The sequence below is a fragment of the Euphorbia lathyris genome, chromosome 1 (assembly GCF_963576675.1).
Source record: "Euphorbia lathyris chromosome 1, ddEupLath1.1, whole genome shotgun sequence".
Taxonomy (NCBI): Eukaryota; Viridiplantae; Streptophyta; class Magnoliopsida; order Malpighiales; family Euphorbiaceae; genus Euphorbia; species Euphorbia lathyris.
The window spans coordinates 41,582,299-41,654,387 of record NC_088910.1 but is presented as its reverse complement, the minus strand read 5'-3'; the positions used below and the strand labels follow the sequence as shown (position 1 = coordinate 41,654,387).

The 72,089-nt window shown below is 38.8% G+C and overlaps 3 protein-coding genes across 12 annotated transcripts; 1 reads left to right on the top strand and 2 right to left on the bottom strand.

The window, feature by feature from the left end:
- Positions 1-27,076: 27,076 nt before the first annotated feature.
- Positions 27,077-30,168, top strand: LOC136229685 (cytochrome P450 71A1-like). The gene is made up of 2 exons (XM_066018599.1): positions 27,077-28,048; positions 29,353-30,168. Exons 1-2 carry the CDS (start codon positions 27,155-27,157, stop codon positions 29,977-29,979), a joined length of 1,521 nt encoding a protein of 506 aa, XP_065874671.1. The 5' UTR covers positions 27,077-27,154; the 3' UTR covers positions 29,980-30,168.
- A 4,073-nt stretch (positions 30,169-34,241) lies between these two features.
- Positions 34,242-37,285, bottom strand: LOC136229650 (uncharacterized). Of its 10 annotated transcripts, none has more exons than XR_010689194.1 (8): positions 37,092-37,285; positions 36,650-36,796; positions 36,471-36,558; positions 36,152-36,247; positions 35,756-35,820; positions 35,563-35,653; positions 35,265-35,348; positions 34,242-35,181 (listed from the first exon to the last, which is right to left on the bottom strand). XR_010689194.1 is itself a non-coding variant. In XM_066018574.1 (8 exons), the coding sequence occupies exons 4-8, from the start codon at positions 36,180-36,182 to the stop codon at positions 34,431-34,433; spliced, it is 330 nt and encodes a 109-aa protein (XP_065874646.1). In that variant the 5' UTR covers positions 36,183-36,247; positions 36,342-36,558; positions 36,650-36,796; positions 37,092-37,285; the 3' UTR covers positions 34,242-34,430. The 10 variants fall into 10 exon arrangements, 3 of the variants coding, with proteins under 3 accessions (XP_065874646.1, XP_065874640.1, XP_065874651.1); XR_010689195.1 differs by having other exon boundaries at positions 34,242-34,537; XM_066018574.1 differs by lacking the exon at positions 35,563-35,653 and having other exon boundaries at positions 34,242-34,537; positions 35,139-35,181; positions 36,342-36,558.
- Positions 37,286-37,943: 658 nt separating this feature from the next.
- On the bottom strand, positions 37,944-50,338 carry LOC136217848 (cytochrome P450 71A1-like). Its single transcript, XM_066004522.1, has 4 exons — positions 49,531-50,338; positions 49,415-49,500; positions 43,519-44,109; positions 37,944-38,024 (listed from the first exon to the last, which is right to left on the bottom strand). The coding sequence occupies exons 1-4, from the start codon at positions 50,336-50,338 to the stop codon at positions 37,944-37,946; spliced, it is 1,566 nt and encodes a 521-aa protein (XP_065860594.1).
- Positions 50,339-72,089: the final 21,751 nt, after the last annotated feature.

The window sequence follows — 72,089 nt, the reverse complement described above, 5'->3', positions numbered from 1 at the left end:
AGGGACATCCCAACTCGGTTGCAAATTCATTTTTTTAATGGTTAAACTTTCAATTAAACAGAGAACTCCAATTTATTACTTATTATTTATTAAGTTTTTTTTTTCACAAAGACATGAAGATATCACTCAAATACATATATAAAAAATTAGAATATCTTTTGGAGTAGGATACTCTTTAAAATTAGTTTCTCCAAAAAAAAAAAAACTATAGTTAGGTATATATATATACTCCAAAAATATTATAAAATTTCTCCAACTATCAACGGGATTACAAGACTTTTTTTCTTTGAAAATAAAAGCTCTATTTATTCAATATCAGCGGACAGAACAGTACAAATAAACTGGGGTGGGTTGGATCTCCACTCCCCTTGGTCAAACTCAGAATCGGCACCTGTTAGACGAGGTGCCGCGGCCTAATCTCCCGGGCGGACCGGGGGGTGGACACCTCATGGCGACGTAAGCGGTGATTGGCGCCGAAAGCAACCAATCGTGGAATCAAGCTGCTCGGCAGGACCGGAGCTCGGAGATATGGAAGAGTCGCCACCCACGAATGGGAAAATGAACACCGATCCCTTGCGGGAGACCGGTGTGGGTTCGGGAAACTTAGGTACGAGCCGAGAAGGCTAGCTCCTTTCCGGAGAAAGGCTACTAGGCACCCCGACATCGCCCGGTTATGAACCACCGGCCTCCTACTCAGCATGTTAGGCGATAACGGACTAATCGTATACTTCTTTAAGTTTAAAATTCATTTGAAACCTTTTCTTTCTCTTTTTGGAAACCGTTTTGAGCATATATTATTGAAAAGCCACTTTAGTAAAGAATCACCCATTTACATCAATTTGATATACATACAAAGAGAGGGGAGGAAGAAAGAAGTAGTTTATTACCACGGGATTTACATGTCGTGTTGCGTGTTAATTCTATACTAACTCATTCCCCCAAAACGAGTTTATTTACATGGTTCGTACCTTAATCGCTGTTGGAACGATTTAGGTGCGTTTCAAAACCCCGTTTGATGAAGTTCACCTGAATCGCCATTGGAACGACTCAAGCGTTTGAAAACGTTAAGGTAAAAAAAAAAACCTTTAATAAGAAAACGTGGTTAAGCATACAAGTCAATTTATTTTGTACAAATCATTTAAGAAAACGATTCAAAACTCTATTATTTATAATAAAAAACGATTATAATTACAATGTTCACTTAATCCGCCGTTGGAACGGACAAGGTTTTAAAACGTGATGTTTTAAGAAATGATTTAAAATGTCAAGAAGACACTATTTATTTATATTAGGAACCTCTAAAAAACCTTTAGTTTAAATAATTAAATTGAAAACTCTTTTTGTGATTTATTTTCCCCTTTTTACTCAATAGATTCTTTACTTGTCATAATTACAACAATGAACATATTAAATCAAAATTCACTCCAAATAAAACCCATTTAAAGTATGGACCCATAAATGTCCAAAGAATAAAGAAAATAATATAGGCATATATATATATACATTTATTTGAAAATAATGATATACATATAACTTTAGAAAACCAAGTAAAGGATGCTACTCAATAGCTAAATATATTCATAATAATGAAAATGAAAGATACTAAATATACTTTTACCTTACTAAAAAAACATGTAAAATAATAAACAAAATTCATTGTTAATAAGAAAATAAACTCTATATCCCAAAATGTCTATTGTAATGTATAGAAAATGACTTTCCCCAAATATACATTAAACATTAAAATAGTACCTATTTATCCTCTAAATATCTACTAATTAATTACCTCAAAATACCCAAGTAAATAACATTTTAAAATAAAACCCAATATAACTTAAATGAAATGAGAAGAAAAATCTATATATATATATATGTATATACTTTATTAAGTCTAATTAATTGAAAATAATTTATAAACACATTAAATAACTATATGTATAAAGCATTTAAAAATAACTTGAAAGCAAATATTACATAATAATACATGTATGTACCAAGGATTAAAAGCTTAAAAGTTGAGAAAGAGGGACCAAAACAGCATTTTTTACATTCCAGCAGATTTACCGACGGAAATTCCGTCGGTAAACAGCAATTACTGACAGAAACGGAAAATTACAGAACTACTCCAACTGTCTCCAGATTTATTCAAAAGCTTTAAATTAAGTCTAATTCAATCGTTTTGGATTTCCGAACTACCAAAAATGGATCATAGTCAATAACGGAAATTCCTAAAACGACGTTTTTATTTTAAAACATTATTTGGAAATTTCTTTAAATTAAAACTTATAATTACAACGTTTTTAATACCCGAACTACTTTTTTATCGGATCACGGTTCGTATTGGGATATCAAAACGAGGTTTTTTATTTTAACACAAAACCAAATGTTATTCAACACGAGACGAAAATTAAATAAATACGCAAAATTAAATAAAACGTGTTAAAATAAATGAATAACTAAATAAATAAAAACTATAACCTAAAAATAAATTGAAGAAGGAAATAAATTAAATAAAATAAAAGAGTCTAGTCCTCGGATAATACCTTAAATTCGGTATCTGACAGTCGAAGCCGATTGATTCCACGAGTCGTGATTTTCCGATTTTTTGTGTTTTTTAGTAAAAATTTAACTTTGGGAAAATTTGGATTTTTTTGGGGAAAAAAAATATTTTCTCCAAAAAATTGACTTTCTCTCTCTAAAAATGTTTAGAGTGAGAAAGCTCCAAAGAATCCCCCTCCTCCCCTCAATGCATGGGGATCCGTGCCTTTTATAGACAAACGGGTCCCCGGACAAATGGGCGACGCCCGAGTAAAATCGGGCGTCGCCCAAAGCATGTTGGGCGGTCGCCCAACCTTGCGTTGGGCTACCGCCCAACATTGTTGGGCGAGCGCCGAACGCGAGGTTGGGCGTGCGCGCCCAACTGCCGTTGGGCGTCCGCCCGACGCGGTTGGGCGCTCGCCCAACGGCCGCCGGGGCGCGTCTCGCGCCGCCGGGTGTGCACGCCCACTGCGGCCGTCGAGCTCACGTTCCGCGCCGTCGGGCATCCACGCGTCGTGACCGCCGAACGTGTGTTCCGCGCTGCCGGGCGCACACGCCCCGTGGCCAACGAGCGCGCGCCTCGCGCTGCCAAGCTCGTGCATTGCTCGGACGTTGAGCGCGTGCTATTCCTGGTTGGATGCGTGCGTCCGACGGGCGTCGAGCGCGCGCTTTGCGTCGTCGAGCGGGTGTCCGACTGTCGTCGAACGCGCGCCGGCCGCCGCTAAGTACTCGCACCATGCCGCTAAGCATTCGCGAGCCATCCAATCAACAACAGCGACCCACCGTAACTTATTTATTTTATTATTTTTTTCGAAACTTCCGGAATCAATCGCTTCCACCGTCTTGTTTTCAGGTTTTCGTCACAGGTCCTCCGACTCGGTGTCTACAGTTGCCCCTACTTTGCTATTTTGACAGTGTTGTGTGTGTTTTGAAAACGTTTTTTTTCTAACGCACACATGCAATGTAAAACATATAAAAAGTAAAAGACACGTAAAGAGTAGGAGGGAGAATACCAGACCTTCGCGCTGCGCGCTCCGGTGTTGTTTGTCGATTCTTTCCAGCCTTACCTCTGAATCGGCCATCGGTGGATGTTTTTCTCTCGGAATCTAGCGTACGTTGACTATGGGTAAGAATGGCTCAAAAGCAACCTCGGTCGTGGACCGTAGGTAAGATGGCTAAAAAGCTACGTCGGTCGTGAACCGTAGGTAAGATGGCTAAAAAGCTACCTCGGTCGTGAACCGTAAGTAAGATGTCTAAAAAGCTACCTCGGTCGTGAACCGTAGGTAAGATGGCTAAAGAGCTACCTCGGTCGTGAACCGTAGGTAAGATGGCTAAAGGGCTACCTCGGTCGTGAACCGTAGGTAAGATGGCTAAAAAGCTACCTCGGTCGTGAACCGTAGGTAAGATGGCTAAAAAGCTACCTCGGTCGTGAACCGTAGGTAAGATGGCTAAAAAGCTACCTCGGTCGTGAACCGTAGGTAAGATGGCTAAAGAGCTACCTCGGTCGTGAACCGTAGGTAAGATGGCTAAAAGGCTACCTCGGTCGTGAACCGTAGGTAAGATGGCTAAAAAGCTACCTCGGTCGTGAACCGTAGGTAAGATGGCTAAAGAGCTACCTCGGTCGTGAACCGTAGGTAAGATGGCTAAAAAGCTACCTCGATCGTGAACCGTAGGTAAGATGGCTAAAAAGCTACCTCGATCGTGAACCGTAGGTAAGATGGCTAAAGAGCTACCTCGGTCGTGAACCGTAGGTAAGATGGCTAAAGAGCTACCTCGGTCGTGAACCGTAGGTAAGATGGCTAAAGAGCTACCTCGGTCGTGAACCGTAGGTAAGATAACTAAAAAGCTACCTCGGTCGTGAACCGTAGGTAAGATGGCTCAAGGGCAGAAAAGTTCTTTCTAATGATTCTGAATTCTTTTAAAACACCATTGTCTGGAGCTAGTGTCTCGGAGGTTTAATGGGAACGTGTTTTGGTCTGGAATGATATAGACTAATGAATATTTTTCTGTTGACTGTTGTCTGTATTTTGACTGGTGTCACTGTTCTGTAAAAATTGGCTGTCGTCTGGAGTTCATATCTTGACGGTATTGGTTGCTGTCTGGGAGAAATGCGGGCTGAAACGGACTGCAAATCAGAGGTCTGTGCACCTGGTAATTAATTATTTACTTTTTACCTTTATGTCACATCGTACTTTTTTCACTATTTACGGGAATGTCATTCCCTCTTCCTATATAAGGTGGTGGGGTTTCATTTCAACCCCACACCTTTTCTCTCTTCTTTCTCTCTCTAGACTTTGATTTGGATTATCCTCGGGATGGATTTGGATGAATGCGATGGCACGAGAGGCATGGATGAGGTTTACGTGAACCTAGATAGAGTGGACCCTTTCCACGACCCTACGACGCATCTGAGCCGGACACGCTGCAACGAGGTAAGTGATTTTTCACTTTTGTTTGATTCAAATTCCAGGCTTTAGTATTCCTATCCGAACATGATTTGCATTCTAACTTTTAGATTGCCTTAGAGGACTTTAGCTAGAAAACATGAATTTCTTCACTTACAAGTAACACTTGTTTGTTTCTGTGTACGAACGCGCGTTATATGCATGTGAGTAGTAACCCTGCGAATTCCTGCATGCTAACAGTAAAAATAACGTGAATAGTAAAAACGTGAATAGTGCATGTGAATAGTAAAAACGTGAATAGTGACAACTTAACTAATGCACATGAATAGTGAAAAACTTAACTAATGCATGTGAATAGTAAAACTTAACTAATGCACGTGAATAGTAAAAACATGAATAGTGCACGTGAATAGTGAAAACGTGAATAGTGAAAACTTAACTAATGCACGCGAATAGTAAAAACGTGAATAGTGCACGTGAATAGTGAAAACTTAACTAATGCACGTGAATAGTAAAAACGTGAATAGTGCACGTGAATAGTAAAAAATGTGAATAGTGAAAACTTAACTAATGCACGTGAATGGTAAACTTAACCTATGCTCCTTGTCAATGCGGACGAGAGTGGACTAAAGAATTAACTAAACCTTACATGAGCGACCCTAAAGGAGAGACTTTTATAGAAAGTTGGCCCTAATTGACCAGATGTCTCTAGGTTAGATAATGAAAGAATACCTAGTCTTAACGCGTTTTCATCAATCGTACGCTTTAGGAATCGTATTTAAATTTTCATGTCTTGTTCTTTCTAGTTTATCGAGATTTCCGGGACTACGGCCGAGATTCATTCGTGGTATGCTAGGCTAGGCGCCGTGACGAGAGCCCGTGTGCGCGAGTTGGGCTTCGAGCCCTTTATTTCAGCGCTGCCCCGCACCAACGGGGTGTGTGATCGTTTTGGCCTACGTGCCTTATGCGAGCGGTGGGTTGACTCGACCCACACCTTCCATCTTTCCTTTGGGGAGATGACCATCTCGCCCAGAGATTTCTCTTTGTTGACGGGGCTGCGGGGGAGCACTACTCCAGTTCCCTTTCATTTTGACCTGATGCGACCGCGGGTTGACCTCGCTAGGCTTGCTGCTTTGATTGGGCCGGGAGTTTGTCCAGGCGCCAGATCTACTCCGGCGAAGTTTATTTCTACTGCGAGCCTTTTGAGTCGCCGGGATTTTTGCGAGACGGACGATACTGACTTGGCAGTTCGTAGTTTCTTAGTGTATACTCTGAGCGAGACGATTTTCCGCACCAAGGGCGGAAAGGTACACGAGGGTCTTATTCAGGCACACAGTGATTTGGATACGGCGGCTTCCTATGATTGGGCGGGGGCAGGTCTAGCCTTTCTATATAAATTTTTGGATCTGACTTGCCGGAAGCGCAAGGACTTCGGTGGTTACACCTTTGCCCTGCTGGTACGTGACGCGCCCTTGACTCGCCCATTTTATCTTCTTCGCGCTTTTCACACTTATAATCTTTGTTTTTACCGCAGGTTTGGGCGTATGAGAGGCGGATTCTTGCCAGTCAGTCTCGACCTCGGCCACGAGTACCGAGGCTCCCTCTCATGACCCGATGGAGAGATTTTGACCTAGGCGCCGAGAGGAGACGGACGGTGGCGCGACTCCTAGATTGGATTGACTCGCGGACCCCGGGACAGGTAGATGTCGTCTAGTCGTGCTAGATTCTTGTTTGAACCGTTCTGACTTTCTCTTTGTGTTTTTTTTTAGATTAAGTTCAGATGGGACGACCTCGACTTCGGTCCCGATTACATGTATGTATCTGTGATCCAGGAGCAGCAGTGCGTGCTCACCGGCCCCTGCGTGCGGGCATGGTATTTGGGGGACTGAGGCATCACCGGGGTTAGTGACGCACACTGGACACCGGGCGAGATTCCCGTTTCCATGTTCGCGGTGCGGACCATGCCCCTGTCGGTCATCCGTCAGGACTTGACCCGTCGGTTTGTCGGTAGAGAGGTGTGGGTTCATGCCGGGTGCCGTGATCCCTACCTATCGACTCTACTGAGCGCGAGGGATGCCCCGGCGGTAGCGATGGAGGTGGATCCGGTGGCAGCCGTATTTTCGAGGGAGGCTGTCGCGGTAGTCTTTGGTCAGGAGGAGGTCCCGGTAAGTGATTCCACTTTTTACCTTTTATTCATGAGATGGTTAGCGGTATTTATTGTGTTTTTATTTGCAGGAGGGGTCCTGGAGAAGCGCTCACCTGTCAGACTTCTTTGACGGTACTCGAGCTCAGACATCCGTAGACGAGCCACCCTACCATGTCGGTAAGTCCTCCAGTGCCGCCCGACCGGAGAGGTCTTCCCTAGGCGTGCCCGTACCAGACTACGGGAGAGATTTTGCCACGGTTTCTTACGATGAGTCTGGGGCAGCTTATGCGGGGGTCGAGGCGGCTCCTTCTATCTTTACCTCGAGGGTCCCATTTGATCCTTCAGACGCTTCTCTGACTACGAGAGAGACCTGTACAGATTATGTGGGACTGTCCGGTTACCTCCGAGACCGCCTCAGCTTGCGTTGCGCCGATCACCTGGTATGTATCCTTACTTTATTTTAGTGTAGTGGGATGCATGCATGTATGTATGATTTCTGTTCTTGCCTATGCTGGTTCGTTTTTTTCTCTTTTTTTTTCACATCTGTTTTTCTTCTTTTTTTTTTTCTTTTTTAGAGCGATCTTCACGCCCATGAACGGAGACGGAGTGAGTCGGTGCGGGAGGCCGATACTAGGGTTGGCCAGGTGTACCAAGAGCGGAACGACCACTGGTCGGAGGTGATGCGGAAGGAGACTGCTGGACGTCTTGTCGTTGAGGAGAGGGCGCGTGATGAGACGATTGGACGCCTTGCTGCCGAGGAGAGGGTGCATGTTGAGACCACAGGACGCCTCGCTGCCGAGGAGAGAGCACGAGTTGCTGAGGAGAGGCTCCGAGTTACCGAGGAGACCTTATCTGCGGAGCGGGCATCGCATTTGAGGGGGTTTGAGGCCTACTGGGACTTCCCTCCATATTAGGCTTATTATGTATTGCTTTGTAGTTTTCATTAGAGTTACCCCGATGTATAGCTGATGTATAGGGAGTGGGGTGGATAGTAGGTTTTTTTTGTGAACAGTAAGATAGGAAATGTATAACTCATGATTCATATTACCATACATTCAGTAGATTGTGATGATTCCAATCATTCTCGTCAAATATATTCATGCCTTTATTTATTTACAAACAACAGAAATACTTAGCCTCTTATACATTGTTTTTGTAACTGCTCAAGTTATAACTATTGTTACCAGGACCCGCCTTTCGGTTTTCGGATCCGGGCGATTTTTCTCCTCTCCTTTTACTATCCCGGAATTTTTAAATGAGTGCCCTTTCTGGTTTTCACCCATTGGGATTTCCCTTATTGTTGCATAGGTCGCCCTTTGCGGGTTTTCAACCTATCGGGAATTTTTCTTTCTTTTTTTTTTTTTTTTTACGAAAAGTATTTCTTAAGCCTATCCAAGTTGGTAGGTTCGGAGAATTCCATGCCGTCCATGGTAGTTAACTTCACTGCCCCTTTGCTTAGTATCTTCTTCACGACGAATGGCCCTTCCCAGTTAGGTTTAAACTTGCCCCTAGGGTCGGTGTGCGTCACACGAATCTGTTTCAGCACCATGTCCCCCTCTTTGATAGGGCTGGCCTTGACCTTTTTATTGAAGGCTCGGGCCATCCTTCTCTGATATAGCTCCACATGGTAAAGGGCTTCCATCCTTTTCTCGTCAACCAAAGCCAACTGCTCATATCACTTCTTCACCCATTCCGTCTCGGGGATTTCTGCTTCCATTGCGATTCTCAACGATCGCTTTTCGATCTCAATCGGCAGGACTGCTTCTGTTCCGTATACCAAGGAGAATGGCGTTGCCCCAGTCGAGGTTCTGACTGTCGTGTGATAAGCCCATAATGCGATTGGGAGCTGCTCATGCCAATTCCGATGTGATTCCACCGTTTTTACGAGAATCCTCTTAAGATTCTTATTAGCTGCTTCTACTGCCCCATTAGCTTGTGGACGGTACGGAGAAGATCTGTGATGTTCAATGCCATATTCTCGGAAGAGACTTCTTACTTCCCCCTGAAACTGGACCCCATTATCCGTGATCATATGATGAGGCACTCCGAACCTGGTGACCAAGTGTTTCTCAATGAACTTTCTCATCTGCTTGGATCCCAATTTGCTAAACGACTCTGCCTCTACCCACTTGGTGAAATAATCGATGGCGACTGCAATAAACTTGTGCCCGTTTGAAGCATTAGGCCTTACCTCACCAATGATGTCAATGCCCCAAGCCGCGAATGGCCAAATAGGTGCTAACACATGTAATCCCATGGCTGGAAGATGACTACAATCGCCGTGGATTTGACAATCGTGGCATTTCTTCGCATACTCGCTACAATCTCTTTCCATGGTGAGCCAGTAGAAGCCTTGCCTTATGATTTTCTTTGCTAACACCGCTCCTCCCATATGGGCCCCGCAAATTCCCGAGTGTACTGATTCCATTGCTTCGCGGGCTTCTTCCGCATCCAAGCACCTCAGTTGTAACCCATCGGTGTGCCTTTTATAAAGAAAATCGTTGTGGATGACGAACTGCCGGGCTAACCTTCTAATCACAGCTTGATCCCTCGGTTCTAACTCTGCCGGATATGTTCCATGCTTCATGAAGTTCACAATATCGAAATACCACGGTTTTTCATCTGCCCCTAACAGCATTACGTCCTCGTAGCATGGTTTGTGAGATCTCCTCAATACCAACGGTTTCGAGGCAAGGTTCCGGGGGTTGTCCCAAACTGACACCAAAGTGGCCAAAGCATCCGCTGCCTGGTTCTGTGCTCGAGGAATATGATAGAAACGACATTCCTTGAATCTTTGTGCCAACCCTTCTAGCTGATCTAGATATGGACGTAGCCTTTCTTCCCTCACTTCCCAGTTTCCTTGTGCCTGTTCGATGATCAACTTTGAGTCACCCCAAATTTCGACGTACGATGCTCCTAGTGCCGATAAAGACTCTAAACCATAAATGCACGCTTCATATTCGGCCATATTATTGGTAAGAGGGAATGACAACTTCTTGGCCATCGGGATCCTTTCTCCCTCTGGTGAGATAAGTAATACCCCTACTCCGGCTCCATTCGAATTAACTGCTCCATCAAAGAACATTTTCCAAGGTATAACTTCTATTGCGTTCAAGTGTTCATCGGGGAAATCATAGCTTATCTCTTCCTCTTCTATATTCAGAGGTTGGTTGGCCAGGAACTCTGCCACGGCCCTCCCTTTGATAACCTTCTTCGTTACATATTCAATGTCAAACTTGGATAAAAGTAGTAACCATCGGGCTAACTTCCCTGTCAAAGACGGAGTTTGGTACAGATACTTCACGGGGTCCATCCGAGAAATAATGATCACTTTATATGATTGAAAATAATGCCGTAGTTTCTTCATTAGCCATACTACTGCCACACACGTCTTTTCGATCATGTTGTACTTGAGCTCATACTCCAGGAACTTCTTACTCAGATAATACACCGCGTGCTCCACACCGGTGTCCCCCTCTTGGGCCAGCATTGCCCCAATAGATCGCTCTTCAATCGCTACGTAGAGGAGACGCGGCTTTCCTAGTTTAGGCGGTCTCAGCACTGGTGGATTAGACAAATAGTTCCGGACGCTCTCCAAAGCTTGCTGACACTTATCATTCCAGATTGTGGGTTGGTCTTTCCTTAACAACTTAAAGATTGGCTCGCAGATTGCGGTGAGTCTTGCTATGAACCGACTGATATACTGAACCTGCCCCAGAAACCCTCTCACTTCTTTCTCATTCTTCGGTGCCGGCATTTCCTGTATAGCTTTCACTTTATCGGGATCTACTTCAATTCCCTTATTTCCGATTATATAGCCTAAGATTTTCCCCGATGAAACGCCGAAGAAGCACTTCTTCGGGTTTAACCTTAGTTTGAATTCTGCAATTCGGGCCAAAAACTTCTCGAGTGCAGCAAAATGCCCCTCTCTCGTCTCTGATTTGACCATCATGTCATCCACATAAACTTCTACCTCCTTGTGTATCATATCATGGAACAGTGCTGTAGCCATTCGCTGGTAAGTTGCCTCGGCATTCTTCAAACCAAACGGCATTACCCTGTAGCAGTATGTTTCTCACTCAATTGTGAACGAGGTTTTTGCTTTGTGTTTTTCGGCCATCTGAACTTGCATGTAGCCCATGAAACCGTCCACATTCGTGTGTAAGACACTTGATGCTGCACTGTCGATCAATACGTCAATATGAGGCAACGCGAATTCATCCTTGGGGCATGCCTTGTTAAGGTCTCGATAATCGACGCACATTCTTACTTTGCCATCCTTCTTTGCGATGGGCACCACATTTGCGACCCAAGGGGGATAGTCGATTACTTCGATGAACCCTGCTTCTAACTGCTTCTTCACTTCTTCTCTGATCTTATCTGCCCATTCTGGTCTCATGCGTCGGAGCTTTTGTTTTACGGGCCTCGCCTCGGGATATGTTGGAATACGGTGAGTTACGATTGATTGATCAATTCCAGGCATGTCTTCGTATGTCCAAGCAAACACTATTTCGTATTTTTTTATTATTCTCTCAAATTCTTTCCTCTCTTCAATAGTTAATTCTTGAGCAATTTGTATAAGTTTAGGATTTTCATCCGTGCCAAGATTGAAAGTTGACATTTCTATTGTATTGATTTCAAATGTAGGCATGTTATATGAATGAGAATGCATGGAATGATCACGATCAACATCAAGCAAGTAAGCGAAATCAGAATTCATTTCATTGATAGTATTGGCGATTACATCGTCTGATTCAAACAAAGCAGTAATACAATTTTCATCCTCAAGGTCCTCAGGTTTTTCATGAACTTTGGAGGTACTAGGCTCGTCCACCGCTCCCGCAGTTGCTTCAATGGTGATGACTTGCTCCTCGGCATTCAAGTTTAGCACCATAATCTCCTCGACAAAGCAGCTCGCCTTTCCTTTGCCCCAGTCGGCAACATCATTGAAGATTTCGAACCCCGGCAGGATCTTCCCTTCTGTGCTAGTCCATGACTCGGGGGTTCCTGAATAAACTTTTCCATACCCCTCATTCACGAAGTACTTCCTCAGGCCCACCTTTCCTTCACTACTTGCATTGGACGGACCTCCCTGTTCATATCCCAAACCCCTCCGGGTTTTCTGACTCTTAAAGTTCGGAAATTCTGGCAACCCCTGATGGTGTGCTCCTAAGCCCATTCCTGGGATGAAACCTCCCTTCATCATCTTCACCATATCGGTGGTCATGCTTGACTCGTAAATCCCAGAAACTTGGAACCCGGAGAAAAGTTATGGCTCGATTCCCAATGCTGCCACCGAGCTCAACTTCTTAGCTCTGATTGTCACTATCTCTTCCCCGAAGGGGAATTTGATCATTTGATGGAGCGTGGAGGGCACACCTCCCAACTTATGGAACCATGGGCGTCCTAATAATATGGCAAAGGTTAACGGGATATCCAGCACTGTGAACTCAGTTTCTTCTTCATGCGGCCCCACTTTCAACTTGGCCTTGAAGACTCCTTCAATATGCCTACGGCTGTCATCATATGCTCTAATCACAGTTTCAGAGGCTGTCAAGTCTCCCCTCTCAACTCCCAACTTCGACAAGAGTTTCAACGGACAAACATTAATAGCCGATCCATCATCGACCATCACACAGCTAGTCTTCTTCCCGTTGATTTCTGCCCGGATGTACAGAGGCTTATTGTGAGCCTTCCCCTCTTCTGGGAGATCCTTGTCGGTAAATGTGATTTCAGTTTTCTTTCGAGCCATAATTGCCCCTACTAGCGCTGCCGGCTCAGTATCGGTGGAAATAACCAAATTCTGCAGCTCTTTCATCAGGTTTTCACGATGGTACTTGGAATGGCATAAAACTTTCCACACCGTGGATTTAGCTTGCGTCTTCTTCAACTGCTCGAGAACTTGGTCGTCGGGCTTAGGAGCCGACCCTTCCCCTATCTCAGTCTCTACCATAGGTGCCTTTCCCTCGGCCACCCGACCTGATCTTGTCATTACGGCAATTTCCGGCTCATCGTCCGATTCGTCCCAAATGTTAATAGGAATCCTCCAATTGGCATCTTCATCGTCCGAAGAACTCTCCCAAATGTCCACAATCATTAAATCCATGACGTGAGGAACGTTTGGATTCAAATAAAAGGGATCTACTGATCCATACAACGCCCAGCCTATCAAATCGTCGTAATCTCGGAGGGACACTCTGCTCATCCTTCTTGCTGCCAACGGAATAGCACCTCGTTGTATGCACATAAGCTGCACCTTATTGCTCATTGTTTCGTTACACTGCTCATAACGGTGCCTCCACCTCCTAGCATAGTCCACAAATGGTTCCTCGGGGAATTGCCTGATCCTATCCAAATCTTCCAGGGATCCCGTCCATGGAACATACATCTCGTATCTCACCACAAAAGCACTCCTAAGCGGTATCCAATGACCCATTTCCTCCTCTGATAAGCCTTGGTGCCACAACAAGGCTTCTCCCATTAAAGTTTTCGGGAAATGTTCATGTAATTCACATTGCGGGAATCCGGCGTCGTATATATGATTGCGGAATAACCTCGCATGCTCAACAGGATCCTGGTATCCACCATACATAGGCATCACTAACACCGCATCAGGTGTTTGGTAAGACGGGGAATCCGGGGTTTGCTCTGCCAGCATCCATACTGTGTACTCCTTGATAAATCTTTTCGTCATTACCGCCCAATCGGTCTTAACATACATCGGAAGTGACATATACCACATCAACGGCTCACCCATCAATGAATTACAGAACAAGCTGGTGATGTCTTCTTCCTTAAAACCCTAGGGTGCCATGGCCGACAAGTAGAAATGAAGGTGTTCCATCGGATCTTTGTTGCCATTATACTTACTGACCCTCGGTAGCGGACGCTTGATAGGTCTGATCTGCATCGCAAAGCGCTCTGCAGTCCTGTCCTCAGCTCTTTGATACTTTTCTAGAAATAGATCTGACAATTGATCCCAATCATACTTGCAAGAGTCGGGTAATGAGTGAAACCACCCGAAAGGCTCGCCTATCAGCGAATGGTGGAACCACTGAGCAATCTCATCCACCCCGAAGGATTCAACAAACATATCGCGCATATATTCACGCAAGTGCACCTCGGGATTCCCCCCTCCACTAAACAGACCCAAATTAGGCATAATAGTTCGAGACGACCCTTCTCCGGTCTCTTCGGCACTATCTTCATCATATGGTGCTCCACCATCCAATCCCTCTTCCACCGGTTCATCCTCTTGTTCCTCGCCAAGGAAGGACACATATAGACCATTTCCTATATTGTTCCTTTCGTCGGAATCCAGCAACTCCTCTACGTTCTCCTCGAAGGATTCCATCACTACGCATTCTGTCAAACCAACTCCGATCATGCTCACCCTATGATTAGGCAATGGATTACGCCTAGTGGAAGGGTTTGCTGACGAAGGATCAGCTATCTTTTTCTCCTCGATTAAATCCTGGATTTCGTGTTTCAGCCTCTCACAATTCTCAATTGTATGCCCATGACTTCTGTGGAACTCATAATACCCTCTAGCCTGTATCTGCGGAGTAGGTGGAGCTTTGTTATAAGGGGTAATGGCTTTCAATAGTCATTTCTTCTGCAAACGTTCGAAAACCTTTGCGTAAGTCTGATCAAATTTGGCGAACCGCCTCTTTTCGATAGCATTAAGATCAAGCACTTTCACTGCTGCAGATTCTGCACTCGCACTCGGCCCTCCGGCACTATACCCAGACTTCGTCCATTTAGTGTATGCTTTCTTCGGCTCTCCATCCCCCTCGACTGTCAAGGCATAACTATACATCTGATTGAAATCGGTAAACGGTATATACCGCAACTCATTCTTGATATACGACAATGTGTTGCCAACCACCATTCGAATCTGATCTTGCTCAAGCGGCTTCTGTTTCATGACCGCGACCTTAGCCCTCCATCTTTTCACAAAATCGGAAAAAGATTCCCCAGCCTGTTGCTTAGTGCTCTCAAGTTCCTTCAAAGTGACCTCAAGCATGGTGTTGAAGCTATACTGAGCGATGAATGACTTCGCTAATTCCTTCCAATCCCTCTTCGTCACCATTGGTAATGCATGAAACCATGTGAGGGCAGCCCCCTCAAGATAAGTGTTAAACAGCCCTAGGACTTGATCCTCAGTAAGGATCGTGTGCTTCATTACAGCGACATACTGATTCATGTGGGCAGTGGGATCCCCAGTTCCATCGAACTTTTTCATGTTAGGGAGCCGGAATTTCAAAGGCAAAGCCGTTGCCGATAAACAATTCTTCAAGTTATAAAAGTCCTGACTCCCGGAACTTCCCCCACGTAGATCCTACACCTCCTGCGTGATGTGTTGCTTCCACTCCTCTTCCTTAGCTTTCTCTTTCTCAAGCTGCTTTCGGATATAATCTTGATAGTCATCCTCATTCCCAAAGCGAGGTCCATCATTCACCTCATTCTCAGCGTGTTTACTGCCACTTTTGTCATCTCTCATGGCCAGCTTAGCTAACTGGGCCGCTATCACCGCTAACTGCTCATTAATGTTGTTCACAGAGTTTTCCAATCCGGCCACTTTTTCGTCAGTCGCAGACATACTGGCTGAAGACTGAGTATACTCGGACGAAGATGATTCCGAAGCCACAACTGCCGATTCAGAACTATCAATCTGTAACTGGTCAAACTGCCTAACTAGCCGACTGCTCTCTCGGTACCACAATCGCTTAATGATGATGTCTGCGCGAACGGTATCCATTAGTATGTGTGCATGATTTTATATGCATGATTCGTGGTGTGTGCGTTTATTTATTTACGGATATATAAGATAAGAAGAACAAACGTTAGTCTAATTACACGTATCACAACATCTCTCTTCCACCCTTATTCCTCCACACACTCGATGGTCCAATTCTCTTTCCTAGGATTTTGGTTTGGGGCTCACATTGCGGTCTAGGGGACGCATGATGCCGTCGATTATTGCGGAAAAATAAATCATTCACCATACAACACAGTTCGTTTTTGACGCATCAGCATTCAGCGACTAAGAAATCGACCAAGTTGGATTGTCCTTTCGGAATAACTCGTCTTTCGTCCTTTCGTGAGACGCATTAGTTCGGGTTTTGACTCCCTTTGAGCGCATCTCAGTTTTTAGACGTGGTACGAGTTATTCTTCTAGTCCAATAATTCGTTATTGTCAATGACTCGTTCCCTTTTGTTCGCGCGGGTTCGTGTCTCGATTTTTGGATTACAACGGGATCTTTTGGATCTATCGAGAGACGTAACCACGTGTTTATTTAGTGATGGAATCACTTTTGGATTTTATTTTAGGGAACGGACTCATCGCGTAACGCGTTTGTTCTTAGCGTCGAGGATCCGTTTGCTCATTTTAGCTACGTGAAAAGACGGCGAGTCTTATTTTGGGCGCACGGTAACCTGTCGGCTAGCAACAGTTCGTTGTTCTTTCCAATCCACGGGATATATCATCTTAGTGTGGTTATAGAAAATCAACGTTTCGTTGAATCGCATGCTTATTCAAAGCGAGGATATCACCGTTCTCTTTCCTTTAGGCACGAATTAAGCAAACACGTACATCGGGCCATATTTCTTGCAGTTTTGGTAACGGTCGAAATGATCGAGTCGTTAGTCAAAACCCGTAGTCTCGTCCATATGGCGCAATTATATGGTTTGGCTTAATTCGGCTTCGTGATTTTAAACGGGGTATACACTCGTTCGAGGCACGCATTCAACGGCATTGGTTTATTTTCTTTAACTACGCTCGGGATTGACATATATCGTAAATTCGGAATGATTTTGGTCGTTTAGTTCATTTTTTGCTTTTCTTTTCTTAGTCACTTCTGCGGACACGTCCATTTCTCTTAAGAACGACACAGGGCATAACGTAAAAGCTCGTTTTTTATTCGGAAGGGACGGGCTACTCATGCGAAACTTTTCACGTTACGACAGGGTCGTTCGAAACAGAAATGTTCTTCGTTTTCGTTTCGTTATGATCTTGTTTTATCCCAATTTATTTAAAGAATGTGAATAATGGCTACTGTTAATATAGTCTTTTGAATCGAAGTATAACTATCCTCAACACCAAACCGACGCATACTAATACGTGCTTACGTCGTAACGCATTTCCTGAACATGTGCCTTCGTCGGGACACAGAAAGGGACAAGGCGGGCCGCACATGTTCATTCATACGAGATGACTAAGTCGTCTTTAGTTTAAATCGTTTCGATGTTTTAGGGTAATTAGTATGTCGACTCAAGAGTATATATTAACGCATCATTTCATTTTCTTTACATACTTTAGGATTTAGACACGTATCATGGCAATTTGAAAACACGAACTGATTCATTTATCACGCCAAAAATAGTAACGGGTAATCCTATGGCAACTTCTAAGGCTACTATATGCTGACATGGCTGAGCGCGGGACCTCACAGGACCGCACAAATTCGCCCCTAACGAATGGATGGGGACCCTTTGGCGCCTTACTGTAAGGGGGAACTTACACTAGCCTCTTTTGAGCGACGAATGGACTCTCGCTAGAGGTTTCACAGAAATTACCCAAAAGGTTTGCAATAATGCACATGAATGCATACGAAAAAAAATAATACGATCCGTCCCCGTTAAGGGCTTAATACACGCCTTCCGGAATCAAATTTCTCGCTTCCCCATTTTGTATTGTATAGCCTCCTCCTCTCTCCTTACTCCATCACCATCTGTCCCTGACCCTTCTATCCGTAAACCTTATTCTTTTTATCAGTAATTTGTCCCTAGTTGAAAAGAGATCTGCGAGAAGTGTTTGGTCCCAACCTCCGTTTTGATTAATTCTGATCATGTTAACAGTTTCTTCCTCGCGCCCCGGAGGAGGTAGGTTGTCCACATATTGATTGAATTCTTCGTGTAGCCATGGATCAGCCCAAATACGAGTCTCTTCCCCCGTGCCAATCAACATTCTCGCACCTGCTTTAATTATTGGGATACCTACCAACACACTACGCCAAATATAACTTGGGTTGACCTGTATTTGAGCTTCAAGGATTGAGGAATTAGGAAAATTGAAGGAAATTGGGGCTAAGGTATAGCAGCGGAAATATAAAAAATTTAGCCTATTTCCTTTTAACCATAGGATCCGTTAATCGTTATTTCATATAAAGAGGGATAAGAAGGAATACCTTTCGATGAACAATCTACCGTTGTTAAAGAAGCGCCCACAATTCTTCTCCGAGGTTCCAACCGCAAAGTAGAATACGGTGAGGTTAAGATAAAATCAACCTTTATGAGATGCAACCAAAATAGATTGCCTCTAATTAACCAACACAAGATCAAGGAGAAAGAGGGATTAATAAGATTAATCAATCGATGGAATGCCGTATGAATTCTTGTCCACGAACTTGGGGAATAGAATTCTTTTCTCTCTCTCTCTAAGCAATTTCGAAAATCACAAGTGGGGAGGCTTAGGGCTTAGTCGAAATTCACTATAGGGAGGGGTATATATATTAGCTTGTATATAAACCCTAGTTAGATAGGAATAAGTTACTTAATAGGAATCCAATTCGGAAAAGGATTCCTAATTATTATCTCACTATATATCTAATATATTTAGGATAATAATAAATAACCTAATTGGATAATAATAGGAGAATATTAATCTAATTAAAACTCCTAATTAAATTATCTCTTAATTAATTTAATTCACAATCCTAATCAAATTAGGATTAATGGAATAAAATCAATCCCTTACTAATACATACAAATTTCGGCCCCCTCCTTGTATTTGGGCCTTACTGGGATCAATTGGGCTTCCATCTATTAATCATATCCATCTCTCTTTTGGTTCCAAGTCTTATGTGTGATCCATTAGGTCCTTACTACTTCTGGCCGTATGCAACCTATTAAATTAATTTCTTCAAGAATTATATTTAATCCATTGCATAACGGAATGATGTACAGAGTATGTTATTGGCAAGTCTGTAATCATTCCCCCAGAGTCCGTTAAGAAGACAGGTTGATTCTGTCGTTAACCCTTCTGTATTAGTTACGGTATAATACGATCCTTTATCAACTACATCCTTGAACTGAATCTTATGACTATGGGTAATGTCAAGTCACATATAGCGAGACGTTCGTTTTACTTGTTATTGGCCGAGTCAACTCAAAAAGATAGGTTAAGTGAAATCTGTATTTCTACTCTTAAGCTATCACCTTGCAAGGGTTTAGAGTCAAGTCTTCCACAAGCGATCCTTGGATGTATCTCCCATTAATCGGGAGTGATAAATGCTCAATCCAATGTATAACTACACTGAAATTACTTCATGTGACACCCAACCTTTGCAGTTCACACCCCAGAGTCATCTCTGTTAAGGATCGTGGGACCACAGGATCAAAGTCTCACATTCAGTAATTCAGGATGACCAATTAACATTCCTTTGAGTTTGAGGATTAGTTATACCTATTAATACCAATGAGATGAACAGTTGACAAGGATGAATCTACCCATCCTGTTATCTCAAATCGGATCCCCAATCCTAATGAACAACGTTTCATCGGATCTATGTAACTGTCCAGATATCTGTATATATGAAGCTTGTGAGATCAGCTTTCTGTCGGACAGAAGACATTGTTACATACAAGTCTCAACAGTGATATATCAATCCTAAACATATCACTTGACTTGGGGTGGTTTTAAGTTTATTAGTTTATTATAAAGTTTTGTCTCACTTCATGCTTATATGAACACTTTATAATCACTTTAAACAAACTTACAGATTTCCTTTTATTAGACTTTATTTAGTGCTTAAAAGGGATTGCCTTTATATAGTTATAAAACATATATCTCATTAAAACAAATGATATAAAGAACAATTCATTTACAATAAGTTTGTATCCTGCAACAATTGACTATAGGACACAAAACCCCAACAAAAATAACGCGCCTTGAAGACTCTTGCCACCAGTGAATTTGGTTCAATTAGCATTCTCCACGCTTGTTTAGCCAAGAGGGCCAGATTGAACTCATGCAAGCGTTTGAAACACAGGCCTCCAAATTTCTCTGGGATACATAAATTATCCCACGATCTCCAGTGAATTTTCTTCCCATTTCCATCCTCCGACCCCCACCAGAAGGAATTTAACAATTTTTCAAGTTCACTACAAAGGGAATTAGGGAGGAGAAACATACTCATGACATACGATGGGAGAGATTGCAGAACGGATTTGATTAGCACCTCTTTGTCGGCTTTAGACAGATACTTTGCTTTCCAACTGTTGATTCTACTTCTGAACATATCCTCCAAGTAGCCAAATATCTCTTTTTTGTTCCTTCCTACTAGTGATGGGAGGCCTAAGTACTTCCTAGGCGTTCTACCACCCCCACTCCTAGTCTAGCCCCCAATTGAATTCTTCTTTCAGGATGGACATTTCTGCTGAAATGAATTGACGATATGTCGAAGTTGATTTTCTGTCCAGATGCCTGTTCGTATTGCCATAAACATTGTTTGATAGCATCACATTCCTGTTCTGAGGCCCTAAAAAACAGATAGCAGTCGTCAGCGAAAAATAGGTGGGAGATTGACAGGGCCCCTGCTGCCACCGAGCACCCATGAATAATCCCCCTAGCTTCAAGAGCTGCCAATGATACCGAAAGACCCTCTGCAATATCAGAAAGAGATACGGTGAGATTGGATCTCCCTGTCTGAGTCCCCTTTGCGGCACGATAGGACCTACAACATGAGAGCCATTAATAATATGATAACCGGCTTTAGATACACATTGCATTACTAGCTGAATCCACTGAGGTGTGAAGCCCAGTTTCAACATCATCTTCTCTAGGAAGAGCCACTCTACTCTGTCGTATGCCTTTGCCATGTCGAGATTGAGAGAAGAAAAACCTTTTTTGCCTTGAGTTTTCCTGTGTAAAAAGTGGTTTACTTCAAAAACCAACATTACATTGTCAGTTATCAATCTGCCCGGGATGAAAGCACTCTGCTGCTCAGATATGATTTTTGGGAGGACTGCCTTGAGTCTGTTTGCTAGCATCTTTGACAGAATTTTGTATATCACATTGCACAATGCTATTGGTCGAAGGTCAGAAGCATACTCTGGAACTGATTTTTTTGGGATAAGAACCAAGGTTGTTTCATGGATTTCTTCAGGGAAGAGCCCAGTGTTGAGCCAATGTAAACATGATTCCGTCACTTTTTCACCGACCACATTCCAGAACTTTTGATAGAAACAAGGGTTGAACCCATCCGACCCAAGACTTTTATCCGGGTGCATTGAGAAGACTGCTTCTTTCACTTCATCCACTGTAAACTGCTTTGTAAGTTCTTCATTATCCTCCATTGTCAGCTTGCTAGTGATATTGTTCAATATGGTGTCTTCCTGGAATGGTTCAGATGTAAAAATATTTTGATAATAGTCTAGCAGAACCTGATTTAATCCGTTATCCCAATCATGCCAATTTCCGTCGTTGCCCTTCAAGCGACTGAGTAAGTTCTTTTTCCTCCTTGTCGTGGCTGCCAGATGGAAGAACTTGGAATTGGAATCTCCATCCTTAAGCCATTGTTGCTTCGCCCGTTGTTTCCAGTAAGTTTCCCGTTGTTGAAGAATCTCGTCAAGCTCGTTTTTTGCTGTTAGCAGAGCCTGTTGAGACGCCATATCACTTCTGTTCTTTAGTCTCTTGATCTTGGACCTGCACTCATTAAGTTTAATTTTGAATTGATTCCTGAGCATGTCTCCCCACTGAAACAGCTTCTCTCCGCATCGTTTTAGCCTTGCCGTTAGCTGCCCCGGCTTGTCGTTCTGCCATCTGTCTTCTATTTTTGCTTTACAACCCACCTCTTGTACCCATGAATTCTCGAAGCGGAAGGCATGTCTCCGGATTGTTCTGTCCTGCCATAGAGATAGAAAGATAGCTGTGTGATCTGAACCTGATACCTCTTCACGGGATTACAAGACTTAGGAAAAGGCGAAAATGCTGTTACTATATTATTATTATTATTGTCTAATTAAGAAAGTTTATCATTACATATACGGCCATAACATTTAGATTTTCTAAAAGTTATAATTAAGATTGCTGTTATATTATTTATTTATATATCTTTTTCTACTAGAAATCCTTATTTCTTCCACATAAGCCAACAAAAATACAGGAATGAAATTAGTCAGCAAAATTGGCAATTCAAAGTTTCTAAAATGTCAGCTCCGCCAAATTATAATTGAAGGTAGAACTATCAGTATGGGATAAATCACAACTTGTACCAAGCCAAAAATAATTAATTATGCGGCATATTATCCGACTTTTGGGACTATCTGCACTCTGAATACAAGGGCATGTGATGGATATGTAACCATTACCCGTTAGGGTAATGAGACGGGTATGGGAACACCCCCATAGTACCCAGTATCCATTACCCGTCATAACTTTTTTATATATTAAAAAATATTATTGTGTTTTAGAGATAAACTATGAGATTTGAACACTAACCTTTTGTTATTCGACCATTAAGTAATACCACTAAACTACTTTATTTTTATTGATTAAGGTTCAATTTAATTATTCAATTTTTAGATAGATGGTTTATTAAATTTTATACTTATAAATTTGTAATATTTTTTGTTTTATTTAGGCCTAATGCTCCCCTAGCTCCCTTAACTTGTCATATTTTACCCCTCCAACTCATCGAATATCCTATTTACCCTCTTAACTTCATAAAAGTGGTATTTTTCACCACCTCAACTTATAGAATGTCCTATTTACCCCATTAACTCCGTAAAAGTGGTATTTCTCACCCTTTACAATCCGTTATCAATACCTAAATTGATACATTTTTTAAACGTTAAACCTATATTAGTGCTATTTTGTACCTAGAACCTAAATTGATACTTTCCCAAAAATCATAACTATTTTGGTATCTTATCCCTACATATAATGTTTTTAACTTGTTTATATTAATATTTTTGTTATTTGTATCTTTATTCATTCTCTTTTCAACTTTTTTGGCTAGTTAAATTTTGATTATCTAATTATTGTAATAATCACATGAAGGATCAATATAATTATCAAATTAAAACAAAATAAAAAGTTGATATTAAAAAAAATATTTTCAAACTCATTTGAATAAGTCCTATTAATTTTGCGCTATAAAGGGGTAAGAAATACCACTTATATGGAGTTAAAGGGGTAAATAGGATCATAAGGGATGAGAAATACCACTTTTATGGAGTTAATGATGTAAATAAGACATTCGATGAGTTATAGAGGGGTAAACTGACCAATTTGGACAAGTTAAGGGGGGTGAGAAATACCATTTTATGGAGTTAAGGGGTTAAATAGGACATTCGGTGAGTTGGAGGAGTAAAATTACCAATTTGGACAAGTTAAGGGGCTGGAGAAGCATTAGGCCTTTTATTTATTGATTCTTAACGGGTAAGGGTACCCCTGAATTAAATGGGACGGGTATGGGATGCAAAACATATACCCGTTAGGGTAATGGGAAGTGTACGGGTAATTAAAAAATAAACGGGTAAGGATTTGGGATTGGGATTAGCACTACTCGTGGCTACCCTACCCGTTGCCATCCCTTATGCCTAGTAAATGTGCAAGAATATGATATCGAAAAACAAAAAAGAAATAACATTCCGAAAAAAAGAAATGTTAGGACCAGTTTGGTTTACATGTTGTTTGCTGTTATGGTTTACTGTACAAAAAACTTGTTTTTCCAAAAAACATGGATTCCCTACTTTTCAGCTATAAAATCAAATATGAAGTGTTTAACTAAACATCTAATTAAAACTCTCATTTTTAAAATGAAATATAAATAGAGAAAAAAATTAAGTAACTAAACACCCAACACTTAATAGATAGATAGATAGAAAGAAAGAAAAATATGATATTGTGATTTGGGTTGTAAATGGATGAGATGGGGATAATAATTGCGTCATCATCTCTACATCTCTACCTCGTCTCATCTAGATGAAGAATCTTCATCCATGTTCTAGTCTATAAAATAGCGAAAAAATTGTGTATATTTCTGTGGAAAAAGTATAAAAAATAAACCATATAATTAAGTCATTTTGATACATAAACTATATGGTTTAAAAGTTGACAAACAGTACTTCGTGATTGATTCTATTAGCAAACACAAATCCAAACTAACTAATGTTAAAAAAAAAAAAAGTTAATTGGCATTTAAAATGAAAAGACAAAAAAAACTATTTTAATCCTTATATTTATTTATTTATTTTATAAATTAATATCTTATTATATAATCATCACCAATAAACCCCAAATCAACAACCAAAATTCATACTCACCACCATCTTCTGCTCATTTCACATGCTCATCATCCAAAATTCATACTTCAAATAATTGGCCATGACAGCAATCAAGCTTAAGCAATCAGTGTTGTATTAATACTCGCCAATCTCACACTCCTTTGGCTCACAATCAATCATATCAAGAAATAAAAATGTCTTTGCAAGTCTCAGCATCATCTTCTACTGATGTTAATCATCATTTGGCTGGTTTTCATCCATCTGCTTGGGGTCATCATTGCATTCATTAACTTTTTCAGGACATTACCTCCATGGTAGTATATTCTATGTAATAATTTAAGTGGTTCTTAATATGTTTAATTAGCCAGATTATTAAAAAGTTGAAATTGCAGATACCTTCATGGATGAAATGAAGTGAAAGTATTGAAAGAAGAAGTAAGAAAGATGATCACAAACTACTCAACTTGGTGGATGCCATTCAACGATTAGGACATTCTAAATGAAGCTCTTTCTTGCCTTTTCTACAGCTGGACTCAATAAAGCCCATTTAATTTGAGCTCACCTCTTTCGGATCAAATAATTGATGCATTCAAACGACCTCTTCGTCCAAACATCGAAAGGACTTTCCGTGCATTAACTTATTTTGGATTTCAAACGCATTGATATTAAATGGCACTTGGACCTCTAATTTAAAAAAAAATATGATAATTAGATAATAAAAAATTAATTTATAAAATAAATAAATATAAAATTTTATGCTTTGATTTTTTTAACACGGTTAAATTAATTAGTTTAGACTGTATTTATTAACAGAATCAACCACAAAGTGCATATTTACCAATTTTTAAATCATATAATTTATATTTGAAAATAACATAAACTGGTTTGTTTTTGTACCTTTTCTTATTTCATTCTCACGAAGATTCCTATTTTTAAAACTCTAATAGTATAGTATAAGTATAATTTAAGTTAATGTATATTTACAACCTTAAACTTGACACATTTTGTCTATTGACACTCTAAACTTTTAAAATTATCTATCGCACACTTATAGTTGGCTTTAAAAACATATCACACACTTATAGTTAGTTTTAAAAACTTATCACACATCTATAGTTGGCTCATTCGGACCTCCTGCATCGTTGATCTGTCATCTTTGACAGTCAAGGTGGCATACGTGCTACAGGAAAAAAGAAAAGCGTATAAGTTTGTTTTGTATGCCGCCTCATCTGACAAAGATGACAAATCAATAATTTTGTGTGCAGTAGGTCCGATTTAACAATCTATATGTGTGTGATAGGTTTTAAAAACTAACTATATGTGTGTGATATGTTTTTAAAGCCAACTATAAGTGTGTGATATGTTATTTTAAAAATTCAAAGTGACAATAGGCAAAATTTACCTAGTTTAAGAGTGTAAATATGCATTAAGCCTATAATTTATATATATATAAAAAGAAAAGTATGAAAAAAAAATGTTTGTGGTTTGTCCAATTTGCAAACAGATGCATGTAGTTTAAAAGTTTACAAATAAATGTTTGTGGTATGTTTTATTTACAAAACAAAGTATTACAATTACACCGTTAAGTTCTGATTACAACCAAAAATATTTTTATCTTAAAAAATTATTCTTACATATCAGCAAAACACAATCCCCCGAAAAAAACAATTTCCTAAATCGAAACAATAAATAATATGGTATAATTTTACGTTTTTTACTAATCTAACAGTTTATGAACTAAATTGATATTTAAGTTCATTTTACACAGTTGCAATTTGATTTTGAGATTTATGTTTTGTCAATATATAAATGTAATTGAAAAATAAAAATAAAAAATGCTCTTATTATCATCAATTACGTAAAAGGTTAATTTTAAATATTTTGTTAAAAATAGCATAACACATACCTCTATTGACAAACTTTTAAACCACAGACCTATATTTACAAATAAGATAAACCACGAGTAATTTTTTCGTACTTTACCCTAAAAAAATACATCAATCATAATTCATAAATCATATATCAATTTATCAAAAATAAAAATAAATAAAAATAAATAAAAATTATCAAAATGTTAAAATAAACATCTAAAAATTCATATAATTATATTATTTTAAAAATATCTGAAAAAAATTCTATGTGAGAGATATATCGGAGATTTGGATGGGATTCTCATAGGATGGGATAAAAATCCTCGTTCCCACCCCATCCCGCCATTAGAAAACTTTTTTCCAATCCTATCCATGAAAAAAATAAATAAGGGAAAAACTTTCCCCACTAAAAATCAGTTTTCTTAGGGTTAATTCTCTATCCCCTTAAGACGAATTTCCAATCCTATCCCATGAAAAAAATAAATAAGTTTTCCCACTAAAATTCAGAAATGAGTAATCTCCGATCCCATTTATAACCCTAATGGTGTACTCAACCCTAAGACAATGATTCCTCTAACATCCCGTTACGTTACCGTCGTCATTATTAGATTTTCCAGTATCAATATGTAAGTCATATTCTACACATGTATAGTCTTTGCCTGTCCAAATCCATGTATGGACGCCGCCTGCTTGCCTCACAACTTTGAACGCCCTCAAAGTGTAGTGCCATTCTCACAAAAAAAAAAAAAAAAAAAAATCGCCATATTTCGATAATATGTTACTATAAATAGAGCTATAAATCTTGTGTCACAGCAACATATTTTTATTTACTTTTTTTTTTTTAAAATACACGTTTCAGTTTCCTTTAATTTCAGACTGAAATATATATATATATAAACATCATGGATGGAATCAGTTTGTTACACTTGCAGCAATGGTGGTGGATTCTCTTTTCTGTTTTCCTTTTCCTCTCTTTTCTTCATTTTCTAACAAAAAATCACGAGAAGAGAAATTCCCCTCCGTCACCGCCAAAGTTACCAATAATCGGAAACCTTCATCAGCTAGGCGGGCTGGCCGTCCGGTCACTCCAGTCTCTCTCCCAAAAATACGGCCCTTTAATAATCCTACATTTCGGACACGTCCCAACTCTTCTAGTTTCATCAGCAGAAATAGCTCAAGAGATTTTAAAAACTAATGATGTTATTTTCTCAAACAGGCCTCAATCTAGAGCTTCGGATGCTATCTTCTACGGAAGCAACGACATCGTTTTCAGCCCTTATGGTGAATATTGGAGACAAGTGAAGAAAATTTCCGTTCTTCATCTCTTAAGTCAAAAAAGAGTACACGAATCACATTCTGTGAGGAACGAAGAAGTTGAGAAAATTGTGGAGAAAATTCGAAGCGTTAATGGAGGTGAAATCAATCTTTCAGAAACGTTTCTTAGTATCTCGAACAATGTAATTTCAAAATCGGCAATTGGGGGAGTGTTCGATGATGAAGTTAGAGACGGGAGGAGTTTTGGGGGTTTGCTTAGAAGTTCAATGGATCTGATGGGTGAGTTTAGTTTTAAAGATTTTTATCCTAGTTTTGGATGGTTGGATTATGTGACTGGTTTGGTAAGAAAGTTGAAAGGAAGTTCAGAAGCATTATATGAGTTTCTAGATGAAGTGATAGAGGAACATCAAGGTTTAAATGGAGAAAAGAGTAAGGATATAGTTGATATTCTACTCCATCTTCAGAAAGAAGGCTTGCTTGACATTGATCTCACCAGACAAAACATTAAAGCAATTCTAATGGTTCGCTTCTTTTCCTCCACTCTTTTTTTTTTTCTTTTTTAAATTTATCTTTTATGATAAATAATTTAAACCTTGCTGAATTTTGGAATTCCTATTTTAATTTTTTTAAATAATTTTAAAATGAGATAGAGATTAAATTTGACCAATCATTTTCCAAAATACGTAGATTTACTTCTAATTTATGAAAATGTTTACCTTTATTATATTGTTTTGACCGTTATTTTATTGTCACATCAAACATTATAATAAATTTATCGATAAATTAAAACAAATACCTGCATTTTGATATATGTTTCGTAAATATGTTAAAAACCTCGTAAATAATTTAAACAATTTTTGTGTGATTAATGTATATGTTGTTAATTTAACTATTAGCGTTTTGGTAGATTTTTTTCAACTGTCTTAATAATATACTAAAAGATTTAGACATGATGTGACAATTAAAATAACCGTAAATAAGTATGTTCAAATTTTGTCTCAAGTGGTAGTAAAATTAATTTTGTTTAAAAATGTTAAAAATAAATTTTCACAATTTCATATCTTAAAAGGTAAAATTACATTTCTTCAAAAACAAGTGGGTAAATTTGGAGATAGAGACAAATGGATATGGGATAAAATCCAAATCTGTCTTAACTCGTTTAGAGAGTGCATAGACCTATGAGGTAAAAAAATAGTAAAATTTTATCTTCAATATTTCTTGTTTGAAGCAATTTTCAATTGATATAAGGACATATAGAACAATTTTGAATCTAAATAATAAGTTTTAGGGATATGTTTAAATAAAATATATGCAGTTTCACGATTTGACGATTTGGTACTTATGATATTTTTTGGAACAAAAATGACTCCATACTTAGCACTGTAAACAATTTCGGTCATTTTTTGATTGACTTTAATAAATTTTGCTCTAAAAATACTAGGGATACCACATCGTTAAAACGTGAAACCATATTTTCTTTTTAAGACATACCCAGAAAGGTATGAGCATCCTGACATCTGTGGCCATCATGAACCACAAAAGGAGTAGTTTCACTCTTGTCCACCGTAGAAGTTGTACTTATCCACCCCTCTATCTTCATCCGGATTAAGAATTGTGAATTCTTTTATTTTACCCCAATCCAAGCCAAAATGGGTCCTTTTCATCTAATTAGGGACAAAAAAAGAATATTTAGGCCAATATTGCACTCCAAACGGTCAAAGAGTGATGAGTCCAAAATTGGACCATCAAGAAAACACTGTTACATTAGGATTAAATTTATGTCATTCCAAAATTAACTAGTGATTATATTAATTAATTATTTCAGGACATGTTTGTTGGTGGAACTGATACAACAGCAACAGCAATGGAATGGATAATGGCAGAGCTACTGAAGAACCCAACCATAATGAAGAAAGCACAAGAAGAAGTAAGAAGAGTTCTAGGCAACAAATCAAAACTTACTGAAACCGACATGAACCACATGGTGTACTTAAAATGTATCGTGAAGGAAAGCTTAAGACTACATCCTCCTGCTTTCATATTTCGAGAATCATCACAAAATGTTAAAGTGAAAGGCTATGATATTCCAGCTAAAACCAGAGTTTTAATCAATGTATGGTCAATTCAAAGAGACCCTCAAGTTTGGGACAGACCCCATGAGTTTATCCCCGAAAGATTTGGGGACACTTCGAAGGATTTTAAAGGTGGACATGTTGAGTTTATTCCATTTGGTTTTGGAAGAAGAATATGTCCAGGCTTGGCTTTTGCTGTTTCAGAAGTAGAGTGTGTTTTGGCTAATCTTTTGTACTGGTTTGACTGGGAGTTACCTAATGGGGAAAGGGGTGAAGATTTGGAGATGGATGAAGTTCATCAGTTGATTATTCGGAAGAAAACACCACTTGTTCTTGTCCCTGTATGCCATTTTCCTCAACTGCCAATTCCAAATAATTGATACTCATAGCTACAGGCTGCAGCTAGTCTCATGAATAAACAATTGTGATAATATATATGCACAAAATTCCAAAATATTGGAGCCCTCCTTTAATTCCAATTGGAGGAATAATGTGTTTTTCTATTTTCTTTTATAGCTTTTATCCTAATTTCAATAATTTTAACTATGTTATCATTGGTGGGCCTGCAATTAATTCTCACATTTTCTAAAATTTGAATTGATAATTGTTGACTAATTTCATTGTTGTAATTTTTGTTGCTTTATTTTGAATGAAATAAGGATTTGTAGCAAGAAGGTATAATATATTTTTTTTTTGGGGAAAAGTATTGAAATAAATCTCGTGTTTTGAGTTATTTTCAAATATAAACCATGTGGAAAGGAGAATTTGAGAAGAGAGAAATGAGGTGTGAAAACAGTGATTCATTAAAGAAAAAACTAAAATATAAATTATAAAATAAATAAATAAAAAGACAAAAATACTCCTTTGATTTTTTACTTTGACTGACATTTTGATTTTTTTAACATCATTAATTAGTTTGGATTGTGTTTGCTAACGGAAACTTCAATGTATATGTTTGCCAACTTTTAACCCATATAATTTATTTTTGTATTTTTTCTATATATTTTGGTTTAAATTGCGTGTATTTTAAGTGAGATAATTGTTACAGTTAAGATTTATTATCCTTTTTTACGGATGTATTTAATGGAAATTAAATCCGAGATTTCTTCTCACAAACTTAATTTGAGTAACAATTGAGCTACAATAACATGGCAAATGGTATCTAATTGGGCATTGCTTATGAGGTCTAGACCGACAAGTCTAATTCTGATCTTCTAAGATCCGGATAGGCTGATAGATACCTTGTAATGATCCGGTCCGGAGTGGATGGCGTCGGAGTAGAAGGTCTGAGCAAGGAGTGGTCCTAAGAGATGGCGATGGGGAGATGAATGAATTGAATCCCACATTGGAAATGTGACCGAGGCTTATTAGTAAAGTAGGAATCTCATACATGGGACGTGTTTTAAAACCGTGAGGCCCAAAGTGTTGGATTTGGACTAAAGCGGACAATATCTACATAGTATTAGGCCAGGATGTTACAATTAGTATCAGAGCCGACTCTCCACGTAAGATGTGTGGTTGGAAGACGAACCAAGCAGAAGCTGGTGGGCCTACAACGACTCGGTCCGAAGTAGGAGTCGTCGGGGTAGAAGGCCTGAGCAAGGAGGGGGTCTAAGAGATGATGATGGAGACATGAATGAACTGAATCCCACATTAGAAATGGTGAGAGAGTGACTAAGGCTTATTAGTAAAGTAGGAATCTCATACATACGCGTTTTAAAGTCATGATGTAACACCCTGGTCCAATACCATGTAGATATTGTCCGCTCTGGCCCAATTCCAACACATTGGGCCTCACGACTTTAAAACGCGTCTGCATGTATTGGATTCACATCTTACTAATAAGCCTCAATCACTCCCTCTCCATTTTCGATGTGGGATTCAGTTCATTTCTGCCTCCATCGCCATCCCTTAGGGCCGCTCCTTGCTCAGGCCTTCTTACCTCGACGCCACCCACTCTGGACCGGGTCGTTACAGGCCCACCAGCTTCCGCCTGGTTCGTCCCCGAACCACACATCGTACGTGGAGAGTCGGCTCTGATACCAATTGTAACACCCTAGTCCAATACCATGTAGATATTGTCCGCTCTGGCCCAATTCCAACACATTGGGCCTCACGGCTTTAAAACGCGTCTGCATGTATTGGATTCACATCTTACTAATGAGCCCCAATCACCCCCTCTCCATTTCCGATATGGGATTCAGTTCATTACTGCCCCCATCGCCATCCCTTAGGGCCGCTCCTTGCTCAGGCCTTCTTACCCCGGCGCCACCCACTCCGGATCGGGTCGTTACACATGAAGTCAAGGGGTTGGATTTGGGGCAAAACGGACAATATTTACATGGTATTAGATTAGGATATTACATACCTAGACTTGGAATCCTATTTAGGAAACGACTCTAGTCGGTATTCCTATTTTTGTAGCTCCCTATTCTAAAAAAGATATAAGTCCTTAAAGAGATTATAGAAACGGAAAGTTTAGGATTTAGGGTTAATTGAAATGTCGAATATATATCTAATTATTTGGGAATTAATTATAGTTATTTTGGAAATTTTGAAGTAAAATCCTTAGAATTGGTGCATTCTGGATACATGTTGATAAATTGGTTATACAAGTTGCGAAGATGTTTTTTTAGATAAGGAAATTGGATAAAGATTTGGGTATATTTTTGAACAAGTGAATGAGCTTGCACTAACGGGCTGGGCTGGGCTGGGTGGAATTTATGTAACTGTTAGCTACTTTAGGTTATTATCAGGATTGTAGGACATTTGTCCCTTAGCACAACTTGTTCTTTTGGGATGAGGGGTCAATTTGTTATTTCAAGTTGTTGGCTAATAGAATAACTTTATTCCATAATTAAGTTTTGCTATTAATTTTTCCTTTGAACTTGATATTTAGGATTAAATCAGCCTAAAATAAAACATGTCAGTACATGATACCTCATTTAGAATTAATTTGATTATAAATGTCAAGTTTTATCCAACTTGGTTTGATGTTATGCCCGGATGAGGTTTTTGAACAGAACTTTTGAACAGAACTATGATAGGCGAGAGGTGTGAGCACCGCAAGGTGTGAAGCGATCTCGTACTAAACGAAACTATTTTCACTTTCCAAACTTTAGGAGCTAAATTAATAATTAATTTGGTTTTTTTATTTGTCTTTTCTTTTTTTTTAGGAAATATATAATTTTTGAGATATGAAGAATTACAGGTTTAAGTGTTATTGTCTCGTGTTTTTAACATTGCTATTTGTATTTGATTATCTTTAATTAGTTAGGGCTATAGGGTAATTTTACCCTTTAGTGTTAGAATTCACCCAGAATTAAGAGTTCTCAATCCTTTCAAGATAAGCTTGAAAATTTTATTGATTTAGGATCAAAACCTTTATAACCGTGTTTCTCTTAGGATCTGCTTGAATGGAGATTTTTGGAGGTTAAATAATGAAAGTTTAATGATCTAACCTTGCTTGGGAGTAGAATGTTACTAGAAATTGAGGGATTTCAAAGGTTAATTAAAGAAAATCTCAAAAAACTACATATTAAGTCCCACTAAATTGGTGGAATTTGGAGGTTAAGTATTTTCACCTCCATTCCCTCACCTTACCTTCCTTTCCGTTATTTAATCTTCCCTAACCCCCATCCATCCAAGCAGATTCTTAGTGTCTCAGACCTTCCATCTTGTTCCCATCCCTTGGGACGGGTCCGTTACACCATAAATATAATCAAAAGACCCCTAGCTCACTACAAGAAAAAATGCTATCACCGACGCCGACGACAATAATCCGTCGGTGATGGACTAATTTGCGTCGTGATCACTATCACCGACGGAATTCCGATACTCATGTGTCGGCGTTGACCTCGTAGGTAAGCAGTTGCGAGAAATTTTTACTGACACAAAAAATTCACCGAGACAAATTGTAGTCTGCATTATGTGTCGGAAATTCAAACTAATTTTAGTAGGTGATTTGAGTCGGAGATCCCGACAACATCACCGACCCACATGTGTCGGTGATCTACTTTTTGAAATATTTATTTAAATAATTCACCGACAGATAATGCGTCGGAATTTTTAAATCATTTTAAATTTATTTTATATTTTCTTTTATTCACTTTATTTGGATGGAAGGAAACTCAAATATATGTATATAAATATAAACACAAATCCAGTTAAACAATGTATAACTAAAAAATAATTAAAAGAAAAAAGTCAATCAATGAACACACAGTATAAGATTCTCTCCTATGAAGAAACATGTTTGTCAAAAGCACCTCAAATTGCATTTTCATCTGGAAAGATGCAATTTTCTGGGAAAAAAATTACAAGATAAAATCTAACTAAAGATGGTGCAAGAGAATATATAAACCTGCAACTTGGATAAAAATTAGAGTTCTGCAACATTTCAATTACAATTACAATTAAACTTGCAATTTTAAATTAGTAAATTCTACAAATTGCATTTTAAATTAGTAAATTCCACCAAGGCAAATGGACATGTTTACCAATAAAACTTCAAAAACATGCTTTTTTCACTTGGTGAATGCTACAAATTAATGCAAGTCCAGCTTAAAAAAACATATGAATCAATGTTAATAATATCGGATGTCAACAAAACAAACAAATTAACAAAGAAAAAAATCTCATGAAAACCGAATTAACAAGCTATTATATGATATTATATATTTGGATAGATATTAAGACTCTTGTCACTTGGACTAAGAAGAAGAATATTGTAAATGTGTCTGCAGATATAATTAATGATGATAAAAATATTTGACTAAAAAGAACACCACAAGGAAACTCACATGATTTTGATCTTTGGAATTCTGAGCATTCATCTAAGGCTCTCTCCAAATCTCAGCATAACAGCCCTAGCACTTTCAATTTCAACAAAAGAGAACGAAAAATCTTGGTTGACCAACATTTTAGCAACTTCAGAACCTTGCAATAGAAAGAAAAAACAGTTAACATGGTAGAACATGAAATGATATGGCAATATCAAGTCTTAGAAAGTGTAAAAGCTGAATTATTGTTATAGAAGTTATGATTTTAACATATAATGCAATCTTATGGTTTAGAAAGAGAACAAAACAATGCCAAATAATTAGTAAGTTTTTAACTTGAACATGTGAAATATGGAAAAACAAAGTTGAAAAGCCTCCGAGTAATAGATGCTCCCTGTAGTGACCAAACATTTATTGTAGCTGGGCAAAGAGGTAGCATATCATAGATTAGATAACATCTTAAATCATTTATACATTAAAAACATACAGTAAAAGAAATCATATTGGTGTAAAAGAAGATTCAATGCAGTAAACGAAAGACTATAACTTAGCTGCCTCTCTTCAACATCAATTCAATGCATTAAAAAGCTCATTTTAGGTTTTTCACAAAAAGATATTCTCTCAACCACTAGAGAAATTTCCAGACCACAAAAAGAAGATTCTTGGAACAGAATTTGTAACACCACCCATCAAGTTGAAAGAATACGAAGAACACTGAGATGCCAAAACAGAGGAATATTAATAAAAAAACATGTTACTTATTAGCATCCTTCTGCAGAACAAGTCCAGCCTCAACAAACACTACAACAAAAATTTCCAATAAGAGGAAGTCTCATGATAAAACAAATTCTTATTAACAAAGCAAAAAGCTAGAACATCTTTACATGTGTATCATCATTAAAAACGAGACGAGACTTGCTGTGTTTTTCCAGAAGATCAAAGGCATTATGATTTGCAAAATCCTCAAACTGAAAAGAGTATTGTCATTACTTAAAAACGGAATGAGGCACCTCAAAAGAAAAAAGAGAGAAGTAATAGTACTAGAAGCTCCCAGATAGACAGATGCAAAAGGAACTCATTAGAATATTGAATAAAAACATGAATTATGTCTCATTAACTTCTAAGCAAAAATACTTTTTGCTGAAATGTATATATATTCCAAATGCCTATCCAAAAACTAACCATTATATAATTCTGAAACTGATAGACACAAGCAAAAAGACAAACTCAATAAGACCAACATTTCCCGTGGCTGAATGACTTCTTATAAGTTCTGCAACCAATAAAAAATTCAAAATGGGAATTAAAAAATTCCATGAACTGTTCATGGATGCCAAAGAACTTAGATTCATTGAGATCCCTAAAAATTCCCTACCATATCATCGTCATCTTCAGCTTCTTCTTCCTTTGCAGTTTTTGTATCCACACATAGGATAACCTCTGCAGAAGTACAATAAACAGGAAATAAATAACCATATCATTTGACTATCTATATGACTAATTAAATCACGAATATCAAGTTGAAGATTCCAAAGCCTAAACCAATTGAGACTTCAATAAATAATCAACATCTAGCTGCATTGAGAGCGAAACACAGCAAATAATCTTGTAAGGGGAGCAAATAGATCTGAAATGGCATGCTTACTAGAAACAAGAATGCTTACTAGTCAGAGTCATCCTAACAAGTAGAAGTCATAACTAAAGGCACATATACTCAACAAGAGAGCAAAAGCAGATAATAAGAAGCAATGTCTAATTGAACAAATCCCACCTTGACTATCAGTTGTCAACATTCTACACATTGTAGGAAGCGAAGTTATTTTACAGGTACTTCATCTTGTGGGTGAATTGTCAATAAGTTTTTGACCTAAAAGACAGGAAAATTCACTTCTTATTACAGCAGTACTGATGAATACATCCAAAGATAATCAAAATACATGCACAAAATATAAATGCTTGACCTCAAAGTCAGGAAAATGCACTTCATACAAGTTATTCAATGCATAACCTCCACAATTCTCCACCAAACATAAATAAAATAAACATGTGGCCTCTTTCATTTTAGCCTATACATAGGCATCTACAATTACCAGAACAAGTCCAATTATATTTGTAGGTTGCTCATAATAAACGGGTACTCTGCTATGCCCATTCTCCAATATCATACTCATCAACTCCCTGACCAAAAGAAGTATGTCATGCAGTAATGAGGGTCAATCTATCTAGTAGAAGCAGTTAGTTTCCAGTTTAGTCTTTTAGAGAATCTTACTTGTCAAGTTAGCATTAATATCAATGGCAAAAGTTTTAGAAATATGAGTCATGGCATCGCCAGCTGTTTTCTCTGAGAGCTCAAGTGCACCAGCTATAATGGTTGTCTCATCATGGGTAAGTTCTCCACCTCTCCACCTTTTCCAGCCTGATAAAGATCAATAACAGGATTATAAAGCCCATAACAGATACTAAATAGAGCAGGACTATAGAAGCAATAAAATCTATTTGCATTGATGGGGACAGGCGCAGAAGGAAGTTCCAAAAAGTAGATAACAAAATCAGCAAACCTATAAGGAGCTCAACGAACAAGAATACAAGATAAACATCAAAATAGAAGGTTCCATGATAAGCTAACAAACACCCAACAATAGAAAGATATAAACAGTTAGGGGCAGACATAGCATTTAGTATTATGAAATTCAGAAATCAACAAAACGCACCTCGTTACCATCAAAATTTACAAGGGTTTTCAGTTCAGCTCTGCGAAAGAGAGCTACATGCCCAGGACCCAACAGAAAGTCTAGAGAGGAAACGATGTGAAAATCAGAGAGGAAACGACGGCGCTAGTGAGAGGAAGAGCAAGCGCAGCCGCGCTGGTGGGAGAAAGAAAAGGGGAAAGTAGCATAATTTTTTTTCAAATCCACTGTTTGGAAATACAACAACAACTTATAATTGTGTAAGCATGCACCGATATAGCAAAAAAGGCAAAACAGTAGACGCAAATGCATCATCCGAAGAGAAAAATACAAATGTCGGATGGATTGAGCACAATTTTAGCATCAACCAACGAGTAGTGGAAAGAGATATTGCAATGTAATATTGTATGTTTTTTTAAATTTAAGAGATGGAGAAATTGTAGTTTACTACCAAACGCCAGCAACATGCAAACTTGAACTTACTACTTTCGTGGCATATAGATTTAATAAGCCACAAACTAAAACATATGATGTGATCTCATCTTAGCCCCTAAGTGTGAAAAAACATTTCCTTTAGTAATTACTTAAAGACTTGTAGAAAACTCTTAATTTTTTCCAATGTGGGATGGAGAAGCTTAATTTTTTTTATCCTTTTCAAAACCATTTCAAGATGTTCACTTTAAGCATCAATTTCTAATTCTATCACTTGTCCGTTTTCAATTTGTAATGTACCGTTAAAAAGATACATGGCATAGATTATGTTAACGTATTTCAAGTTATTCTCGACTCTATTTATTCGTTATATATTTAAGTCTCAAGTTAACAAAAAAAAAAAAAAAGTAATATATCTATTTGAATGAGTGATTTGGAATAATATTAGATTGATTTTATCAGTTTAAACTTTGTATTATTAATTTGAATACCTTCTCTGCCAGTTACCATTGAAAAATACAACTTCTATCTCTCTACTCTCTACAGATCCACCTCCTGCTCAGTTTATCTCTATTTTATACCAAGTTTCAGAAATCCATCAATATCAAGCTTCTAGAGTCGAAGCTTTTGACGCCTCAGAGAAGAAAGCTCATTGGAGGTCCGACAATTATTCCGCCATGGACCGAGCTGTAAAGTGAAGTTTCAACCGATAATAGTTCTCTTCGACTCATCCCATACTCCAAAGAGGTAGAGGTGAGAAATTTAAGGGAGTGTTTGGTCAGACATATTTATAGTAGGGAAAGGGAATGAGAATAATTAATTACCTTTGTCAATCTTTGGTTTTACAATTTTGATATTGGAATGAAATCACATTCACTCCCAATATGGGAATCAACCATTCCCTCTTCCTTCCACTTTAATCAAATTTGATTCTCATCCCTTATAAATTTAATAACAAAAAGAAAAAACATGATTTTGTAACTACCCCATACTATACACGAGTAAATTACATACGTGGTGTACAATTTTTATCCGTATTCACATTTTGGTGTACAACCAAAATTTTGTCACACTAAACTGTACAATCTTCTAGTGACCTCCCACTAAAGTGTACAACCGATAAAAATGACAGATCAACGCAAGTCAACATTGCCACATCAGCATTTTGACCACTTTAAAAGTAAAAAATTCACATCCCTAATATGGAATTACTAAAATACCCCATCCCTTCCAAATTAAAAAAAAAAAATTAGAACCCACTTTATTTCTCTCTCTCTCTCAAAGCTTTCAATATCTCCATCTTTCCCTTTCTCTCTCTAAATTATTGTTCATTTTGCAGTTATTGTTCATTTTGCAGGATTGACATTTCAAATTGTTTACAATGTCTGCCTCGTATCTTCCTGCAACTACTAATTTAAGTGCTCAGGCATTAGAATCTAAAAGCCATGCAGAGTCTATCACCATATATTACAGCATACTAGAAAATCCACCATCTTCTCCTAACTCCCTGAGGATTAAAGAACAGGCTATCACAAATCTCTCGGATCTCCTCAGACAAGAGAACCAGGCAGAGGACCTTCGAAGGCTTCTGACCCAGTTGAGGCCCTTCTTTGCCTTGATTCCAAAGGCTAAAACTGTTAAAATTGTTCGGGGGATAATTGATCCAGCAGCTAAAATACCGGGCACCTCAGATCTCCAGATTTCTCTTTGCAGAGAAATGGTCCAGTGGACCCGTGATGAGAAAAGAACTTTCCTTCGGCAGAGAGTTGAAGCGAGACTTGCAGCTCTTTTGATGGAAAACAAGGAGTACCCAGAAGCATTAAATATTCTCTCTCGAATTTTGGGAGAAATGTGTATTTTCATTTGTGATTTTCAATTAGTTTTATGGTTTTCACTATATTATGGAGAGAGAGGTTAGAGAGAAAAAAATTTGAAGTTTCCTACAAAGATTTGATGGGAGAGAGAGAAAGAAATGCAAAGAGAGAGGTTAGAGAGAAAGAAATAGACGGGAAGAAGATGAAGATATGGAGAGATAGGGGTATAGAAATAATTTTATATTAAGTGGTTGAATTATTCTTTTACTTTTTGACCAGTCAAAGTTGAGGTGGCGCGTTGACTGAGCATTGACCGGATATTTTTACCTATTGTACACTTTAGTGAGAGGTCACTAAAAGGTTGTACAGTTTAGTGTGATAAAATTTTGGTTGTACACCAAAATGTGATTACAGATAAAAATTGTACACCATGTATGTAATTTATCCCATACTATACTATTAAGAAAAAACCCAATGTAAAAAGGTAAAATAGAAAAGTAACTACATATACATATAATACATAGGTTACTATATTTATTTACATAATATAGTATATAAATAATTTATATATGATTCAAAAAAAATTTATATATATTATATTTATTTATATAATATAGTATATAAATAATTTATATATAGTATATTTATTTATTATTTTAATTTATAAATATTTTAATAATTAATTTTTTCAGTTACCTGGAATAATTTGGGAAGAGGTAGTGGTGGGACATCCTGGGTGGAAACTCTCGTTCACTGGGCGAAGCCTCTAGTAGGATGACATAAACTTAATACTGATGGCTCGAAGTTAAGTGATGATTCAATTTCTGTCGGAGGGGTTATTCGTGATTGTCATGGGTAATGGATGGCTGGTTTCTGCCATAATATTAGTATAGGTAACACATATGATTCGGAAATTTGGGGTCTTTTTTCTGGTATCTCTTTTGCTTTGAGCAGGGATTGTCGATCGATTGAGATTGAGTCAGATAATGCCGAGATAGTGGCGGCTATTAATGAATATAGAGATACTGCGTGTATTGGTCGGAACCTTTTCAAAGGTATCAAGCTGCTTCTCAGGAATTTCGAGTGTGTTCGTCTTCGGCATGTGTTCCGAGAGCAAAATCAGGTTGCTGATTTTATGGCTAGCAGCGCTCATGCTCTTGAACCATGTGTTACTCATCTTCTGCTCCCGCCGGTTGATATTCGAAGGCTGCTGCTGGATGATCTCTTGGGAGCTGGCTTTCTTAGAATGGTTCCGCCTTAGTTTCTTTTTTTTTCCTTTCTTATTTATAAAAAAAAATTATTAATGGTTTTTATATTATATTTATTTATTTATTAAAATTTAAAAGATTTTGATTTTATCCAATTTCGATTTTGATTTTGATTCCGAAATTTAAACCAAACACTCTTAAAAGTAATCGGATTCTGATTCCTCATTAAACAAAACAAAATAAATAAAAAGTGATTCCAATTCTGATTTCGTAACATTCCGATTCCAATTCCGATTCCGAAGTTTGAAACAAACGCCCCCTAAATAGTTGATGAAAAACATAGGGATTTCAATTTGATTTAAATAAATTCAGTAACCAACCTTCTTCCTTTTATAGTCTAGCTTTGATTTAATCTTTTCATCTAAACCGTAGTCACCTAACTACTACTCTCTCGATTTGGTAGGAAACATTGAATATTCAAACCTAAGTTTTATTTAAATTCTCAGGACCCTATTACATACTGCTAATTGAGGGCGGAATCAGCGGGGCAAGTAGCCAGAAATTGGTGGAATTTTTTTTCCTAGGCCCCCTAATTTGCTTCCCGGCAGAAGGAGTTGCAAAGGTGGGAAGCAAACTAGTGCGGGAGAGGATGTTGTCCTATCTCCCCCTCCCACTTGATTTCTCTATTTGAGAAATCCCAATTTGCAATCGGAGGTGACTGAGGCAAGGCGAAAATAGCAGGCCCCACCAATCCTTGTTTCTCACCGCTCATTAGAGATTCATTATCGAGTCTCTAATGATAGGTAACTAGTACACTGTCTGATCTTTTCTCTATAGTTTGCTTTCTTAATTTTTTATTTTTTTTTTGTAGTTTGATCAATATTCGTACTCTGAATTAACTGATGTTGGAGAAAATTAGATCTAAGGAATAGAAAACAATTGTTTGTGTTTGTTTATATTTCAATATTAAGAAGATGAGATGGTTGAATAATAGAAATTGAGCTGAGGTTTTTAATTAGCTACTACATTTAGGCTAATTAGCTGTAGATAGGCAATTATTTTTCTGAATCAGTGCCATCGTTTTGGGTAAATTACATACGTGGTGTATAACTTTTATCCGTTTTCATATTTTGGTGTATAACTTTTACCCGTTTTCACATTTTGGTGTACAACCATTACCCGTTTTCACATTTTTGTGTACAACCAAAAATTTGTCTCACTAAAATGTACAACTTTCTGGTGACCTCCTACTAAAGTGTACACCAGGTAAAAATGACCGGTCAACCCGGTCAACATGCCAAATCATCAAATTTTAATCCATATTTTAATGAAATTTGGATCCATTTATCTTCTTCAACTTTATATCTTCTTCTTTGTTTTCCCTCTCCTCCATTTTTATCAAATATCATTTCTCTCTCTAACTCTCATCTCTCTCATTTTCTCACTCTAACTCTCCTCTCCCTCTCTCTCTCTAATTCTCCCTTTCTCTCTCTCCCTTTAACTCTCCTCTCCCTCTCTCTCTCTAATTCTCCCTTTCTCTCTCTCCCTTTAAAGCCAATTTTTTCAACAAAAATTCCCCAAACAAACTTTCATCAAGTTCACAATTCTGGCTCCCATAAACTGCAGCTTGAACACTAGCCATCAATTTCGCTATTTCCCTTCCTGAAAACCCTTCAGTTTTGGCTGCTGCCTCCTTTATGATCTCGTCGGTTAGTCCTTTGATTTCGATCTTCTGCTGCTGTTTTTTGAACAAATTTTTGAACCAGCTACAAGTTTTTCTTGATCTAGCTTGAGCTATGTACTTGTCTAGATAGAGCTTCAGCAGTTTGAACCGTTCTTCTTCTCCTGGTAACGGAAATTCCAGGACTTCGTCGAATCGAAATGATCTGCCACTGCTGAATAAAGATCACCTGGACGGTTCGTAGAGAGAGAAAGGACTATGTCCTTGGACTGGTCACCAGTGCGGTAAAGAAGGGCATTGAGTGCACTTCGTTGAGCTTCACTCATGTAGATTTGTGTGGTTGTGAGATCCTTTGCATCTGATTTTTTTTCTACTGACAAATCATTAAAACTATAGCAATTGGTACATCGTTTAATTAATCTAAAGTTTCATAATTTCAAATTTTATAAACTGTAATAGAACAATAATCAAAATTAAAAAAACCAATCATTACATTTAATCAATTATATTCCTAAATTACAGCAGAAATATCCATATCTAATAATAACCCTATTATCCTTGAATACTTGTTTATTGCAAAGTGCAAGAGTTATAAAGTCTCTCCTGTATAAACATATTACTAAGTTCGGAAATGAATTTTTGTTGAAAAAATTGGCTTTAAAGGGAGAGAGAAAGGGAGAATTAGAGAGAGAGAGAGGGAGAGGAGAGTTAGAGTGAGAAAATGAAAATGAGAGTTAGAGAGAGAAATGATATTTGATAAAAATGGAGGAGAGGGAAAACAAAGAAGAAGATATAAGGTTGAAGAAGATAAGTGGATCCAATTTTCATTAAAATATGGGTTAAAAATTGATGGTTTGGCATGTTGACCGGGTTGACTGGTCATTTTTACCTGGTGTACACTTTAGTGAGAGGTCACCAGAAAGTTGTACACTTTAGTGTGACAAATTTTTGGTTGTACACCAAAGTATGAAAATAGGTAAAAGTTGTACACCACGTATGTAACTTACCCCAAGCAAAGAATTTTGATATTTTTCTCTAGCTTATTCAAGGAACACAATTTGGTTTATGTGCAAGATTTTTCACATTCTTCTTCATAATTCGATCCTAACAACATATTCTATTTGTTAGCCCAAAGTTTTGATTATCCTATCAATCCTTCCACTTTAGCTTAAAAATAACATTATTCTATCAACCATTCAAGGGAACTTTATTTATTATTCCGCCTAGAATCCATAATTTATGGGCAACAGCCCTGGAGAAAACCCCATAAGCATATAATTAAATCAACAAATAGCTCAAGGGATAGAGCGGTCAACTGGAACAAGGACCAAAGGTGTTTGCTTACGAACAATAAGAGCATAAAGCTCATCCATGTCCAAATCCTCTGCGTTTTCTCCATTTGGAACCTTCCAGTCAAACCAGTACAACAAATTAGCCAACACAAGTTCAACTTCAACAACCGCAAATGCCAAACCAGGACAAATCCTTCTCCCTCCACCAAACGGAATAAACTGAGCATGTTGTCCCTTGAAATCCACCAGAGATTCAGAAAACCTTTCAGGATTAAACTCCTCAGGATTTTTCCAGATCTCAGGGTCTCTTTGGATTGTAAATGCGTTTATAAACACTCTAGTGTTTGCTGGAATTTCATAGCCATCTAATTTACAAGCTGCACAAGTTTCTCTGGAAATCATAGCAGCAACTGAATGCAATCTTAAGGTTTCTTTCAAGATTGATTTCAGATACACCATCTGATTCACATCTGCTTCTGTCACTTTTGATTTCTTGCCTACAATTCTTCTTACCTCTTCTTGTGCTCTCCTCATCACACTTGGATTCTTTATAATCTCTGCCATTGTCCATCCCATTGTTATTGCTGTCGTGTCTGTTCCTCCTACAAACAACTCCTGAAATAAAATTGACAAAAATAATAGGATCAGTTTAGTTGAATTAAGGACAGATTAGGAATTAGTTCAATATATAAGGGTAGAATAGTATTTTTCATATTTCTAGTTGTGGTATATAACTGATCTTAATGGTCAATTGTAGGGGATCGAATCTTCCGCTCTCTAAGCTACGATTTCCCCTTTTTCACTGATAGAGTTTCTCTGTAATCTTCTCATAGATTCAACAATGTTATTGATTCCTCAATGCTAACTGACTCATATTCTTCACAATCTTAATTCTGTTATGGTATCAGAGAAAATTTGCTTTTTTTGATTTCGAATTCCCTCATCATTTTCTGTTTCATCAAGACCAGATCTAGGTTTTGATTTTCATCGCAATTTCTTCCAAATCTTTCAATTGCGAAATTCATCTCTATGTTTGAAGAATGGCAAATCAAACCAATCCTTCCCTCAACTCTTCATCGAGTGGTCCAATTTTGATCGGTCAATCAACAAGATCAATCGATCCTTCACAAAATCCTTCAAGCTGTTTTTATCTTCACTCAGGAGAGAATCCGAGTCTTGTTCTTATTGTTCAACTACTTACTGGCAACAACTATCACTCATGGAGTCGCGAATTCAAGCGAGCGTTGCGAGCTAAAAACAAATTGTCATTCATCGATGGAAGTATGGAGATTCCTGCAATTGGACATGATTCTCGATCCGCTTGGGAAAGATGCAACACAATGATTTTTTCTTGGGTTAGTAGATCTGTAAGTCCTTCGATTGCTCTTAGCATTCAATATTTTGGCAATGCTTGCGATGCTTGGCTGAATCTTGAAAAAAGGTATTCTCAGGGTGATTCTATTAAGATTTCTGAACTTCAGGAACAATTGTATTCTTTTAGTCAAGGATCTTTGTCTGTCACAGATTATTATACACAACAAATGATAGTTTGGGAAGAGTTGATTAACTTTAGACCATTATCTTTGTGTATTTGCACACCTGCTTGTAAATGTGCACATCTATTGACAAAAGCTAAGAAGTTTCAGGAAGAGGATCTTGTTATTAGATTTCTCAAAGGTTTGAATGCAGAGTATAGCGTTGTTAGGTCTCAAATTTTCCTTATCAAGCCTATGCCAGATCTTACAACCATTTTGTCAATGGTCTTGCAACAAGAAAGGCAAAATTTGTCTAGTTCTGTTCAAATTGAGTCTTCAATCAATCTTGCTAAGTCTCACTATCAAGATAAGAAGAAAACTGGAGCCAAATGCAGTTTTTATGATAAACCTGGTCACACTATTGACCAGTGTTATAGGAAGCATAGTTTTCCACCGAATTTCAAATTTACCAAGGGCAAGAAAGGGAATGTGACTGGAAATGTTGTTAGTGAAGATGGTGGTTCTTCAGGAGATCATACTTTGATAGTACATTCTGCACAGCCAGGGCATTCTTCTTTCTATCCAGGGCAAGCTGTTGAGGCTGGACAAACAGGCATCACTTTATCTAAGGATCAATATGCCAAACTGATTGGCATGCTTGATGATCATAACAGCAACAATGCTGCTCATTCTTCCCATATTGTTGGCAATGTGGTGTCAGGTACATTTTCTCTACCTCATCAACAGCAAGATAGTCTACAATCTCTTAGTATAAAGTGGATTTTGGATAGTGGTGCTACAGACCACATAAGTAATACTAAATCTTGCTTTCAGGACTTACATACAGTTTCTAATGTTACTGTTAGACTGCCTAACAATCAACAAATTGCTGTCCAACACATTGGCACTGTTAAATTGAATGGTCATATTGTCTTGTCTAATGTGTTTTACATTCCAAGTTTTAAATTTAACATAGTTTCAGTTAGTAGATTAATTGCAGATGGCAAAATTGCTTGCATTTTTACTGACAGAAATTGTTCTATACATGACACACATCTTCAGCTGATGATTGGTTCAGCTAGGTTGTGCAATGGGTTGTATGTTCTGTCACAGGAATGCAACTCTCCTCATAGTTTAATTTCTGCTGTTACTGCTGTTACTGCGAATAAATCACAGCCTTTTTCTTCCAAGGAATTATGGCATCATAGGCTGGGACATTTTCCTTTTTCAAAGTTAGATATGATAGGAGGATTACCCATTTCTTTTACTTGTAATAAAACCACACATGTTGAACATGTTGATTGCAATGTATGTCCTTTAGCTAAAATGAAAAGACTTTCATTTCCTTTAAGTGAGACTGTAACTACTTCTGTTTTTGAGCTAATACATGTTGATGTATGGGGTCCTTTTAATACCGAGTATTTTGCTGGATATAAGTACTTTCTTACTATTATAGATGACTATAGTAGGTTTACTTGGATATATCTGCTAAAATCTAAATCTCAGGCTCCTAAGTGCATTAAGGGTTTCTATGCTTATGTTCATATTCATTTTGACAAACCTATTAAGACCATCAGAAGTGATAATGCTCCTGAACTCAAACTAGTGGATTTTTGTATAGAAAAAGGTATTGTACACCAGTTTAGCTGTCCATATACTCCTCAACAAAATAGTATAGTGGAAAGGAAACATCAACATTTGTTGAGTGTAGCTAGAGCCTTAAGATTTCAATCTGCTTTACCTTTAGAATTTTGGACAGATTGCATATTGCATGCTGCTTACTTGATTAATATGTATCATACACCAGTCTTATAGAACAAGACACCTTTTGAAGTTTTACATGGTAAAGAACCTGTGTATACTGATTTGAAAATGTTTGGTAGTTTAGTTTACATAATTAATTTTGGTCCAGGAAAAACAAAATTTGATACTAGATCCATTCCTTGCATTTTTGTAGGTTATAAACCTAATGTAAAAGATTACAAGGTTTATAATTTACTTACTCATTTATACACTGTGTCAAGGGATGTGAAATTTGTTGAGCATATTTTTCCTTTTAAACAGGAACATAGTTCTTTATTTCCTGAAACTACTAATCCATCTTTGAATATTGATTTTTTGCAAAGTTTGGCACCCATGTTTGATGATACTGATGTACCTCAAAGAGCAGAACAGGTTCATTCTATACCTTTATCACATAGGCATGTTGAACAGAATATTGAAGTTCATACAAATGAACCTACGTTATCTACGGATGTTTTTAATAATGCTATTGTTCATAGTGCTCCATCTGTTTCACAACCTAGTTCTGTTCACGAAAGAACAACTTGTTTTACAACCTGAGCCCGAGGCAACTAATGAGATGATAGATGTGATTTTGCCCATTAGAAAGTCTAGTAGGATTAAAAATAAACCTACTTATCTCACTGAATATCATTGTAATCAATTTAGTTCCATTTCTTTTAATTCCACTTCCAATGTCAAATATCCTTTATCTGATGTCATTGGTTATGAGCATTTAAATGATGAGCATAAGCACTATGTTCTCAATCTTACTGTTTTACCTGATCCCAAAACTTACAAAGAGGCTGTAAAGCATGAGTGTTGGAGGAAAGCCATGGATGCAGAGTTAGCTGCACTGGCACAAACCAAAACTTGGACTTTAGTTGAATTACCTCCAGGAAAGAAAACAGTAGGTAGATTATGGGTGTTTAAGACCAAATTAAACAGTGATGGCACTATAGAAAGATATAAGGCGCGTTTAGTTGCAAAGGGCTATACACAAATAGAAGGCATTGACTATAGAGAAACTTTTTCTATTGTGGTCAAATTAAGCACAGTTAGGCTCTTATTGGCATTGGCTGCTATTCAAAATTGGTCGTTATACCAATGTGATGTGAACAATGCGTTTTTGCATGGAGACTTAGATGAAGAGGTTTATATGAAACCTCCTGAAGGCTTATTTTTACCTAAACCTGGTTTGGTGTGTAAATTGCAAAAATCCTTATATGGATTGAAGCAAGCTAGTAGGCAATGGAATTCTAAATTGACTACTTTTTTGCAATTTCATGGTTATAAGCAATGTGAATCTGAACATTCCATGTTTTTCAAAGAAAATTCGCATTTAATTACTGTGTTATTGGTTTATGTAGATGATATTATACTCACAGGTAATGATTGTGCTGAGATTGATCACATTAAAAGGCTTCTAAATGATAAGTTTAGAATAAAGGATCTTGGACAACTAAAATTTTTCCTTGGTTTAGAAATTGCCAGAAATTCTACAGGTATACATATCTCACAAAGAAAATACACATTGGAGCTTCTACAAGATGTTGGACTACTGGCGGCCAAACCAGCAAATTCGCCTATGGATCCAATACTGATATTGTCAAAGGATCAAGGAGAGCCTTTGGAGGATGCCACAGTGTACAGGAGATTGATAGGAAGGTTGATTTACTTGACAAATACCAGACCAGACATCAGCTTTGCAGTCAATAGTCTTAGTCAATATTTGTCTAAACCAACAGATGAACATATGAAAGCTGCCAAAAGAGTTCTTCTTTATTTGAAGAAATCTCCAGGACAAGGGTTATTTTATTCAAACAAGTCTGAGTTAGCCTTGAAAGCTTTTTCAGATGCAGATTGGGCAACGTGTAAAGATACAAGAAGATCAGTTACAGGTTTCTGTGTTTTTCTGGGCAGTTCTTTAATAAGTTGGAAAAGTAAGAAACAAGTAACCATTTCCAGATCTTCAACGGAGGCAGAGTACAGGGCCATGGCATTTGTTGCTGCAGAGGTTCAATGGTTGACATATCTATTGCAATTCTTTGGAGTGAAGCACAAAATTCCCATTCCAATTTTTGTGACAACAAATCAGCCATTTACCTCACCAGCAACTCTACTTTTCATGAGCGTACAAAGCACATCGAGTTGGATTGTCACTTTGTGAGAGAGAAACACAAAGCAGGACTCATTCATCCTCTTGCTGTTACAACAATAAATCAACTGGCAGATTTCCTGACCAAGGCTTTGCCATCCAGACAGTTTACTTTTTTCTTAAACGAGCTTGGATTGCTCAATATATGCATTCCAGCTTGAGGGGGGGTAATAGGACCAGTTTAGTTGAATTAAGGACAAATTAGGAATTAGTTCAATATATAAGGGTAGAATAGTATTTTTCATATTTCTAGTTGTGGTATATAACTGATCTTAATGGTCAATTGTAGGGGATCGAATCTTCCGCTCTCTAAGCTACGATTTCCCCTTTTTCACTGATAGAGTTTCTCTGTAATCTTCTCATAGATTCAACAATGTTCTTGATTCCTCAATGCTAATTGACTCATATTCTTCGCAATCTTAATTCTGTTAAAAAAAAAAAGACCAGTACTTAATCCTTACTACTAGAAAAAGAAAATAATTTTAAATGATTAAGGTATACTTACCACTAGAATTGCAATAAGATTTTCTTTGGAGAGATCAATGCCAATCGAGCCTTCCTTTTGGAGATGGAGAAGAATATCCACAACATCTTTTTAATCATCAGGTTTATCATTCTCACTATTCATAGCTTTATGTTCATCAATAAGTTGCCCAAGGAAATCATGTAAAGCATCACAATTATTTTTCAAAGTAGAAACAAAGCCATTTAGATAATCAACCCATCCAAGAGATGGAATCATATCTTTAAAACAAAACGTTCCTATAAGTTCAACAGTCTTCTTAATCAAAACTCCAAAACTTTTATCGCCTCCTTCTCTTTCATAGATTCTACCAAGAGCTGTTCTGCAAATCATGTTATTCGACAGAGAATGAAACATGTCACTAAGATCAACAGTGGCGCCTTTGGCACTCGAAACTCGTACTTTCTCCAACATATCTGTCACTAATTCTTCCCTCACAGACTGATATGACTGAACTCTTTTCTGGCTCAGAAGTTCGAGTACAGCAATCTTTTTAACTTGTCTCCAGTACTCTCCGTATGGACTAAATGCAATGTCTGTGCATCCATAGAAAATTGAATCCATGGCTCTTGTTCTTGGCCTGCCTGCAAAAGTAACATCATGATTTTTCAAGATCTCTTGAGCGAGTTTTACCGACGAAACAACGAGCGTCGGTGCTTGATCGAAATGGAGGAGCATTAAAGGGCCGTATTTAGAGGAAAGGGCATGGAGAGAACGGTGAGGAAGGATGCCTATCTGGTGGAGGTTTCCGATCAGAGGTAGCTTTGGTGGAGAAGGCAATGTTTGTTTCTTCTTTTTGGTGAATTTGATCAGAAACACTAAAGGGAGTAAAAGGAGAAAAACAGAAAAAATAAAGGGATAATATTGTTGCCACCATTTTTGGGCAAAGATTACTGAGTACTCCATTTCTCTAGTGAAAACTATGTTTTGGAGACTGCTATTAAGTGCAGAAGAGAAGTGGGATTATATTACAGCTTGGGCAGCTCAGCCTTTTATATGGAAAGTCCTTAAATTACCTATACAAGTTGTGGTTGAGTTCAGTTCAGTGGGTATGCTGATAACGCGATCACAGGGGTTGCTGTCGTTGGGCACAAAAGATCGGATTTTCAGACACTATCAACCCGACGCTAGGAGAGGCTGTAGCAGTTAAAGAAGCTCTTAGTTGGATTAAATATCTTAATCTAACGAAGTCCAATGGGACTGTTATGAAGTAGTGCAAGCGATACAACATCAAAACTTCAATCTTTCATATTTATCTGATGTTATACACTATAGTTGTTCTTTATTAAGAGATTTGAATCTAGCTAGTTTCGATCTCATTTGTTAGAAGGTCAGCGAACCTAGCAGCTCATTCATTAGCAAAGACTGTTAGTTCTAGTTCTGATTATGGTGAGTGAACATCATTCCCGATATTCTTGCTTCAGATTTAATCAAATTCAATTCATTCTAAAAAAAAAAAGTAAGTTGTGGTTAAGTTGAGTGAAGGAGCTTGCACTAACTGGCTGGGCTGGACCACAAAAAACCACCAAAAAGAAAAGGAAGATATACTTCATCCATTCCACAACATATATTAATATCTTCATAAAAACGTTTTCATAATTCTACATAAAAATCAAAATCTGAATTTTGATATAATTTTCTTAATAAAAAAAATCTATTACGGAACTCAAAAAAGGGAGGCCCAGCTTTATCATTTTTTGGATATTAAATCTGCTGGCCTATTGTTTTGTTTGGCAAGGCTAATTTTGAATCGTCCGTATTATAGTAGGACATTTGTCCCTTAGCACACCTGTGTAGAATTGTTTTTGGCATGAGATTCATATTGGTCTTTAAACTATATAAGCTTACAAATCAATTAAGTTCCTAAACTACTAAAGTCATCAATTAACTTATTTTAGAAGCTATCATCTCTGACAGTAGCAGCCTGAAGCCCCCTTTCACTTTCAAAAGCCCGACATCCGTAGGGACGCATGGGGCTACAAAGATGACATCTAAATCACCAGGGAGTGTATTACTACAAACCAGCAACATCTTTGGAGATCTTAGTGATAATGCTTCTGATGCTTCGATGGATATCGATAAAGCTCACAGGGATAAGGAAACCCTCCAACATAGAGATGGACATTTGAGCAGAAACAAACGTTTTCGAGCAGAAGATATCTCTAAAGAGCCCTTGAGGCCACCGGACCAAAACATAATGGATGCCGCTGCGGGGCAACATCCTCCTATTGACTGTTGATCTTCTCAGATCTCCTTGGCTCCTTTACTCTTTGTCTAATGTTTATATCCTGGAATTGCTTTGGAGCCGGTGGTAATGAGTTTCACCGGGCTCTTCGTCATCTTATTTCTGTGTACAAACCTGAAGCTCTAGCTCTCCTTGAACCTCGCCTCCTTGCTTCCCGCGCTGAGGAAATGAGGCGAAAGCTAAATTTCTCTAATGTTGAAGTTGTGGACACTGAGGGTTTCAGCGGGGGAATCTGGTTATTCTAGAATTATGATCATTTCAAAATTGACGTGGTGTTAAAGAATCGTCAGTTTCTCCATACACGGATCACTTGGATTGGGGGCCAATGGCATGGCACCTCCTTTCTTGCAACCTTCGTGTACGTCCGTCCCCAAATGAGCTATAAACGGGCCTTCTTTGCTGATTTGATTCTTCTTCAACAAAGTGTTCAGGAGGCTTGGGTTATTATCGGGGATTATAGTTGCATTAGTAGTGCCGATGAGAAGCAGGGGGGTGCGCCTAGAGTTCTTGATAGATGTACCACTTTTTCAAATTGGATCAGCAACATGCAGCTCATTGACTTGGGTTTCTCGGGCCCTTGTTTCACTTGGTTTCGTGGCTCTACTCACCGGACTCGGGTAGCCTGCCGGTTGGACCGTGCCCTCTGCAATCTTCAGTTCATGAACTTATTCACTGAGGCTGCTGTTCGCCACTTTGCTTGGAACAGGTATGATAATGCTCCCATTTTATTATCCTGTTTCCCACGGCTTCCTGCTCCCGCTGCTAAGCCCTTTCGTTTTGAAGCGGCATGGTTGCAACATGCCGACTTCAAGTCGTTTTTTGAGGCTAATTGGGCCCCCTTAGCGGATATCCGGGAAAGTCTAATGAATTTTACCACGGATCTGAGACATTGGAATATGGAGGTTTTTGGGAATATTTTTCATAATAAGCATCGGCTCTTGAGGAGGCTTGAAGGTGTTCAGCGTCGTCTGAGTCAAGGCTTCCTGAGAGGGCTCTATCGGCTGGAATCGAAATTAATTATCAAGTTGAATGCAGTGCTCCTCCAAGAAGAAACGTATTGGTTTCAAAAGTCCGGGGTGAATTGGTTGTGCTATGGGGATAGAAATACCACGTTCTTTCACACTTCCACTATTATCAGACGGCGTCGGAACAAGATTGAGGGTCTGCGGGATAACTCAGGGGTCTGGATTTGGGAAGCTAGAGAAGTAAAAAATATGGTTCGTAACTACTTCTTGCAGCTCTTCACTGAAAACATGGCTGATCACACCACTCTTATCACACGAGCTAACTTCCCTCGGCTTCATGCCATGGCTCTTACTAGAATGGCTGCCCCTGTTGTTGAAACACCTTTCCACATAATTTTGATTTGACAAAATTGTTTAAGTATAATTGAAATACATATTCTAAACACACTAAGTTTAAATGCTTTGATTTATTCTACTAATGTGTTTGTTCAATGTTGAGTTAAATTGTTTATAAGACACAAGAATTAAAAGGCCCAAGCCCAATACAAGTGTCAAAGCCCAAGTCAAACAACTCAGTACAACTCGGCCCGCGTTTGTCAAAACGTTGTCGCTTTGGACAAAACGCAACTCAGCAACATAAGGATCTAGAAGACCTTCGGGAACAACTTCAAGATGAAGCTGCTGAGTAGATTCAACAAACGTACAAGACAACAGCTGGCTAAGGAAAACTTCTAGACAAAGTATTTCCTCTTTGGGTAAAGTTCAGACGACACAGTATGCTGTCTAGTTGACATTACCACAAATGGAGAGACACTCTGCCGAGCTGACCAAAAGCTGACCAAGGACAGAAGATACGTAAATCTGATTGGCCGAGAGCTCTGAGCAAGTCAGGATGACAACGACAGGAAGCCGTTTCCCTCCAACGGTTATTTCGAAATTCGAAATGACCGATGCCCAGACGTCTCTATAAATAGTGCCATCAAAAGCTTCATTCCACACAGAACTTGATCAAGCCATTACGCTGACCAAATTTCTACACAAGTTCTGCAAGCAAAGAAGCAAAGCAATCTTACACTACAATTCATATATTTGTGTAAAAGTCTAGAGTGATTATTTCAATCGTCTAAAGTGTCTTAGCAAATCATTGTATAGGACAAACACTTATCATTTCTAGAGATAGAAAGGAGAGGCTGAGTACTCGGTTATAGTACTCAGCGAGAGATTAGGATTGAGTAAAGGTATAGAGGAAGGTACTCTTGTTATACTCAGTTGCTAAGATTGTAAAAGGTTTGAGGCTCTACCTTTAAAGAGCTCAGTAGAGGATTCGAAATCTCGGAACGTGTTCCGGGGACAGGACGTAGGCTTAGAAGAAGCCGAACCTAGATAAATCTGCTGAGTAAAGTATTTCTTACCTTTAACTCCTTATATATATTGCTTGCTTAAAATAACCAAAAACTGACCAAGTAAAGAGGTCAAGTTGAATTGTGCGTGTTGAACATCTGAGCTCAGGAATAGACTCTAAGTGCTATCTCCTGACTCAAGCTAAGAAACTGACCTAGTCACCAGTTGACTAAGCCAGTATCTTGCTGTTTACTCAGCGCCGCTGTTAAAACCTTTTTCCTTAGAAAAAGAAGTCTGTCCTAATTGCGAAAAAGTTTAAATAGTTCCTAACCCCCCCCCCCCCCCTTGGAACTATACTTGCAACCCTACAAGGGACCAACAAGTGGTATCAGAGCTTAAAAGCTCACTGTAAAAGGTCTAACAACCTTGAGCTGATCCCTACCATGGGCGAAAACAGCACTCGGTTTCTCCCTGGAAACCAAACAACTCAGATACTGCCTGAGGGGCTGTCCATTACTAGGCCTCCCCTATTCTTCGGGTCAAACTATACCTTCTAGAAGAATAGGATGAAAAATTTCATTCAGGCTACAAACATGAGTGCCTGGCTATCTATAGTCCAAGGCCCATTTGTACCTGTCGAAGTTGTGGCTGGCCAAACAGTTGTAAAGGCTGAGGCCAAATGGACAGAGGATGATCTTAAGAAGCTTCAAAATCATGCTTCGGCTATCAATATGCTTCACTGTGCGCTCGATGCTGCAGAATATAATAAAATCTCAGGTTGTGAGTCGGCACAAGAGATCTGGAAAAAGCTGGAAGTCACCTACGAGGGAACCAATAAAGTAAAGGAGTCCAAGGTGAATCAGCAGATGAGACTGTACGAGCTGTTCGAGATGAACAATGATGAGGGCATTTCAGACATGAATGCAAGGTTCACCAACATCATTAATGAGCTCAAGAGACTTGGGAAAATCTTCACTGAGGAAGAACAAGTCAAAAAGATACTCAGGAGTCTTTCTAAAGACTGGCAAGCAAAGAAGACAGTTGTTGAGGAAGCTCAGGATTTAACCACCTACAAATATGATGAACTCATCGGCTCGTTGCTGACCCATGAGATATCTATGAAAAACTTCGAGGTGAAGGAAAAATCTGAAGACAAGAAGCAGAAATCCCTTGTCATGAAAGCTGACTCCACTGACGGGAGCTCAACTGATGATGAGGAGATGGCCATGTTCACAAGGAAGATGAAAAGGCTATTCAGGAAGAATGACAAATACTCTAAGAAGCCTTACAGAAAGTTTGATAAGTATAAAGCTGACTCAAGTGACAGCAAATACAAAAAGGACAGCTCAAAGCCCATTACATGCTTTGAGTGCCATCAAACCGGCCATATTAAGTCAAGCTGCCCCACACTGAGGAAAGACAAAAAGAACGGCAAAAAGGCAATGGTGGCTACATGGAGCGACAGTGATGAGTCTTCATCTACAGAAACTGAGGCCACCGAGTCAGCGAAGATATGCTTCATGGCTGACGAACTTGTTGAGCCGTGCGTCTCTGAGCATGCTGACCTATCCGTCGCATCAGATGACGAAGAGCAATCAAATGAGGTAATTACTCATCCCCAGCTCAGAAACGATATGGTTAATGCCCTGAGTGATCTCTACACACTTGTCAAGAAGTGTAATAAGAAAGTTAGAGCACTCAGCAGGCGCTGTGACGAAGTGGAAGAGGTCAAACTGAGTGACCTCAGATTCCTTCTTCAGGACAATTCAACTCTGCATGATAACATAAAGATCATACATGAGTCTGTCTCTGAAGTCCAATCAGTTTCAAAGAAACTGAGAAAGGACGTCACAACTATCCAGAACCAACTAAAGGTTCCAAATAAAAGAAACAGTCCTCTGAGAACTCAGTACCAAGGTACTCAGCAGAGATGGAATCCCCAGCGAAAAGTCCAGTGTGACTTTTGTAGGAAGATAGGACACACCACTAAGGTGTGCTGGCACGCTCAGCACTGGGGTGCTGACAAGTCAGTGAAACATCCTAAATAGAAGGTCAGTTGTGACTTCTGTGGAAAGAATGGCCATACTGTCCAAGTATGTCGCCATAAAATAAAATATGATGCTTTACCTGTTGCACCTAACAAGCAAGGACCCAAAAAGAATTGGGTACCTAAAAGTAACTAGTTACAATGCAGGTAAGCCTGAGATGTGCTGAGAAGTCAAAGATGTGGTATATTGACATCGCATGCTCAAGGCATATGACAGGTGATGAAACTCAGTTCATCACGTTTGAGCGTAAACGAGGAGGAAGTGTAAGTTTTGGAGACAACAAGAAGGGTAAGATAGTAGGGTCAGGAACCATCGGAGGTAATCCTACTATTGAGTCTGTCTCCCTAGTCAGCGGACTCAAATATAACTTACTCAGCGTAGCTCAGCTATGTGACAATGGGAGAAAAGTTATATTTGATGCTACTGGATGTAAAATATACGAGGGTAAAACAAATGAGTTAATCTTAACTGCCCCTCGCATAGATAATGTCTTTATGCTAGACTTAGAGAAAAAGTTTTCAAAAACTATGTGCTTAGTATCAAAGGAAGAGAATTCCTGGCTATGGCACAGGAGACTTGGTCATGTAAGCATGGACCTCCTGGCCAAACTAGCAAGAAAGCAATTGGTTGAGGGACTGCCTGAACTTAAATTTGAAAAAGATCAATTATGCCACACTTGCCAAGCTGGAAAACAAACCAAACAATCTTTTCACAGCAAAAATATTGTCTCAACTAAGCGTCTGTTAGAGTTACTACACTTGGATCTCTTCGGTCCAGTCCAGCCGCTGAGTCTGGGTGGAAGAAGATTTTCCTTGGTCATTGTAGATGACTTCTCTCGGTATACGTGGGTCATCTTGCTGACCAGTAAGGATGAAACCTTTGAGACATTTTCAAATTTGGTTAGAAAAATTGAAAATGATAAAGACCTAAAATTAGCTCACATCCGTAGCGATAATGGTGGAGAATTCAAAAACCAAAAGTTTGTTGAATTCTGTGAAGCCAGCGGCATTGACCACAATTTCTCTGCTCCTAGAACACCTCAACAAAATGGGGTTGTAGAAAGGAAGAACAGAACTCTGGTTGAAATAGCCAGGACAATGCTGGATGAGCATAGGCTTCCAAAGTATTTTTGGGGAGAGGCTGTTAACACAACGTGCTATATTCTTAATAGGGCTCTAGTTAGACCTATATTAAAGAAAACCCCTATGAACTTTGGAAAGGACGAAAGCCCAACATTGGATACTTTCGTGCCTTTGGCTGTAAATGTTTTATTTTAAATACCAAAGATAGCTTAGCAAAGTTTGACTCAAAAGCTGATGAGGCTATCTTTTTGGGCTACTCAACAAACAGCAAAGCATACATAGTTTTTAATAAGTGAACTCAAGTTCTAGAAAAGTCAGTACATGTGGAGTTCCACGAAACTAACCCTGCAGGTAGATACCAGCCGCTGACCGAAGTTGATCCACACTCAGTAACCGCTGACCAAGATCCAGCTACTGAGTCATTCACGAAAAGGCTGACCTAGAGTAAGAGTGAACCTAAGATTACTTTTACTGACCCATCTACTTCTGCAGAGATTTTTGAAACACAGACAGCACAAGACATGAATCTACCTAAAGAGATAAGGATCCCAAGAGGGCACTCAGAAAGTGCAATCCTTGATTCTGCTGGGAATACCCTGATGACGAGGAATCAACTCAGGAAGTACCTCAGCAATGTTGCTTTCGTCTCAGTTCAAGAACCGAAGAACTTCGCTGAAGCTGAGTACGATGAATTCTGGATGAACGCAATGCAAGAGGAGCTCGATCAATTCAGAAGAAACGATGTATGGGAGCTAGTGCCTCATCCAAAGAGTCAAAAGACCATTGGAACAAGATGGGTCTTCAGGAACAAGATGGATGAACAAGGGAATGTAGTCAGGAACAAAGCAAGGCTTATAGCTCAGGGCTACAATCAGCAAGAAGGTATTGACTACGGTGAGACCTTTGCCCTAGTAGCAAGGCTAGAGGCAATTAGAATTCTATGTGCATATGCATCTTATATGAACTTTAAATTATTCCAAATGGATGTCAAAAGTGCATTTCTTAATGGAGTTATAAACGAGGAGGTTTATGTTAATCAACCTCCAGGTTTTGAGGACCATAAATTCCCTAACCACGTTTATAAACTCAAAAAGGCTCTGTACGGCCTCAAGCAAGCACCACGTGCTTGGTATGAGAGGCTGACCAGTTTCCTGCTGACTAGAAATTACGTCAGGGGCAAAGCTGATACAACCTTATTCATTAAGAGAAAGGGTAAAGATACCCTGCTGGCCCAAATTTATGTTGATGGTATAATATTTGGTGCAACTAACGAATCAATGTGCAAGGAGTTTAGCAAACAAATGCAGACTGAGTTTGAAATGTCCATGATGGTAGAACTCAACTTCTTCCTCGATCTTCAAATTAAACAAGGAAAGAATGGCATCTTCATCAGTCAAGCCAAATATGCCAAGGAGATATTAAAGAAATATGACTTGGAAAATTGCAAGCCAATATCCACTCCTATGGGCACTGACACTGTCCTCTGCGCTGACGAGAATGGTAAGTCAGTAGACAGCAAATTATATCGAGGTATGATAGGCTCTCTACTTTACTTAACAGCCAGTAGACCGGACATTCAGTTTTCAGTATGCTACTGTGCTAGATTGATATCTAACCCTAAGGAATCTCATTACATTGCTGTAAAAAGAATCCTTAGATATTTGCAAAGCTCAGTGAACGCAGGTTTATGGTATCCCAATACTCATGATTTCACACTCATCGGATACACTGACGCTGACTATGGACGGGATAAGCTGGAACGTAAAAGCACCTATGGAGGATGTCACTTCTTAGGAAGCTGTCTTGTATCCTGGTTCAGCAAAAAGCAGGCGTCAGTAGCCTTGTCTACCACTGAAGCTGAGTACATTGCTGCTGGTCATTGTGTTGCTCAAGTCCTATGGATTAAGCAATAGCTTGAAGACTATGGTGTTCAAACGAAGACAATTGAAGTCAAATGTGACATCAAAAGTGCAATTGATCTTTCAAAGAACCCAATTTAACACAGCAGAATGAAGCATGTCAGCATCAGACATCACTTCATTAGAGACCATGTACTCAAAGGTGAGATCAAGCTGACCTTTGTCCCAACGGACGAACAGCTTGCGGATATCTTCACGAAGCCACTGGCCCGTGAGCAGTTCAGCATACTGAGAGAAGCTATTGGTATGTTTAATCCTCTTCAGTAAATTCCTGAACTAAATGAATATGCATGCTGAGTGAATTACTATGCTGAATGATTGTTTTTGCTGTGTACTCATTGAAATTAATTAAACAGCAAATACTGAGTAAACTTGCACACTGAGTAAGCTAGCTTTAAACTTAGAAATCATCCTTTATGCAATACTGACCACTCAGAATATCAAACGCTTGGCATTCTAAACGTTGAGTGTTATATCCGTTAGAATAATTGCAAAAGCATGCGTATAGCCACCTAGGATGACGTACGCGCCGAATGTGTCATAAATGCCAGGATTATTGTCGGTTCACAATCCCGAGGCAAAACTGACACATGGATTCGATAAGATCCATTCCTCACCTCTATAAATAATGGGTAATTCCCCATTTTTATACTTTACGCTTATCGAACTCTCTGGCAAAGAAATTCTTTCTCTCTAAAACCCCTCTAAGCTTTCCCATCCTCAACAATGACTAAGGTTTCCTACAACATCTCCGGTGCTGGCCACCCTAAGCCCAGCTCCGATGACACTTCCAGGCAAACCTCTGTGCCGGAACCTACCAAGGTCACCTCGCCGAGCAAAGGAAAAGCTGGCCAATCCTCCGGTAAGGGAAAGCCTGAAAAAGTCAGGACCTACACAAAGGTTTTTGAAAACGTCCGAGAATGGAAAGTCGAGCCCTCAAGATGGGTATCTGAAGCCTTCGTACAAAACGAACAACCCTTCTGCGAGTGGATTTCACAGAATGGATGGACTGGGCTATTTTCCATTAGGGATCATACTTATCCTGACCTGGTAAAGGAGTTTTACCACAACCTTCGCGTTGCCAATGATAACCAGGACTACTTGGTAACCGTGGTGAAGGAGAAAACCATCTTCATAAACCCTCTCTACCTAGGAAATTTGCTCCAGTTAAAAACTGAGGGAACAAGGCTAAGGAGATCAGGAGATCAGGATGGCACTGGGTACGAGGTCAACTTCTGCAAACCTGAGGGCCACGCAGGAGAAGTCTCAGCTTTATCTATGGGTCAGCACCAGAAGATGGCTCATTATCTGCTGACCTATTTCATCTATCCGAAGATCAACTGCACTACCTCAGCAACGAACTTCGAGCAATGCTTTATATGGCATGTGCTGACATACACACCAATCAATATGCCAGTCTTTCTTGTCGCTGGCTTCCTACAAAGTACTGGTACGCTGAGGCTAGGATCGCTCATCACTAGGATCCTCATTGATCATCAGGTAGACCTGACCGATGAAGAAACAACTAGAGGATCTGAGATCACAGCGGCTTCGCTAAGAGCGTTGAAGTTCGGTCAGCCTCTAAAGAAAGGAAAAGCTGCTACTACGACTACTGAACAGCAAGCTGAGGGAACTGCTATCCCAAAGAAAGGAAGAAGGACTAAGGCCCCAGCTTCTCGGAAAAGAAAAGTTGCTGAGACTCCTTCCAAAGATGTTGAGTCTCCAGCTAAAAGGCAGAAGTCAGCTGGTAAGTCAACTGAGAAACGAAGCAGGCAAGGTGAGCCTGGAACTGAGGAAACTACTGAGCAACCTCAGAAGAAGCAGAAGCCTTCTACACTGACTCCCCTCAACGCCATACCTACAGACTTTGTTGTACCTGGTGACTCTCACTTCACCCAGTGTCAAGGTACAGTAGCTGAGCATGATGAACATGAGGTGCATTTGGACGATCAGTTTATTACACAAGTTGAGGAAGAACTCGATGGTGACAGTATAGAAGAAGAAGAAGAAGAGGCCAGCGGCCAGGATGACGCTGAGGACTCTGAGGAGACAGCCAGTGAACATGAGACTGAGTATGCCAATACTGTGTTGGCTGTTGGAGAAGAGCAAGTACTTGACCAACACAATGTTGATCAAGTCCAAGTACAAACTGACCAACCTAATGATGAGCAACAAGAATCTTCTCCTTCTCACTCAAGAGATGCTATTCACGGTAACACTCCACCACGTAGAAGAAGAAAATTGGTTAAGGCCAGTGAGAAGACTGTCAGTGAACCTCCTGTGCCACCACCAACTCGTCCTTAGAAAAGCAAGCCTCTGTTTCTTCTCAACAGGAACATGCCGACCAAAATGCTTCTGCCACCTCAACAAGTCAGGTTGAGGCGATTACTGTCAATGCTATTTCTTCAAGCATGGTGCTGACTTCAAACATATCCGCCCCCGTCAACACAGACAGTATTCGCATTTCTACTTCTCCTATTAACATCCCTGCCGATCAATCAACTATCCCAGAACCTCAAGTGCAGATTAGTACAACACTTCCAGTCACTGACCATGTCACTCCTTTCACTCCTCTTCCTTTCGGTCATACTGATGTCCCTGCAGGCTCTCAAAGCTATATGAATGCCACTAAGTCCGGCAAAAGGATAATTGACTCAGTGCAAGCGTTGATCAGAGACCTTCAACAATCCACTCCTCCTGCTGCTGGGTCTTCATCTATTGAGACTACTCAGCTCTCCCAGGTCACTCAGCTTCTCAACGAAGTTAAGGGACTCAAGGACCTGCTGAACGTCATCATTTCTTTTCAAGCACAACAAGCTAAGCAGGATTCAATCGCCAAGCTGGCTGAGATCCAGCTGACAACTGTGCAACACTTGAACTCTTTACAACTACAAATTCAGAACTTGTCAGCTGTGAACCCCGACTATGCCACTTCATCTGAAGTCAAGATGCTCTTTGCTCAGCTTCACACCGAGCAACTTAAGACCAATGAGCAAATGGTCTCTTACAATCAGTGCTCAGTGGAGCAAATTGGTGAGGCTATTCGCTTGATGAATCTGAATAAGCAAGAGATGGATACTGACGCAATGAAACAAAATGAGATGATGTCTATCACACGACAAACCTTCAACCACATTCGTCATACCAATATTCAACGTCAGTATTACGACACAGCCCTTTTAAAGACTTTTCACCAAGTCTTTGCTGGTCTTACTGAAGCACTCATCTGGCAAGGTAAAGCTCAGGCGTTTAACGTCAACATGATCAGTGCTGCTGAACTCAACATACCCGAAGAGGTATCCACTGATGGAGTTGCAATTTTTGACGGCGTCAATGAAAGCGCTGAGAAACTTAAGGTGCTGTCCCAAGAACTGACTCGTGCTGTCTTAACTGATGCCTTCAGACTTCCTCCTCCTGATGCTGATAAAATGGGGGAGAAAGAACAAGCAGCTAGAGCTCAGCATGAGCGTAGTCAGTCTCAACAAAAGAAAAAGAAATAGAGATAGGCTAGAACGTTTTTTTATGTTATCCTTTGTACCTATTTCTGTTATTTCTAATGCACTGACTACTTATATAATTACTTGCATCGTTCATTATATGAGTTATGAATTATTTTATCTGATGCCAAGTATTAAGTTATTAAAGTATCTTCAAACTAATCATATGCTCATAATATGATTAACTTTGACTTATATGTTTATAAAACATTGTCTGTTAAGAACTCATTGAACAACAAATTACTCAGCGCACTCTATATGATTAAACCTTCCGCTTAATACTGAGTAAATAGAATATGTTGAATAAGCTGACCTATATCTGAAAACTGACCTTAGACTTACTCGATTAAACCTTTAAATGCTTAGAGTAAAACTAAGTCAGTAGCTCTACCCTTACAGGGGAGTTTGCTAAGTTATAATAGGTCAACTATCATGGGGGAGCTTAATACTGAGTTCCTCGCTTAATAGTTTTGCCAACATCAAAATGAGGGAGTTTGTTGAAACACCTTTCCACATAATTTTGATTTGACAAAATTGTTTAAGTATAATTGAAATACATATTCTAAACACACTAAGTTTAAATGCTTTGATTTATTCTACTAATGTGTTTGTTCAATGTTGAGTTAAATTGTTTATAAGACACAAGAATTAAAAGGCCCAAGCCCAATACAAGTGTCAAAGCCCAAGTCAAACAACTCAGTACAACTCGGCCCGCGTTTGTCAAAACGTTGTCGCTTTGGACAAAACGCAACTCAGCAACATAAGGATCTAGAAGACCTTCGGGAACAACTTCAAGATGAATCTGCTGAGTAGATTCGACAAACGTACAAGACAGCAGCTGGCTAAGGAAAACTTCCAGACAAAGTATTTCCTCTTTGGGTAAAGTTCAGACGACACAGTATGCTGTCTAGTTGACATTACCACAAATGGAGAGACACTCTGCCGAGCTGACCAAAAGCTGACCAAGGACAGAAGATACGTAAATCTGATTGGCCGAGAGCTCTGAGCAAGTCAGGATGACAACGACAGGAAGCCGTTTCCCTCCAACGGTTATTTCGAAATTCGAAATGACCGATGCCCAGACGTCTCTATAAATAGTGCCATCAGAAGCTTCATTCCACACAGAACTTGATGAAGCCATTACGCTGACCAAATTTCTACACAAGTTCTGCAAGCAAAGAAGCAAAGCAATCTTACACTACAATTCATATATTTGTGTAAAAGTCTAGAGTGATTATTTCAATCGTCTAAAGTGTCTTAGCAAATCATTGTATAGGACAAACACTTATCATTTCTAGAGATAGAAAGGAGAGGCTGAGTACTCGGTTATAGTACTCAGCGAGAGATTAGGATTGAGTAGAGATATAGAGGAAGGTACTCTTGTTATACTCAGTTGCTAAGATTGTAAAAGGTTTGAGGCTCTACCTTTAAAGAGCTCAGTAGAGGATTCAAAATCTCAGAACGTGTTCTGGGGACAGGACGTAGGCTTAGAAGAAGCCGAACCTGGATAAATCTGCTGAGTAAAGTATTTCTTTCCTTTAACTCCTTATATATATTGCTTGCTTAAAATAACCAAAAACTGACCAAGTAAAGAGGTCAAGTTGAATTGTGCGTGTTGAACATCTGAGCTCAGGAATAGACTCTAAGTGCTATCTCCTGACTCAAGCTAAGAAACTGACCTAGTCACCAGTTGACTAAGCCAGTATCTTGTTGTTAACTCAGCGCCGTTGTTAAAACCTTTTTCCTTAGAAAAAGAAGTCTGCACTAATTGCGAAAAAGTTTAAATAGTTCCTAACCCCCCCTTGGAACTATACTTGCAACCCTACAAGGGACCAACACCTGTGTCAAATGATGAGATACGAGCTGCACTTTTTGATATGGGTCCGTTTAAGGCGCCGGGGCCGGATGGTTTTCAAGCCTGCTTCTTCCAGAATCTGTGGAATCAGTTGGGTAATCAAGTCTGCAGTGCTGTGCGAGAGTGCTTTGCTTCTAATCAGATCCCCCAGGGCTGGAATGACACACTTATTACTGTAATTCCTAAAGTTAACAATCCGGAATACATCTCTCAGTTTAGGCCAATCAGCCTATGCAATGTTCTCTATAAGATTGTCACTAAATGCATTGTGAACCATATCAAGCCTCATCTGACCAAAGTTATTAGCCCCATGCAGAGTAGCTTTGTGCCTGGTCGTCAAATTACGGACAATGTGATTATCCTTCAGGAAGCAGTTCATTCTTTCAGGAGGAAAAAGGGTCGACGGGGCTACATGATTCTAAAGCTTGATCTAGAAAAGGCGTATGATAGGCTCTCTTGGCAGTTCATTCGAGAATCCCTGGAATTGTTAGGCATTCAAGCTTCTTTGGTTGATTTAATTATGAACTGCATTTCAGGTTCCAGACTTAGTCCCATCTGGAATGGCGAACAGCTCCAACAGTTCAATCCAACCCGAGGGCTCCGTTAGGGTGATCCGCTCTCTTCGTACTTGTTCATCATCTGCCTGGAAATACTCACCCACCTAATCTCTGACGCGGTTGGGAGTTCTCTCTGGAAGCCTATTAAACTTTCCCGTCGGGGTCCTGATATGTCCCATATTTTATTCGCTGACGACATAGTGTTAATGTCAGAAGCTAGTATGGAGCAAGCTACCATCATCAATGATGTCCTCCACCGCTTCTGTGATGCCTCTGGTCAAAAGGTTAGCCTTGGTAAGTCAAGAATTTTCTTCTCCTCTAACGTTTCAGACACGGCTGCTCAAGGTATCTGTGATATCCTCGGCTTCGCTCGGACTTTGGACTTAGGTGTGTACTTAGGCGTCCCTCTCCTTCATACTCGGGTGTCCAAATCCACCTATCAATATGTGTTGGACAAAGTTCATAAGAAGTTAAGTGGTTGGAAAGCAAGTTGTTTGAATTTCGCAGGCCGAGTTACGCTGGCAAAGTCGGTTATCACTGCTATCCCCACTTACATAATGCAAACGACTTTGATTCTGGTTTCTGTGTGTGATCGTTTGGATAAATGCAATAGGAGGTTCATTTGGGGCTCCTCAGAGTCGGTTCGAAGGATTCATCTTGTGAAATGGGATGAGGTGTGTCGAAGTAAGAATGTTGGAGGGCTAGGCCTTAGAATGGCTAGACGTGCTAACCTGGCGATGATTGCCAAGCTGAGTTGGCAGATTTTGATTCAGCAAGAGTCGTTGTGGGTTCGAATGATGCGTGGTAAATATGGTGGGGATCGTGAAGGGATGTTAGTTTTCCACGCTAACTCTTCTCATTCCTCGACTTGGAAGAGCATTGTTGCCGGCAGTAATGTTCTTGCTCATGGCATGGGTAAACTGATCTTTAATGGTACAAACACGAAGTTCTGGACTGGTGTTTGGTGCGGCAAGTCGGCATTAATAAGTGACACGACCCAGCCTATCCCGCCTGATCATATAACCTGCTCGGTGCAAGATTATTGGCTATCGCACACTGATAATTGGGACTGGAGGACCCTCAGTAACCTTGTCAACTCATCGGGGCTTCTAAGAATTGCCTCTTTTGCTGTTAGCCCTCAGTGCACGACTCCAGATGCTTGGTTCTGGACCCTGAACTCCACGGGTAACTATTCAATGAAATCTGGATATGAAGCTTTGGATACAGATCAGAATACACAGGGGGCTCGGATTTGGGATCAGATCTGGAACTTGGAGGCACCGGAGAAGATTCGACACTTTCTATGGCAACTGGGTCATGATAGTATTTTGTGTAGCTCTACAAGGTTCAGAAGACATCTCTCTCAAGATAATCGGTGCCATCAGTGCGGTAATGAAGAGACAGCAACGCATCTGCTTTGGGATTGCTATCAGATTAGACGCTTATGGAAAATGGTAGTGCCGCATGCTATTCGCCCGAATTTTTTTGATACAAGTATTAGGGACTGGCTGGATATTAACCTTCGCCACTCAGGGATGGTTGGTCGGATTCCTTGGCCCCTGTTCTTCGCCTGTAGTGTTTAGTGGGCGTGGCGGTTTCGGAACGACTCAGTGTTTGGATCTAAACCTTTCCCAAACAACGCTATGGATATTGTGAAGCGTTTCTGTATGGAGTTTATTGACGCTACTTCCGCCGCCAACAGAAGCCCGTACAGGGTTCCGAGAACTATCTGGATTGCTTGGGTACCTCCGTGTGAGGGATGGGTGAAAGTCAACACAGATGGAGCCTGTAAAGGAAATCCTGATCTTGCGTCTGTAGGGGGACTGATTCGGGACTCGTTGAGACGGTGGTGTGGAGGATTTGGAGCTAATATTGGTTACTGCACTTCGTCAGTTGCTGAACTCTGGGGTTTATTTTTTGGGTTGCAAATTGCTTGGGCGAAGGGCTTTCGTCGGGTTGTTTTTGAGCTGGACTCATAAGTTGTGATCCGTCTCATAACGGAGGAGATTGAACCACACCACCCCTTTTTCCTGGCTAATTTCTCGCTGCACTGCTTATCGAGATAGAGATTGGAATATCACCTTTATGCACAGCTATAGAGAAGGTAATAGAGCGGCTGACTGGTTGGCAAACTACGCAGGTTCTTGTTCTTTGGGTCACCATGAGTTTGGTGCGCCTCCTGCAAGCCTCCAGGGGATTCTCGCTGATGACAGTAGGGGATCCGTTTTAAGTAGAGTCGTTCGTCTGTGGCCTTGTTTTTTCTTCTTCTTTCTGTCTGTTCTCTTCTTTTTTGTCATGGGCTTCTTAGCCTTCCTTCATTACCAAAAAACTTATTTTAGAAACTAACAATTCACACCTACTATTCTAATGATCTTAAGAAATAATAATAATAATATAATTCTAATCCAACAATGAAATACATAGTTAATATTTTTTTTCCGATTTCTATCTTTATCTTAGATTTTACTTTCTATTTTCTATTGGCAAAAATAGGAGATCTCTCCCTTCTTAATATATAAAATTTCTAACTTCATTTCCTTTTTCAAACTCTTTTTGATCTTGGGTCCTTTTCGGAACTTGAGATAAATATATTTCATACCCAATACAATATTAATTATGTGTTTAATTGTTATATTAGGATTAGATTACTATTAATTCTTAACATCATTAGTTGTTCTTTTGCAGATTCTCTTTGGAGGGCCCTTGAGATTCATTTTGACAGCCCATTGCCTCGTCATTCCCAATTCATTCACTTTTTCAGCACTTTTCATAGCATTCATTTTAGCTCTTAGGTGTTGATGATCTGGCGTGTTGCTGCTGTCACTTGCATCCGGTTAATCTGTCATTGCAGGAATGAAGCAATCTTTAAACAAGTTTCTCCTTCTTTTCAGCACTCGAAGATCACCCTCTTTCAAATGATTAAAGAGTCCTTGGCCAATTCTAAAGGCTTTTGCTCTTCTCGGAGAGACGCTGATATTTTATCTCGCCTTCTGGCTTCGCCTCGGCCGCCTCCTGCTCTCAACATTATTTCGGTCCATGTGCTTAAACCTCCTTCGGGTTGTGTTAAAGTCAATGTGGACGGCTCTGCTTTTGGCACTCCTGGTGAGGCAGGAGCGGATGACATTTTTCGCAACTGTCGTGGATTTTTCAAAGGTTGTTTTGCTTTTTCTACCCATCCCTCTTTCGCCTATATGGCTGAATTGAGATCCGCTATTTTCGCAATTGAAATTGCTTGGGAGAATAATTGACATCAGCTTTGGGTTGAGTCAGACTCAATGTACGTAGTTAATCTTCCTAGACACCGCTCCATGGATGTTCCTTGGAGTATTCATCAAGAGTGGTTACATTGTCTCAACATTTGCTCCAGAATGAACATTATCTTTTCACACATCTTTAGGGAAGGAAATAGAGTTGCTGATGCATTGGCAAAGTTTGGAGTCTCTTCCTCCGTGATCAATTGGTGATCTTCTGCTCCTGCTTTTTGCCACAGGTTTATCAATGATGACATTTATAGTATTTCACAATTGCGTTTTTCCTGATCTTTCCTATCTTTTCTCCTCCCCCCTTCTTTTGTTTGTTTCTCTTGTTCAAACTCTCAGTTTTCTTTTATTTATATATTGCAGGTTTGATAGTTCTTGGGCCATGGGTGCTCACCCCGCCCTAGTTTTGTCTCGTCCCAATTTCTATAAAAAAAACATCATTAGATAAGAGGGTGAGAATTGTTGATTTTTATATAGCTTAGGGACTTAATTTGTGAATTTAATTAATAGTTTAAGGAGCTAATATGAGCTATATGCCATTGTTTTTTGGGATGAAGTTTCAATTTGATACTATTAAGGGAGCGTTTGGTTCACAAGGGGTAAGGGAAAAGGAATCAAGAAAGGGAAACTAAAGGAAAGGAAAGGAATAACCATTAATTCCCCCTATGTGTTTGGATATGTTTAGGAAAAGGAATGGGGTAAAGGGAATCCAATTCCCTAGAGGGCATGAGATAATGGCTTAACCTAAAGTGGGGTAATGACTTAACCTAAAATGGGTAAAGGGAATGAGTTTTTTTTTTTAAACAAACAAGAACAAAGGGAATGAAACTCTCTCATTCCCATTCCCATTCCTAAAGACCCCAAACCAAACGCCCCATAAGTATTTGACCTTTCAACTTGATATTTAGTATCAAATCACTGTAAAATAAAAACACATTATTTCAACGTGTGTTATTTTGAACTAATTTAATTTAAAATGCTAATTTAAATGATCAAAATTGATATTCACATTTTATTTTGGAGATTTTACCAGCCAATTTCAAAAGCTAAATTATAATTCATTTTTTTTTTATAAGATGCAAAAATACTTTAACGTTTACAGCCACAAACAATTTTATCCTTAACATCTAAAATTGTGCAATTTTACCCCTAACGTTGTCAACTAAGAGCAATTTTACCCCAGTGTTGATAAATTGGATCAATTTGAGAAATAATTCACTAAACTGTCTTATCGGACATTGATCTTGTCATCTACACTTCCTATGGGTATCATTTGTTTATCATTAATTAGTAACAAATCACAAACATATGATTAGACGTGAAAAAAAATTAAAAAACATACTGTATTTTGTACGAGTTGGACAAAAAAATTCAAATATTTCACCGAATTTAAAAATAATAATCTCCAATTCTATCATTAAGTCATAAAAAAAATATAAAATCTTTTTTTAGAAACAATGGTGATGCAATTGGTGCATAATAACAAAATATCTATATTTTATAATGATGTCTGAAATTGATCCAACTTGTCAGGATTATGAGTAAAATTGCTCTTAGCTGCCACCGTTGAGGGTAAAATTGCACCATTTAGACGTTAAGGATAAAATTGTCCCTGACTGTAAACGTTAGGAGCATTTTTACACCTTATCATCTTTTTTTAACCTTTCCTTTTTTTAGGCAATATATAAGCCTAATTTTAGGTTAAATTGTATCAACACTCATTAAATTTAGAATATGTTTCAAAAAAATCACACAACTTCATTTTATTTTAATAAAATTATCTGAGGTTCATTTTTATTTTAGTAAGTCATTCTAGCCAGTTCATATCATATAACAGCCACATTGCAAATTACTTACTTTTATATAATGAACAGTTTCAAATAATTGAATTAAATAAATAAAAATGTTTTTTTTATGTGACTATCATGTTATCAGTAAAAGTCACCGTTTACCAACATGGTTGTCATCTTACAATTCCAATATTATAATTCCAATAAACTTTGTTGTTTGAATTGGTTAAAATGATTTTATTAAAATAAAAAGTAAAAATCAATGAATTTATTTTAAAAAAAATTAAATGAATTTTTTATAACATATTCCAAATTGTAGTGAGAATGATATAAATTACTCTTATTTTTCTCTACGACGAGAAGATGAAAGGGTCTGTAAAATACGGAATCCTCTCTAGTTTGGGAGCGTCTCCATCACTATTTACCAACATTTTTTAAATTGAACGACTTTAATTTATGGAGTTATTTCTCAATATGGTAGAATACTTATGGGATGAGCAAATGGTGAAGTTTTCTCTGCTAACTATGGGTATTTTCTAATTACATGAGTTATTGAAGGGATATACATTTAAATATTAACAGGGTGTTTGTTAGAAGGGATATAGGAAGTGGGATAGGGATAAAAAAAACATGAGATAAGTTATCTCGTGTTTGTTTAGGGGATAGAAGAGTGAGATGGATGAGGGATAAACTTCTTATTTCTCAAATCCTATACCCAGGAGGAGGTGGTATAAGGAGGTGTGATAAGCTCCTGCGATTTTAATAGTATGGAAAAGTCCATCTTATCACTCAAATTAATGTTATGTAGTTTAAATAAGATTAAAATAGTAAAATATATTATTTCCGCATCCATATCCCACATACCAAACATTGAATAATAATTCTCGACTATCATATTTTTATCCTTATCCCAACTATTTATCTTTATCTCTATCCCAACATTTATCTCTATCCCTATCCCAATAGAATACGTCCCGTAAGGGTTAATATTTATGACTCTCAAAATAATACACCTCATTAATGAAATCTTTTTTCCATATCACCACATGTGAGATACATGTAATATTAATTGATTCATCAGGTGTATTATTTTTGGAGTACTTAAAATAAATTAGAGTTGATGTTTAAATTACAAGACAAAAAAATTACATGTACAAATTGAAAAATGAAAAATGAAGTGGTGAACCAGGATAAGAAGATTAGATTGTTAAAGATGTAATTGGTGAAAAATGGGATACAAAATCTATTGGTGTAAATTACATACGCTGATGTACAACCTTTACCCATTTTCATACTTTGATGTAAAAAAAAAATTTGTCACATTAAACTGTACAAGCTTTAGGTGACCTCCCACTAAAGTGTACAGCCGGTTTTTGTGACCGGTCAACACTGGTCAACTATGACATATCAGTATTTTTCAATTGTAAAATTAAAAAAAGTGGGACTCACTCTTTATGGAATGACTAATATAGTCTTAAGCCTTATAAAATTATTAAAATACTCTCTATTTTCTTACTTCAACCAATCAGCACACAATCTCTCCTCCCTTCACCAAACAACCATAGCAGCAGTGGTTCAAATGTTAGCTGGATCTCCTAAACCTACTAACGCTTCCTCCTCTGCCGCCGCCACCGAGCCTTCGTCGAAATCTCACTCTCACTCTCATAATATCCCGCTGCTGCAAACCCTTCGTCTTAAATAAATGCCTTTTTTCTAAAAAAAATTACATAATTTTTTTTCTCTATGTAAGATTTTTATATAATATATTGTTGGCATTGATGATTATGATGATGGAAGAGAAAAATATAATATTGTAATGTTGAATATGTGCAGAGAATCGGATCATCTTTTGCTTGAATTGTATGATTTAGTTCGTTATTTACAATTTTCTTGGAAAACGAAATTTTCTTTCTAGTGTTTGATAACTGGGAAAGTTCAGAAAAGGCAAAAGAGGATTCTGATTTTTGTCATTGCAAATTTTTAGTTATTTTTAAACAGCAAATGAATTTACAGACGATCAATGCAATTATTGATTTATAAACTATGAAATTACACAACTTTGTATAACAATTAAGCAAAAAACACTACGCCAAAACCC

Coding starts and splice junctions, on each gene's coding strand:
- LOC136229650 (XM_066018574.1), bottom strand. CDS start 36,182: ATGTGTAGAATGTTGACAACTGATAGTCAAG. Junction 35,182..35,264: donor TTTTTAATGATGATACACAT/GTAAAGATGTTC, acceptor TTTTTGTTGTAG/TGTTTGTTGAGGCTGGACTT. Junction 34,538..35,138: donor CTGCAGAAGGATGCTAATAA/GTAACATGTTTT, acceptor TTCTATTGCAAG/GTTCTGAAGTTGCTAAAATG.
- LOC136217848 (XM_066004522.1), bottom strand. CDS start 50,338: ATGGAGTACTCAGTAATCTTTGCCCAAAAATGGTGGCAACAATATTAT. Junction 49,501..49,530: donor TGAACATAAAGCTATGAATA/GTGAGAATGATA, acceptor ATGATTAAAAAG/ATGTTGTGGATATTCTTCTC. Junction 44,110..49,414: donor ATCTTATTGCAATTCTAGTG/GTAAGTATACCT, acceptor ATTTTATTTCAG/GAGTTGTTTGTAGGAGGAAC.
- LOC136229685 (XM_066018599.1), top strand. CDS start 27,155: ATGGATGGAATCAGTTTGTTACACTTGCAGCAATGGTGGTGGATTCTC. Junction 28,049..29,352: donor ACATTAAAGCAATTCTAATG/GTTCGCTTCTTT, acceptor TAATTATTTCAG/GACATGTTTGTTGGTGGAAC.